The following is a 72,089-nucleotide window of genomic DNA, read 5'->3' as shown; positions in this document are numbered from 1 at the left end:
CAAATGCAAAAGGGGAAAGGCGCATTTTAAAATAAAAAGGCCCACCCTAAAATTTTGTAAAAGAGCGCTGGGCTCTCACTCGTGCAATTTGTAAATGTAGACGGGCGGTGGAAAGGAAGCTAGGAAGATAGAAGGACAATGGGAAAAAGGGCCAAGGCTACGGCCGGCCATGTAAAAAGGGGAAAAGGGGATGACCACCCAAAAGGGATTTAGGGTTTTGTATATAAAGTTGAAAAGTGAATGAGAAGCTCATTCTTGTGTGTGGCCAAAAGTAGCTCTCCTCTTCTTCTTCTTTTTCTTGTTCTTGCTTGCTTGAGCTTGTGCTTGAGAGAGGGAGTGTGAGAGTGTGAGGGAGTGAGTGTGTGAGGGTGAGGGACCGAGGAGGAGAAACTCTCCATCTTCTCCTCTCTTATTCTCTTCTCTTCTCTTCTCTTCTCTTGCTCGCGACAATGGAGTTTGGAGCGTGGAGCTTGAGGATGGAGCTTGCTTGAAGCTTGCACTTGGATTGTGAAGCTACCGAAGTGTGCGGGAGAGGAGGTAACTCGAACGGCACGGAGGTAAGCTCACTACACCCATAGGTATGGATGGCGCGTCGGTTATGTGAGAGGTAGCCATTAGTGCTCAGCTTGGAACGCTTGAAACAATAAGCGGTCTGAGGATCTTGGCGGTTAAGTGAAAGCTCCCACATGAAGAGAGTGTATCATCAATGGTTTGGTAGACTACCCAAAGCATGCAACATCTTTGTAATCAAGTAACAGCATGTCTAAGCATAAATAATATTTGTGACATGTTGAACATAGAGGACTTATTCAATTGCTACTAATGGCCCTTCAATCAAGGAGGACCATATGAACTAGATCATATAGTGTCTTTGCAAGCTGACTAGTTTCAACCACACTAACACTTGGCAATCCTATGTGATGGGGTATGGAGGACTCCCTCATTCAAGTTCTCCCAATGGACCTTCAAATTCTGAAGGATCGTATGAGGCTAGTTTCATTCAACTCATATAAGTTTCTAATTTTCAAATATTGGTGCTAACTATTGCAATACATCTATTGGAAATAATGGTAGGAGAGTAAAGCAAGAATGAAAGGAGTGATGGAGAAGCAATAAAGTGCAAGAGTAACTTCACAACTCTACTATTCGAGGAAGAAGATAAAAAGATAAGTAAACAACCCAAAATTGGATTATGATAAGGCATAAACAAGACCCAGAGAAAAGCCGCTTTAGGTGGAAAAATTATCAAGTAGTCTTAAATGTATCCACACATCACTACCATAGTATATGTTGCAAATCCCCCCCCCCCCAAGAGAATAATGATGTAAACAAGTTTCCAAATGTGGCTAATCAATGTGGTAAGAATATGATTTTTATAGATTTGGAAAAAGCAATAAATTTCTCACAATGAATGTCGTTTTGCATAAATCACCCAAAATATATATTGTAGGGTTATTGTCCAAGTTGATATTGTGCATTGAGAGTCACGCTCTTGCATAATTATAGCACTTCAATGTGGTTTTGTGTGAGCATCAAAAATTGGATTCTTCACAATGGCAAGACACTCTGACTATGAGTGAAGATAGTGGTAGGGGGGGATGACTAATCAATACCCAAGTTAGTATAACAAGTCATCTAAGCCACTTGCATTCAATTGTAGCTACTACCTTATTCTTGCTTTCACATTTAGACATGACAATTGTAGGCTACTTTTTGCCTATTCATGATATATAATAGCTTTTCTTATTAGAATAATAAAACATGTAGCCATGGATCACCACCACACGGATACAATAATGCAAGGTCTTATGTTCTCTTTACATAACAAAAGGTCCTCTTTACAAATTGGCAATGCTTTGAATTTAGGCAATACATAAGCCTGCTCACATGCCATATTGCAAATGGCACATCCAACCTAATGTCCATGGCATTCTAATATACATGGAAAAGCTCATTGTTCATTTCCTTTTTCTTTGTGGGGATCTTTGTTTGTTTTCTCTTTTCTCTCTTGATAATTTTGGTCACGAGGGGTCGCACAAACTTCCAAAATGTAAGAATGGACCCTAATGAAATATTGTGTATACCTGGAATAACAAATAAACGACAAAATACAAATCAGCAACCAAATCAAACCCTCTTTCCCTGTTATGATAACAGAAACCCTAATGCATGTTTTTTTTTCTTTTTTTCTTTGTTTTTTCCTACCCTAATGCATCCAAATCATAAAAGAATACCTACACTACTCCATCCTACTTTTCCAAATCCAAAAAATCAAAAATGTACTTGCTAAGGAGATCGAATACCTCTTCAAACTCCCTCGCTTCTTGCCTATCTATCTCAAGCACTAGTTCAAGAAAAACCTTACTTCAATGCTCGATTCGGAGCACGCAAGCACTCAAGGCTTGAATCCGTTGTCCCGACAATGGAACCAAAATGTAGAGGCGATCAACCACCAAGACCCAAGGACCGCTTATTGTATAAGCATTACAAGCCAAGCACTAATGGCTACCTCTCACATAGCTGATGCGCTATCTATCTCCAAGTATAGTGAGCTTACCTCCATGCCTGATCAAGTTGCCTCCTCTCCTGAGCACTCTGATAGCTCCACGTTCCAAGTGCAAGCTCCATCCTCAAGCTCCACGCTCCAAGCTCCATTGCCACAAGCAAGAGAAGAGAAAAGAAGAGAATAAGAGAGGAGAAGATCGTGAGCTTCTCCATCATGGTCCCTCACCCTCACACACTCACTCCCTCACACTCTCACACTCCCTCTCTCAAACACAAACTAAAGCAAGCAATAAGAAGAAGAAGAAGAGGAGGAGGAGAGCTACTTTTGGCCACACACAAGAATGAGCTTCTCATTCACTTTTCAACTCTATATACAAAACCCTAAATCCCTTTTGGGCAGTCATCCCCTTATTCCCTTTTTTACATGGTCGTAGGCCCTTTTCCCCATTGTCCTCCTATCTTTCTAGCTTCCTTCCTACCACCCATCTACCTTTATAATTTGTACGCGGGTGAGAGCCCGATGCTCTTAAAATAAATCATGATGCGCCTTGCGCTCTTTTACAAAAGTATTGACTTGCGTTTTTTCTTGTGTGCCATTCTCCTTGATTTAGGACTTTTTTGCACGTGTTTCCATATTTTTCTTAGCACACCTTTGTCTTCCGTTTCACTTTTGCCTTGGCCTTTTCTTCTACTTTAGATTTTTTGGATTTTCCACCTTGTTTATCTAAGGGTTAACACCAATATAGATTTACTATATGGAGACTTGCATGATGAGATTTACATCAAGCAGCCTAAGATCTTTGCAGAGCCTGTTGGTGGCAAGGAACACCTACTGTGCAGATTGAGGAAAAGTCTTTATGGCTTGAAGCAGGCACGTATGGAATGATATCATAAGTTCGATGCATTTATACAATCACAAGACTACATCTGTAGTGCTATGGATCCATGCTTGTACGCGAAGAAAGCCTATGATGGATATTTATTGATTTTGATACTCTATGTGGATGACATGCTTTTGGCAGGGAAAGCTCATAATGAGCTAGATACTCTTAAATCTCAGCTCAAAAAAACTTTGAGATAAAATATTTGGGAGAGGTCTCTCATATTCTTGGTATGGGCATTACGCGTGATAGGCATCAAGGACTATTCTATCTATCACAGAGAGAATACATTCATAAAGTTCTTGAGCACTTCCGTATGTAGGATGTAAAGCATATTTGCTATCCATTGCCTTCTCATGTGAAGGTATTATAGGCTGATTGTTTGCAGACAAATGAACAGAGGGCCAAGATGACCAATATTCCCTATGCATCCGCAGTGGGCAGTCTCATGTATGCCATGATAGCCACCTATCCAAATATTGCTTTTGCAGTTGGTGTTGTGGCACGTTATATGGCTACACCTAGCAAGAGGCATTGGGATGTTGTGAAGGGTATCGTAAGGTACTTGAAGGGCACTGTTGATATACGCATATATTATGGCGGCTAGGATATAGGAGTTGTGGGATACACTAACTCTGACTATACAGGACATGCAAATAGTAGGAAGTCCACCTCTGGCTATGTGTTCACTTTTGCTGGAGGTGCTATTTCGTGGATGTCCAGGGTGCAGAAATGCATGGCTCTTTCTACTACATGATGGCATGTCTACCTCACTATGCAGTATTGCATGGTGATCATGCTAGTGAAACTGGGAGTTGGGTAAAGAACCTCAGGGAATCGTGTGGTGTTGTCCCACACTTGAGGACCCAATTTGAGTACAGCGAAGGTGTTGTGGGTGTCACTTAGGGAGACAGATCTAACCATAGGCAAGCACAAACTCCCTAGATGTGTCTTGCCCTTGATGTGCCCTAAGTGTAAAGTGGGGGGATAGGAAGGGCTAGGGGATTACAAAGCTAACTGACTAATGCCACCGCACATGCCTAACCTGAGTACCCCTACTAAGGCTTGCAAGGAGGCCATTTGGTTGGGTCTTTTGGTTGCTAACCTTGGTATTGTAGATGCTATTTCTACACTGCATTTGGATTCTATGAGTGCTATCCAGTTAGCCAAGAATCCGGTCTTCCATACGAAGACAAAGCACATTGAGGTGAGGTATCACTTCATTCGTGGGGTCATTGAGGACAAGTTTGTTAACCTTGTCAAGATCTCAACTGACCAGAATCCTGCAGGGTTGCTCACGAAAAGCCTCTCTACAGAGCGCTCTGCTTTCTTTAGGAAGTTGATGGGCATTGGATGAGATGACATCTTTCCTCGTCCTCTTGTATCTATGTACATGTTGTACTATTTTTTTCTTCTCACTCCTCACTGAGGCAGATTCGCCTTTAAGTGGAAGGTTGTTGGGGGTAAAGGTGCCTCGGCCTAGCCGCCTGTGTATTCCTACACTAACAATACCCGCACACTTGCACACTGCAGATGGCGAGCACCCATCACTTTCACTTTATTATTTATTCTTTCAGTGACATTTGAATAAAGGGAAGGCCAGTCACAATGTGTGACTGTTGGAGTTCCAACATTGTGTGTGTCTCTCTCTCTTGCGCTTGCTCCTTCCACCATAGCTCTTGCTCCTGCTTGTGCTTTCACTTCAGGGCTCACCTCCCTTCAGTAAGAGTTTTCTATCACACATTCAAATACAACAATTGTGAAGGATGAAAATATGCCAAGAAAGAGTAGCAATGTACCTAAGAACCCTAACTTTGGAGAAGGCAAAGCTAGCAAATTCATTTTTCCATCACTATATGAATTTGGTCATAATACAAAAATTGGAAGACTATAAGCATTGGAAAAAACCACATAAGGTGGTTCCAAACCATAATAATAGAGAATAAATAGATGTGGCAAGAAATGTTTGATTAATCTTAATGGATTGGCCCCTTTGTTGCAAAACACAATCTTTGACACATGGGAAGAGTTCGATGTTGTTGTGGACTTTCTACGACAACAAGGTGGAGCCCTAGAGCTCAAGTTCTATACATTGCATGTACATACATCAACCTAGCTCTTGGATGTATCACAAGGAGGCATTAGAGATTGGTTGACTCAAGTGATGGAAATTTTACATTGGGTAGCATGGAATGCATATTATAGGAAGATTGATTGTGGTGGAAGGTTACATGAGAGCAACCTAAGGATTCAATTTCTATATTGGTGGTATTGGTTGATGAAGCTCAAGAATTCTATAGAAATATGAATGAGAATGCAAAATTAATTAGCTTTAGAAGAAACAAATAATATTGGATAACAAAATGATCATGCTATGATGTAATTAGTAGAAAGAGAACCATGTATATTGGTTGGAGATAGTGGTCAAAGAGGATAGCAAATGGGTTTGAAGGGATCTAAGATAAATGATCTAGTTATATATGAACAAACTTTATGCTTTTAAATTTATGTGTTAATGAGTTTTAAAATGTAGGGTCATTTCTTATGTAAAAAAGTTTGATATTCTAGGGTTATGTCTTAAGATATTTTTATATTTCACACTAAAACTTCACATATTCTACTTCAAATAGCTAGATGGCCAAGACTAAGCAAACTATAAACAAAACTCTGCTCAAGGTACCACATCATGTCACTCAAATTGGAGCATCCATTTTCCAATCTTCTATGGCCCACTCCCAAGGCCTTGTATCCAAAAAGAGTTGGACATGAGACTACTTGAGGGGAATTACAAGTTCCAATGCTCATTTGAGCTCATTTTAAAGGCAATATTCTCTCATATGATAAGAGAGATTGTATGAGATTTGTGTCGGTTAGATATCAAGAGAAGCTTCTTAACACCTAGAGGGGTTAGATTGATTCACAAATGAATATATTTATGCTTTGCAACAAGTAGGTAAGGCTTTTTTGATACACTTAATTTGTGGTGCTTCATGTTGGGCAAGACATGCCAAGTGCATTAATATAATCTCAAAGGGCATTTGTCTTGCTAGGAACCTTTGAGCAATGAAGGATGCATTCACTCCAATGGAGTGACTAGTGGCTATAATTTCTTCATGAGTAAAAAACTAGTATATTAGTTCAAAAGCATATATAAATCAAGTTTCTTTAGGTTAGGTTATAGTTTGCCAATTTCATTTAAATTTTTTAAAAGATATTGTGAAGCTTAGTTATATGGTGTTCTATTGTCAACATATAAAGTGAATTTAATCATCAAATATTATTACATGCCTTACTCTCAATAGAGGTGTACGAATCACATGATGTCATGTTTCTTGGTATCAATAATGTTAATGTTATTTCTTTACATTTTTACTTGCAACAAATTCTTTGTAATATAAATTAGTTTTATTGCCCAATGGCATCAAACTATGGTATAATTTGGCACGTGTGTTTGTACAATGTAGGGATGATACAAATTATGGTGACATATTGCTTGGTGTTGATGATGTCAATGTTAATTCCTCAACCTTTTAGTCACACGTGATTCTCAATAGGATAATTTTGTTTTATTGATTAAAGGAATTGAAATGCAATGAGACTCTGTATAGATGTAGAGAGAATAGAAATCATGGTGTCATATTACTTACTGTTGATGATGTTAATGCTACTTCTTTGACCTTTTACCGATGCAAGATTCTTAGTAAGAGAATTTATATTATGAATAGATTGTTCTCTTTGCATTCTTTATGTTTCCTTAATATAAATTAATGAATATTTAAGGGATAACAAATAATCCATGTTGGATGTAGATGTCAATGCTCATAAAATATACTTGGTGCTCCATGTCTAGCTTCTCCCTTCGCACTGGTATTCACTTGGCACTTCACACCAAAGTTTGAAGCACCATTATTTGTAATACTTAAGGTACTTCATGCTGCACATCTCATTTGGCTTTACACATGTTTGTAAGACTAATTCAATAACATTGTTCAAATTCATCACATAAATTTAACTTACACATATACTTGTAAATGGATATGTAACCAATATCCCTACATATAGTGATAGTGAAGTACCATAAATAGATTAGTTCATAATACAATTATGTATATCTCAATTGCATGAAAATATGAATGAACTAAATATATACATATTTCAAGTAAAATAGATTCATTGTCCGATCCCATATGAATTATTAAAATTATGAGCTATTGAAAATAGCTTTCTATTCCAAAATATAGTTTCACTTTTGAATATTCTTTCAATTATAATTGGCAAATTCATGACTTCAAAATCTAGAAAGAAATCAATAACTTGTTCATATTGCTCACATAAATTTGATGTACACATGTATCCCAACCATAAGAAAAGTCAAATGATTAAAAAAAGTATGTATATTTTGAGAAATAGAGATCCATTGTCCTAAATTAATCCTAAATAAACTATTGGAAAGATAACTTTCTTTTTCTACTTAAATTATTAATATTTGATTTGGGTCATACAACATATAAGGGTGATGTTGTGCCACATCCCCTCCTAAATTGTGTTGCAATGTGTGGCCTATCAACATTCCTTACCACACCTAAATATAATGACATAAATATTATAAATAATAGTATTTACTCAATACATTTTATACAAAATTTCAAGGATGAAAATTGTGTGGGCTTTACATGGTGTATTGATATGCAAAACCCTAGCATTCATAGAGCAATCGGTAGAAGTTGGATAAACGTGATGTAAAGTACCAAAATATGATAAATCTTGGAACTTCTATTCTCTCCAATTGTTTGGTATGTGCCTAGCATGTGCGTAGTATATACGGTAGTCATCATCTATTTGTATAACGTAGTAGCACTAGATATACCATAATACAAAATCTCAAAATCTCAATGTATAAAGGGGAGTTCCCATCGTTGAACCCATCAGTTGGTAATATTTTGATTACCCTAGCAAGAGATTTATGAAGGAGATCATTTGTTGCTAATGGTTGTAGTGCCTCGTTTAGCTACATTTGATAAGGAGAAGCACAATAATACTAGAAGATTTATGTGAACATCTAACAACATATTTTTTTAAAACACAAAATCTTAGTATGTATTATCAAAATTTTGATCATATGAATTATAAAAACAAGTCACCCTAGACTCTAAGGATAAACTAAAAACAAATATGCAAATAAATTAAATTTGATTTTAAATAGTAAAAAATATTAACTATTATCATGATCAAACTTCTTTACTTATTACTAAAGATAACTCACCGTGGGATTAAAGAATCAAATAAAAACAAATAGCCAATGAGAATAACTTTGAGGATAGTGAAATTGCAACAATACTTTATGTAGAGAATTAAAATTCAAATAAATTTTTATTAAATAATATAATTAGTATTTATAATACAAAGCAAATATACTTTGTACATATGTAAACAAATAACCAAAGAAAATAAGTTTAATAGTGGTAAACCTAGAAATTACACATTAACAAATAAGTACACATAGTAAGAAAAGAAGGATTACACGACTTAATAGAGAATAAGAGATTATAATACTTTCTTTAAAACTTCTTTGTCCATATGAAAATAAATATTGTAATGAAAAAAATAAGTATGATGGTGGCAAAACTTTTGTATGTATATATTTTGGACAAAAATAAGTAGTTATAAGATAGCAAAGAAAGACGTCACCAATTAATTAACAAAGGAGAGGTCATTAGACTTTCTATAAAACTTCCTTGTACACAATGTTGATGGTAGCATTTACCATGTTGTCTTTATTGTGAAGCAAAACTGTTGCTTTGTTTAGCAGCTTTACTCTTGATAATGCAACATAAAGTTGTCTTGAAATAAAGACTAGAGTTTTTAGACATAACCCCGAATAAGATAACATTTGCCCTTGAGACTTGTTAATTGTCATTGAAAATCTTGAACAGATTGGGAATTACAAGTGTTTCATGGAGAAAGGGAGTTGTAATGTAGTTGGGATGGAAGTTATTATTGGAATGAGTACTCTCTTCCCAACATTGGTCCCTGTTATATGTTTCAATGACCTTAGTGCATTGCACATAAGTCTCACACCCTTGCATAAACCTTTAGAAGGATTCAAATTCGTGAGCAACATTATCGAAGCACTTCTTTTCAATAGTAGGATGTGGGGAGGAATACCTCCATCGAACTCAAGGGAATTAAGATATTCCACATTGTACAGGAAGTGATTTTTTTGCCTTATTGACAGAATCAACACTGAAGTATTATTTGACCTCTCTTGGCATCAACTGCAATGCATGGCTATTTAAAATTTCCACCTCACTATTTTGAGGTGCAAGAATGGCACGATCACTAAAGAATTACCCATAATCATGCATGCAACGTAGATCCTAATAGTCAAAATCAATCAGGTCTTGCATTGACCCTCCATTCGATAACATTCTAGATGGAATTTGCAACATGTTGTTACTATGAGACAAACCTTTTCCATCACCAAAATCCTGCAGCCATGAAATAAAGTAATCTTCATTTATAATTAGTCGCGTGTCTTGTGAAAGTTTCCAAATAGTGATATATTACCACCTATTAGAATGACATAGAGTTGCACCAACTATGTCCTCAAAGGTGCCCTTTGGTGCAACTCATAGAAACTGCCTCAAATCTCCACCAAGCAAGACAACCTTCTTGCCAAATGGTTTGTCATATATCCTTAAGAGTTCTATCAAGTGCTTCAAAAGTGTAATGGTGCATTGTTAAAGCTTCATCCCATAAAATAAGGCACGTCTCTTTTAACAAAGTTGCAAGGCTACTTCGAACTGGTATATTGCAAGTAGAATGATTATCTAGTTGTAATGGTAGCTCGAATTTTGAATGTGCTATATGGTTGGGTGGCAAAAGCAATGCAAAAACATTAGAGGATGTTGTAGCTATGGCAATGCTACCTTGACTATGAAGTTTTGCAAGTAAACGTTGATATAGAAATGTTTTTCTTGAATCAAGTAGGCCGTCCAAGAAAAATGTTTTACCTGATCTAGATTCAATAGCATTCATTATTGCTATAAAATAATTCATTTGTCCACCATTGAGCACACTTTCCATATCCAAAAATATTTTCTCTTCTTCTATCCACTCATAAACTTGTTCATCAAGTGAGGCGATTTTCAAATAAATAAGGTTGCCCACAATCTTTCTATACATAGTGACATTCTCGGTCACATCATGGTCATGTGCATTAAGCTTAGTATCGACATCTAAAAGTATCAAAATTGGCTTATGATAAGTAGTATTGTACTTTTTAGCATATCCAAAGCATACTATCTTAGTGACAACCATATACCCTCTAGAGTCTTGATCATCTCTATCCTAAGAAAATAGTGTAATTTTCCCAAATCCTTCATTTCAAACTTAGCCTTTAGAAGACTCTTCATGTGATTAATCATTGTCCCACTATCATCATGATAATCAAGTTGTCTACATATACAGTAATGACCGCAATACCTACATCAACCTCGAATGTATAAAGTGAGTGATTAGCATGTGCTCTACAAAATCCAATGCAAAAGATATTTTACAATTCCATCATGCCATGTTGTGGGTGCTTGCTTCAACCCATATAAGGCCTTTTGAATCCTAAATACATAGTTAGGATAATTGTCATCCACATAACCATGCAACTACTCAACATAAACTTCTTCTTGAAAATCCCCATATAAAAAGGCATTTTTAATATCCATTTGATCATTGATCCAACCATTTGATACAACCACTACTATGACATCCCCCATAGTAGCCATTTTAGCTACTGGCACAAAAGTCTCCTCATAATCAATACTATGAGTTTGGGCATACCCTTTGGCAATCAACCTTGCCTTATAGTGCTTAATTTATCCATCAAACTTATGCTTCACTTTATCAACCAAATTGCAATCAATGGCTTCTAGTAAAGACATTAAATCCCACGTATCATTTACCTTAAGTGTAGCCAATCTTCATTCATAGCATTATCCCAATGCTCATTACCCACTACATCCTCAATACTAGTGGGCTCTATATCTTGCATAACCTTAGCCGTGTATGCATGGTGATGAACTACATAACTATCATATGTCAATGGATGCATGGGCTTCCCTACTCTTGTTGACTTTGCATGGAATTGGATCACTACTTGGTGCTTCAACGTCCTCTTATGCCTTTCTCACATTAGGTGTCTTAATAGGTGGAATCCCAAACTCTTCATCCAAGCTTTGTTTAGAACCATCTAAATCCACCTCAACATCAAACAAACCCGATGATGCATCAATCATAATAGGCGAGTCCCCAACCTTCTCATTGCTTTTCCTTGATACTTGTGATATACTTGGTGGAGTAACCTATGACTGTGATTTACCACTCCAAGGGCTATCAATAAATCTATGACTAGAAGACTTCAATGGTCCACTCAATTGTTGTGACTATTGACTTATCTTCATCATAGCCCCACTCTCATACACATCGGACTTGATTGCATCTTGCACATGAGTATACCATCAGCTTGTTCCATAAATGACAACATCCTTGCTAACTCTCAACTCACACATAACAAGGTTATAACATTATGTATCCCTTCTACTCAAGGGAATAGCCCATGAATACACAATTTTCTACTTTGGGATTTAATTTACTACATAACTCCTCAAGAATATGCACATATGCAATATATCCAAACACTTTCAAGTTGGATAGATTTGGCTTTTAACTACATACTTCTTCTCGGGTATCATACTATATACAATTGTTATAAGGGGGAAAGGCAAGAAGCGAGTTTTTTTGCAACCCCTCTATTCTTATTCCAGCCTTAGATGTACCTATCTCCACTTCCACTTTCACCATCACCATCACCACCACTACCGCCGCTAGCTCTATCACCACCACTTTCACTCACTCTCTCTCTCTCTCCACTCTTACACAACATACATTCTTACTCTCTCTCTCTCTCTCTCTCTCTCTCTCTCTCTCTCTCTCTCTCTCTTTTGCAACTTAAAAACAATTTGTGCTAGCGCTCTAGATTGATAGAGTTTATATTATATTATATTATGAAAGGTGTTTCAACAAATAGTTCTCTCTCTCTCTCTCTCTCTCTCTCTCTCTCTCTCTCTCTCTCTCTCTCTCTCTCTCTCTCTCTCTCTCATATATTTGCAATATGGAAATATTTGTACAAGCACTCTAAGTCGATAGAACTTTTATTACATTGGATTGTGACATGTGTTGCTATGAACAATTCTCTCTTTACTAATATATAGAGCTCTCTCTCGCTCTCTCTCCCCCTCTCTTTACTAATATATAGAGCTCTCTCTCTCTCTCTCTCTCTCTCTCTCTCTCTCTCTCTCTCTCTCTCTCTCTCTCTCTCTCTCGTTTGCAATACAAAAGTATTCATGCGAGTACTCTAGGTTTGACATAACTTATTTTACATTGGACTATAACATGTGTTGCAACAAATAGTTTGCTCTTTACTTGTAAATAGCACACACACACACACACACACTCTCTCTCTCTCTCTCTCTCTCTCTCTCTCTCTCTCTCTCTCTCTCTCTCTCTCTCTCATTTACAATACAATATAATTTCTACAAGCAATCCAGATCTAGATTTATATTACATTGATCTCTAGCAAGTGTACTATTGTTTCACAAACGAATAGACAATGATAGTAAAAGAATATCATAAATTTGATCATAGTAGCTAACCAAGTGAGGTATGTCTATATTTTCTCAATGAAATAAAATGCATTTGCTCTAAGAATTAGCAGAGTCTTTGCTTTGTTGGCCACACTATGGGTGACATTGAAAAAGTTTTTATATTTTCTCAATGAAATAAAATGCATTTGCTCTAAGAATTAGCAGAGTCTTTGCTTTGCTGGCCACACTATGGGTGACATTGAAAAAGTTTTTATATTTTCAAATACAAGAGGTAAGTTCTCATTTGTCAACATGGATTGGTGTATAAACATGTCTAAATCTGCATCCATTCCAAATGCTCACTAAACGTTTTTCTTTATACATGGCTCTAACAACCTTATTAAACATTGGTTTAAAAATAAAAACTCATTATTAAAGCTTGCACATTTGTGGATCATTTATTATGGTGGCAAGAAGAGATATTGATTGGTAAAAATAAGTATAAATTTGATGCTCAATCAATATGCTTAATGAGAGAGAGATAGAGAGAAAGCATCGTCTTGATCTCTCATTGTGCACGTCTTTGCTAATTTGATATCATGTTGTTGTAATATTAATATTCATAGGCTATAAAATATAGTTATATTTCTTTGAACTAATCATATATGTGTACATATGTATATGTGTATTGAACTTCCAATATATACACATAAATACATGCACACATATATATGTATATATATTAATGAGAGAGAGGGAGAGAAAGAGAGATTTTTAGTGATAATAGTTTTTTATAAGAGAGATATATAGAAATGAGTTCTTAAAGAGACACACACACACACGTATGCATGCATGCACACGCACATACGCATAGAGAGACAAATCAAGGTATTTGAATAAGAGAGAGATATAAAAACAAGTTCTTAATGAGACACACATGTGCGTGCATGCATGCACACTCACATACATATAGATAGACAAATCAATGTAGGTTTGTCTATTGTATATTACAAAACTAAAGACATACTTTAAAGATTATTGCTCACACAAACTCTAATCCACCTTGACAAAGTAAATCATCAATGGTTTGTGTAGTCTTTAAAACCAAATATACATTCTAGATACTTTGAATGTAAGGAATTTCAATTGAAATGGTATTAGGCCTCAATGGAGAAGAGAGGGAGAAGAAATAGATAAAAATGACTTTTGGATGACAGAGACACAGAGAGATAGAGACAAAGAGGAACAATTATTGATGAGAGACAAGAACCGATGTGTCTTTTTAAAAATCATTGATAAGAGAGAAAAGAAAGAAATGTGAAAAGTAGTTTGGATATAGAGGTACATTTTTCAAATTAATGTAAGAGAGGCCCAAAAGTAATATTGTAATATTATAGGAGATAGTGCTAAAAGTATTTGAAGCCAAAGAAAAGCCAAAGAAAGGGGTGCTACTTCAAAAACTTCTAGCACTCTCTTCTATAATATTACCTTGGACCCTCTCCTACATTAATAGCCTTAGATCTTTACACACACACACACACACACTCTCTCTCTCTCTCTCTCTCTCTCTCTCAATATTACAATATTATTTTTGGCCATTTCTTACACATTAATAGCTTTGAATTTTTATCAAAACACACACACACTCTCTCTCTCGGCTTAAAATTTTTCAAGGAACTCTCTCCTATAAGACCACAATACTACCTTTGGACTTCTTCTATATTAATACCTTTGGACCTTTATCACCGTACACATGCACATACACACATATTCTTTGTCTCTTTCTTTATGCGTGCGCGTGTGTGTGCATGTATGTGTATATGTATGGCTTTTAAAAATTCTTTTAACTTTCTCTTACAATATTACATTTGGGCCCTTTTTACACATTAACAGCTTTGGATCTTTATCAACACACATACACACTCACTCACTTACTCTCACTCTCACTCACTCACACACACACACACACACACACACACTCTCTCTCTCTCTCTCTCTCTATATATATATGGCTTAAAACAATTATAGCAATTCTCTTCTATAATACTACAATACTACCTTTGGGCTTCTCTTACATTAATAACTTTGGACCTTTATCAAAATACACACATACACACATTCTCTCTCTCTCTCTCTCTCTCTCTCTCTCTCTCTCTCTCTAAACTTGAGATCAACTTCCTCTATTTAAAACTTTTTGGCTCGAGTACAATTAAAGTCATAATTTGATTATAATTTCAATAGTATAAAACTTTTTAAAATCTTTGATAATGTCTTTATTTGTCCAAATACACAATGCAAAAGACAATAGCCATTATATGTTATGTTAATTATTAGTTTTCTATGTTAGGATTAAAAAATATCCCAAAAAATAGAACTTTTTTTAATTCATAAGGTTTAAACACTCTTCAAACATTTCCAAATATAGTTCATTCAAAAAGTCTTAATCTAGTATGTCTCATATTAAAACATATCATAAATATATACATCATTTGATCTTCCTAGCTAGTAATTATTTTTTATCTCTTCTCTCTTATTAAACATTATTTTAAAACTTCCCTCTTCTCTTCTCTCTCATAAATAAATAAATTCTCTCTTTCTCTATTGACTCTATTAAGTCCTAATGACTTTAGAGAGAGAGGGAGAGAGAGAGAGACACACACACACACAGTTGCAAGAGATACACAGAGAAATGAAGATAAGGGCCATGCACAAACACATACACATAGAGAGAGGCACATACACACATGCACTACTTAATTTATTACTTAGTTAATAAATTAATTACTAAATAGAAATATAAAGAGAGGGGGAAGAGAGAGACAAAGACGAATGAGAAAAGGAGAAAGCGAGATAAACAAGAGAGAGAGAGAGAGAGAGAGAGAGATTATGTGACTTACTTTGACTTTTTTTTTTGTCGAGAAGGGGGTTGCTAGCAACTTGTCGAGAAGAGGATTGCTTGCAATCCCTTCTCAAAGATGAACATTTTTTTCAACAAATCTCTTCCATGATTTCTTTGAGGGGACTTGTGAAATTTTTTTTTGCCAAACAAGGGGTTGCCAACAATCCCTTCTCGGTGAATTGTTTTTTCACAAGTCCTCTTTAATTTTTTTTCACTAAACATAGAGCTTTCAACAACCCCTTTCCAACCATTTTTTTTTCCATAAGTCCCCTCAAAGAGATGGAGGCAACTTGTGAATTTTTTTCGCTGAGAAGGGGTTGTTGGCAACCTTTATTTGGCGACAAAAAATTTCACATCCCCTTAGAGAGATGATGAAGGTGAGTTGTGATTCAAAGCTCTCTCTCTATATATATATATATATATATATATATATATATATATATATATATATATATATATATATTCATGAGAAGGGGTTACCGTCAACCCCTATTTGGCAAAAAAAAGTCACGTCCCCTTAGAGAGATGATGATAAATATATATATATATATATATATATATATATATATATATCTCTCTCTCTCTCTCTCTCTCTAATGAGGAAACTACTACAATATTCAACTGGACAAATATTTATTCTTCTCATTCACATAGGAGACAAAGAGAATTTCAAACCAAATAATGATATTGAGTCTCAAAAGTCATGCAAGTTAGCAGCATGGAGACTTCTGTGTAGGCATAACTTGGTAACCTTCTATAGAAGTCTATTTGCAATGGTATATTGTCGATGTGTTCTCTATATATAATAGAATTGTGCATGGTAGGTTCACGTGTGGGTAATTGGAGAAGGAGATATTGCAAACTTTGCCAAGAAAATGCAGAGATTAGGGGCACTTGAAGGAGGAGTAGCCCATATATAAGAATCACTAAATTGAGCAGCAACGGAATGAGGAGGTGTACTGGAGATGTCCTATATTCTTTTACTACCTAAAGGTGAATTCCCCTCTAATGAGAAGGCATTATACCAAAAATACTCAAAGGAAAAAATGTGCAATAGGAGATATAAAGATCCATATTCTGGTAAGTAATTCCACATGTGTTCTTTAGAATATGTCATACTTTTATGTCTTCTTCTAAAGAGAATATGGTTGATCATAGGAAAATGATACCTCTAGTGCATTTGTTTTCGTGACTCATTCTTTGGTAAGGAGTCAAGGTGAAGCCACAATTTTTACCACTCATTCTTTGGTAAGGAGTCAGGGTGAAGCCACAATTTTTAAAATATCCACTATAACTTGCAAATGCATTTGTGAATTTAGTATATTTTTTGTAGTTTTTATAGTAAGTTCATGCAATAAATGTGAAATATATCAGTATATTAAAATATTTAATTGTTAAAGTTTGGAGTTTAAAATTAAGAATTCTTGAAAGGAATATTAGCTATAAGTAATGAAGTAATATGGAGCTATATTGGAGATTGTGAAGCAATTGCTTGTAAGGGTCTATTGTAAATGAATACATGGCTTCAATCCATATGTAAGCTTAATCAAATGAGGAAGAGAGAGAGTAATGTGCAAGTATAAGTGGAAGTGTTTATAATTTGCTTGTGTGTGCATAATTAAAGTACTAACACATCAAGATGTAATTATAAAATACATGTAAAGAAGGGAGAGAGGGGAGATGCGAATGTATATGTAATGTGATATCTCATATATATGCATAATTGAAGCATTAACATTGTGATAATATTATCAAAGATAAGCACATTAACTTAATCTAGTGATGTAAATAAGTTAATGAGAGAGAACTACTAATGCATCGTTAGAGAGAGAGAGAGAGAGAGAGAGAGAGAGAGAGAGAGAGAGAGAGGAATGTGTAAGCGTATCTAGTTTTACTCATGTATGTACAATTGAAGTACTAATACATCATGATGTAAGTATAACATGTATGCAAATAATTGAGAGAGAGGGGATGCGAATGTATATGGAGAGTGATATAGATTGTGCATGTGTAATTCGACCACTAACATTGTGATAATATTATAAAAATACACATAAGCTTAATGTAGTGATGTAAGGAGAGAGAACTACTAGTGTTGAGAGAGAGAGAGAGAGAGAGAGAGAGAGAGAGAGAGAGAGAGGGTGTTATTGAGGGGGAGGAGGAGAGGGAGATGCATGTTGCAGGTCTCCAAGAAATGCGTGAGAGAGAGAGAGAGAGAGGAATATTAATAAGGGGAGTGAGATGGTGATTGGTCTCCAACATATAAGAGAGAGAGAGAGGAGAATCGATTGTGGTTCTGATGATGAGGAGAGTAAGATGTGGTGATGTAGTGCTAGTGCTAGTGGTGGTAATGTTATTGAGGGGAGTGAGATGTCAGTGGTTGGTGCCCAACATACGAGGAGAGAGAGAGGAGAATTGGTTGTGGTTCTAAGGAGGAGAGGGAGAGTACGATGTAGTGGTGGCGGTGGTAGTACTAGTGGTAGTGGTGGTGGTGGTAGGGATAGGGATAGTGGTGGTGGTGGTGGCAATGGAGGAGTAGCATTGGTGCTTGAATATGCCCAAAAGAAAAAGAGGACTAAGTGGAATAAAACTCAAGGTTGCCAAAAAAAGCTCGCTCAAAAGCTTGCTTCTTGCATGCACTCGTTATAAGTGTCCTATTCGTAATGTATACATTAGTAGCAACTACTTTAGCCTAATAGTAGTTAGGCAAGTTTCTTTTGGATATTAATGCTTGAGCCACTTCTACAATATACCTATTTTTCTACTTAGCAACTTCATTTTGCTACGAAGTGTATCTACATATAAACTGCATCTAAATATCATTTTTCTACAAAAAATTAGAAAACTCATTGGAAAAGTACTCTTCCCATCCAACCAACCTTAGGCATTTAATATGTCCCCGTGTCTCATTCTTTACCAAAGCTTTAAAGCTTTTAAAGTGAGTGAACATCTCACTTTTCTCACATATAAAATAAACCCATACTTTTCGAGTATGAACAACGATAAAAGAGACACAATACTTATAACCACTCATAGTTGTAGTCTTTGCAGGAATCTATGCATTAGAATGTATCAACTCAAGTGGCTTCTTGCAAACATGTTTTTTATATAGAAATGCATGCTTTCATTGCTTTTCAAAACTAGTATGTTCCACATACTTCATGCAACCCATTAACTTCAAACATTGGTAAGCCATCCACAATCAGTTTTGTTTGCATATTTTTAGACCTTTCACATTTACATGACCAATCTGCTTATGCTAAATTTCAATAGGAACATTTCCTATGCGAGAAATGGGATGGACCATATCATCCCGAGTCTCTACGTAGCTTGGAGACTCTACACTATATATCTCTCCAGAGTACTCTCCACAAGAAGTCATGTGGTTAAAGGCACTCGAGTTTACATACCATACATGATTCTTAAATGAACAATCAGCAATCATATAATACATAAAATGCTACATAATAAAAAACTACTCACTTTTGTCTCATAATTGTTTTTGCTAGTTGAAGTATAATTATCTTATTGTTTTGTTCTATTTCCAATTTTAGCTTTGTTTTTGAAACAATTACTAGAAATATGGCCTTTCTCACCACAATGCCAACATTCTCTATTATCTCTAGAATTCTACCTACTATGGGTTAAAACATATAACTTGTCCTCTTCAGCTTTCTCTTTATTGGGATTGTCTCGAGTCCTCTCTTATTTTGTTATATAACAAAACTTTGACCATGACCACTACCTTGGCTTTGGCCCATGACCTCTACCTCTACTAATAGAGTAAAACACATATTCAAACTTGCCTTTACTTTGAAAAGAAGTGGAATCCAAGCCAAGGTTATTCTCCTCAAGTATCAATATAAAAATGAAATTAGCAATTTTGCAAAGTTAGGGATAACAACTCTGTTATTCATAAATGACCTAAAGCTCTTATACTCATCTCTAAGCTCTTATATTCATAAATGACCTGAAGCTCTTATACTCATCTCTAAGTCTATCTAAACAACAACAATATCATTGACTATTACACTAATAGATCCAAGAGCTTCCACAATACTCTTGGTCTTTAATGTATAGTTAATAATGGATAGATTCCCTCTTTTAACTTGATTTAGCTTTGGCTTAGCTTTACGGCCCTTGTGTTTACTTCTAACAACCTTGCCAATTTCTTATAAGCAATATCGAGTTTCAAATTCTTGCAAATACCCATTGTACTATATGTGACACTCATAAATAGCTAATACATCACTTTACATTGTGTCTACTCCTAATTCTTCTTAATCTTTATTTGTTTTATAGTAGCATTTTGTAAAGGGACTTTTGGTGCCACTACTATATCTCCTTCATCATAGTTCCAAATGCCGTCGCCCTTCAAGAAATTTATCATTCAAAACTTTTACGTAGGACAATTAGAGCTATCAAGATTCTCACTGACAATCTAGTTAAAATTGTTAAACATTTTGACAAGACAGGAAGCCTTGCAAAACTTGCAATCTATAACCAAGCCGATACTAGGTGCACTACAACCAAAATACACAATGTGGAATTCACAATCTATATGTTGATACCCTTTGTATCTAAAACCTACCAAACACGTCAAACCTTACAAATCCAAAATTTGTAACCTTTGCACTTGAAACAGTAAACATGGCCGAATCTGCAATATACCTAAAAACTACTTTTGATGAACTTCCAGGACCAAAATAGATGCCAAAATGATATTAGATGGTGAAAATCAATGTGGGAGGAACCAAAAGGGCTAATCTACAAAGCATGCATAGCTTTTCAAGCTCACCAAGTTTCACTAGAATCAGAGGCTCCAGTTTTAAGAACCTTTGATGGCTATATTCCAAGGCAAATCAAACAAGATGGAAGAGTTTCTTACCTAGTTCTTGGTTGCTTGCTTTCATGTTCCATCACCTTCATTTTAGCCTTTGATTGGGCTTGGCACAACCGTGGGACTAATCTAGTATTACGTAAATAGATGAGAGGAGAGAGAGGTGAAGTAACTAAGAGCACACACACAATGGAAACTTGAGCACACAAATAATCTTATTTCTTTTTCTTCCACACTAAAGTAACTTAGTCTACAACATGATAAAAGACTAGCATGAAAGTATTAGAACATATGTATACGAGGTCACTAAGTGTGAACCCACTAAGGATAGATAAGATGGCACAATAAATGTACCATAACTGAGAGCGAATTACGTTGTGTAGTCAAGTTGTAGAATCACTAGCATATCCTCCATGTCGGTCACCTAATGTGCTAACGAGTAAAGTCATGCCATATCACCAAGGCATATAGTGGATGTTAACTCATGTGAGCTTCAACATCTCAACTTTTGGTTGCTAGGAGATTCATGCATTTGGAGGATTGATTCTGACGAGACCTTTTCTCTAGCTTGTCGTATGACAAATATTCGCAACATTGGTGCATTATCAACTCATAACAGTTGATAGGACATGCATAAATATATTTACTAGTAGTTTTCCACTTTTTACACTTTTTGAGATATTGGCATAGCTGGACTATTTGGAATGCTTTCATTTCTTAAATCCTATTATGGAGTGCATAATCATATTAGCCACTTGTAAGGTATACTTTAGTGGCAATTGAGCACCATCGAGTATGTTGATGTTCTTAACAAGAATGATCTAGCTCCTTAACATGTAGCCATCTCTTTGGTTGCTTAGTTGATACTTAGTAGCTATGTGACCATTAATTAATACAATTGCTTGTTACTCATTACGCGAGAGAGAGAGAGAGAGAGAGAGAGAGAGAGAGAGAGAGAGAGAGAGAGAGAGAGAGAGAGAGAGAGAGAGAGAGAGAGAGAGAGAGAGAGAGAGAGAGAGAGAGAGAGAGAGAGAGAGAGAGAGAGAGAGAGAGAGAGAGAGAGAGAGAGAGAGAGAGAGAGAGTGTGTGTGTGTGTGTGTGTGTGTGTGTGTTTTATTAATGCCTATTAGAGGCCAAAAAATCCTTTGAAACAAAAGTAGAGATAATCTAAAACTCAAGGAAACTAAATCTCATGAGTAGAAAATGAAAAGTATAATGTAGGAAATAAAAATGACTAGTTGCATCCTTGGGCCAAATTAAAAACAATGGCTTGATACAAAGGCTAGATGGAAATGATATAAGAGTGGGACTAGAGCAATGTGATGAAATAAGCATTTCAGCTTGGAGTCTAGAAAGGAAAAGGAGCAAAGATTGCAAAGGGAAGGCAGAACTCGAGGCTCTACCATTACCCCCACCCATAAGGGGAAAATTTTGTAATGAGCTTTTTTAGGCAAGCTTTTTGGACCATTCGAGGTGAGCTTTTTCTCAACTTTCAATCGGTCTTGATTAGGACCTTTGGTTTGGCATATCGTGCTCTATTCTATATATAGTAACCCTCTAGCAATTGTGAGTCCAAGTGCCCCATGATCAACAATACCTAAAGCTAGTGTTGTTATGAAGAAGTTGGTGAGAGTGCATAGACGATTATGTCTAAATTGCCCCTTGCCTTGATCATAGAATGTAATATTAGTGTTTGCACAATTCAATGAGGAAGAGCCCAAATCAATGTTAACTTAGAAGTCCATCACTTTGGTTAGTGGGCAAAGCAATCCCAAAACATGCACAATGACATACAATGCTTTTGGATCAAGTCATATATGGTAGATCAGATCCTTAGGGCAAGGGGGGCAACTCCATACCAGTCAATCTCTCAATTGATGCGAGGATGTGCAAATCTAAATAATAGCATGTTTAAATCCATGGGAGAGATGGGTGTTCATGTATCTTAAGTAATAACAAACCATTTGAATATAATTGGATGCTCTCGATAGAAAGCCATCTTCATCCTTAGTGTCTTAATTGGCATGACCCATGTGCAAGCTATGTGTAGCTTGACGATGTCCATCTCGATGACTTGTTGAGCTCACTTTGACTCAACTCTCGGAAAGGATTGGAGAAGATGCCCTCTATAGAAAGCCATCTTCATCCCTAGTGGCTTAATTGGTATGACCCAAGTGTGAGCTGTGTATAGTTGGATAATGTCCATCTTAGTGATCTTATTGAGTTCACTCCAACACAACATAAGGTAGAATTTAGACCCGTCTATATGTAAAAAGCTTTGTTGGATTGTTAACCTTATGTGGCAAGCATAGGTGAAATGGAGAAGTGTCTGTGGGAGAGAAAAGGTGACCAACTCGACCCCCTTGCCCATATCAAGGACATCTCAACATTTGTGCAATAGAGAACTTAGAACCTACTTCCTTCAGGTAGGCAAGCAATTCACTTTCCAATCCACCAATTATTCCCAAGTTTTTTTGCATGTAGAGACTAACCGTGCGAACTAACGTGAATCCCGCCTAAATGTGGATCATCTCCCACCTTCAGTGGATATCATGGACTCGGCTTTCCTAGAGAGTTGAGTTTATAGGTGTGTGTACACCAAGGCCACCCGTGCAAGGCGAGGGTGTGAGAAGCATAAGAAGAGGATATCCTTGAGCTGGTGGGTTTCTTTGAGGCTTCATGGAGCGACGTGGGTAGATTATAACAAGCTGGGAGAGGAGAAAAGAGAAGGGAGAATTGAAGGAAATAAGCAAACCGCCCTTTGCGAATTTGATCTCTCGGAAACGTCCTAAACAGAGTAGAGAGACGACGACGACGAAGGCGAAGAAGCATGCGATCCTGTCATGCTCCGACTCGCTCGCTCGCCTTCGAAACTGCTTCGACCTGCCAGGCGCGCTTCTTCTACTTCATCATCATCCTCATCCCCATCCTCATCTCCTTCTTCCGACTCCAAGGTCCCTACCCTACGTGGCTCTTTTCGTTCTCCTCCGTCTTGTTTCCGCAATCCGCATCTTCTTCGTCCTCCAGCAGCGTCCACAGCAGCCTTTGGGATTCGGAAATTCTCCACCGGCGACTGCCCCGAACTGTTGAAGCAGCATGCATCAGCCAACTCGCCCAGCCTCCCTCTCCAACAAGGTATTGGTTCACACGCGGACCCCGCGTGCCCCCGGCACTCCGCCATTCCCAGCTGGTTCAGCAACATCACGGCCTTTGCCATCCTGTCGATCGTCGCTGCTGCACTCCTTAGTGCGAAAGACGAGAGTGCATACAACGATGCAGTCACCATGTTGTCTACGACATTCTCGAGCCTCTTAGACTCGGCTGTGGATGTTGGAAGAAGCATTTCTGCGAGGATTAAAGGCCTTCTCAATTCCCTTTCCAGCACTTTCGCAAATGCTTATAACATGGCGATTGCAATGGGAATCCTTGTTCTATGCGTGAATGCGGTTGTGTTTTCTAAAGGTGAAGATTATGCAAAGGATCTCACATTGCGGTGGAGATTGTGTGTTACCTCCTTATTGGCAGATTTGGCTGGTGCCAGTCATGTGAGGAGGAGAGCCTTGGTGCAGGCTGGTAATGGTGCTGTGGTGGATTGGTTATTGGAAGCCATAGGCAATCATGAACTTGAAAGCAGCTTGATTCAAGCAGAAGCTGCTCGAGCAGTTGCACATTTTCTGTCAGATGCTCAAACATGCGAACACTTGTTAACAAGACCAAATGCCTTGACAAATTTACTGCTGTTCACGGCATCTGTTCAACCAAATCACAAGGTTTGATCACGCCCAATATGTTGTTTTTCCTATTTTTTAAAGAATTCCGGTTTTTTCTTGTAACATAATGAAATGTCTGTGTTTCACCTCGTGCCAATTTAAGGTGTCCTCTGACGATTATGACAAAGCAAAGGGCAGAAGTATGCTTGTCGCAGCAATAATGGAGATAGTGACATCAAGCTGTGAGTTTGACGATAAACAAAACACAAAGCCAAAGCTTTCTGGAAGTGCTGATAATGAAGACATAGCAGCTGCATTAAGGTTCTTATATGAAGGGGGCTCACTTCTAGAGGAGATCCAAGATGACAGCATAGGTAATGATGACGATAGAGGCAGGTTAGATGACACTGGAATCAGAATCCTTGGTGATACAGGTACAAATTATTATCAGAAACAATGTTCTCCACTTGAACCTGGATAACAATAGAAGCTCAACTGCTGGTAACAAAATCTTTGATTGCAGGAGGTAAGCTTAACCTAGAAGAAAGAGCAGGTAGTCATGGGCTGTGGGATGATTTGCAGGGTAGATATGTTGCTGTACCTTTGGCTGCTTGGGCACTTGCAACTTGGGCTGAAGCATCACCTGCAAATTGCTCAAAGATAGCAAGACTTGATGAGCATGGGAGTGCTATCATGACGGCTATCATGGCACCTGAACGGACTGTCAAGTGGCATGGGGCAGTTGCTGCACGCCACCTTGTGGAAAATGGATATTATGAACCTGCAGTTGTGTGGAGCACTGGGCTGTTGACAGTTGCACATGATGTATCCAATGTCAAAGATGTGCAGCTTGCAGTGGTCATACTTAATTCTTTCCATTCTTGCATAAGCAAGAGTGCAAAAGCACGAGAGGCAGTGTTAGAAAGTTGTCTTCCAATGATGAGAAGTCTTGCTAAACTGACATTTAAAAACATAAATTTGCAGAAAATTATAGCCGAAGCCCTTGAAATTCTCAATTCAATTAATGACGGTTTGCCAGTTGAGGAAGGCAAGAAATGGTCAAGTATTTTGCTCTACTGGATATTCAACAGCAGTTTAGATTTTGTTACTCGTTCAGCAGCCTCGAGAATGTTGGTTTTTGTCATAGACAAGCTTGGCCAGGCTGGTAATGTGCTTTTAGAAGCTTGGTTGGCAATGCTTGTTCTTGATGCTGTTAATGGTTCAAAGGCTAATGCAATTAAGGGGGATACCAAGGCTAAATCCAAGAGTACAGTCCAGGTATGAACGAGCTACATGACCTTCATTTAAGGAGAGTCGCCATATTCTCTTTTTATTTTGTCAGAAAATTACTTGAAGTTAAGTTGCCACCCTAGAATTTTGATTCTGTACTTTGCTAAAATTTGATGCAGAATCAAATGCACCAATCAGCTGTTCAGGCAGCCAACAACCTGGCAAAAACAGTGTGGCAGTCCATTGGAGAGGTCCAAGATGACCAAACAATTGAGACCTCAGAATCACCTTGGAAAGATTTTTTACTGTTGGATATTTTTCAGAATCTATCCAAGCAGCTAAGAAAGGATCCAAAAACAAAGATTGCAACTATTGACACAGTTGAACCTGCACTCAAGGCCCTGAAAGCTTTAACAGAATTGTCTGCTGAAGATAGACATAGGCAGATAAATATAGTAGAGGCAGGGGGGCTTCAGCTCTTGAGAAAAATCATGCTGACCAGTAATGGTGAGCTATTTTCAGACTCACAGAAAGAGGAGACATGTGAGGCAGTTAGACCAGATGGGGAGAAAGTTTCTCCTAGCCAAGAAGAATTGACAGAAAATTCCCAAGCTTCCTCAGCTGCTCATCTTCGAAAGCATGCTGCTCGTCTGCTGTCTATTTTGTCACTTCAACCACCTGCATGTGCTTTCATTGAGAGGGACAGGAGCTGGTGTACATGGCTGGAGGATTGTGCTGATGGTCTAGTTCCCAGTTGCAGTGACTTAAAGTTATTTAGTTATGCACGTGCAACTCTGTTAAATATGGAAGGCCTTAAATGCTCTCCTCTGCAGCTTGCATGTGACATGCAGGTAGCCTCACCATGGCCTCGTTATGAGGACAAGTTATTCCTGTTCAATACAGAATCATGCTTCTGGAAAGACCTATCGAAACGGGATGATGCTCCAAATGAGTCAAGCTCCCTTTCCAGATCAAGCAATTATGAAGATCACAAAGCCAAAGATAAAAAGTCAGTCGAAGTAGGGGAGCAAGATCCTGATGCTGTTAAGGATTTTCAGATGGATGTTGTGTTTGTGCATGGGTTGTGTGGTGGCCCTTTTAAGACTTGGCGTATATCTGATAATAAAACTTCCACAACTGGGAAGGCAGGTTTGGTAGAGAAGATTGACATAGATTCTGGACGAGAAGGAACTTGCTGGCCTAAACAGTGGCTAGCAAGCGATCTGCCAGCATGTCGGCTTCTGACTGTAAAGTACAAGGTCTCTGTCTGTCCGTCTCCCCCTTCTGCCCCCTTTTACACTTATCATGTGGCTCTTGGAAAGTCTCTACTAATCTTGAAAAGTTTCAGGGCAGTGCTGATCATATCTGCATTTTAATTGATGGTGTCTGCAGACAAATCTCTCTCAATGGTCTGGTGCAACACTTCCTTTGCAGGTAAGCTTTTGGTAGCAATCAGGAGCATTAATTGGATGTTTGTGATGGTTGAAAAGTAAAAAGTGCTCAGCATCCAATAGGCCTGACATCACAGGCTCTTTTAACCCAAAGTTCCATGTCATTCTGGCCCTCGTCTCTCCCTTCCCCAACCTCTCTGTGTCATTTTTCCTTCTTTGCTTGGTACCACAGAGTTAGCTTGTAGAAGTCTGGTAGCACCAATGATAACAAACAAAATGTGTTTAGTCAGTATAACACATACTGGATCGCTAGCATCAAGAATCAATAACAATAAAAACTATTATCGTACTCGGAATCAACAAGAGTCAATTTAGTGGGGTCTGACTGTAACATCACCATGCTTTCTGGAGGTGACTCGTGGCTGGTGCAGCTGCCGGTTGCCATGTGACAGGCTGATTCAATGCATTCCCAACATGTACCCTGTAGGATTTACAAAAGAATCAAGTGTATAAGCCCCAAAAATAAACTTCTAGCTGCAAATAGCTACTTAATTTCTTGCATAGAAAAGTGGGCCGCAGATAGAAATGCAATACGCACCATTCTGCCAAGGATGCAAGGAATCGGATTGCCAAGAATCCCAAGGGGGCTAGTATTTTTTCAGGGGATAGCTATTTATGAGGAAGGGATCCTCAGAGACATCCATGACTTGGATTTGAACAGAACCATTGGGATTTCCTTCCAGCACCATTATAGGGACCAACCTAGCGCAGCTGGAGCTTACCGGGAAACTTGCTAAAGCACGAGTTATACGCCAAGACCGAATTGTCTTTCTTGAATTCTTTCGGTTGAAAGTGAATTGCAGACTCCATTTTCAGCCAATTAGAGCTGATTTTTGGCTTTTAAAAAGTCATTTCTTCATTTGCAAACGTAGAAGGTTTTGTTGAGGTCCTTATGTTTGTTCCCATTAGTTGGAAACTCTTTTCTCTAGAGATTCTGTTGCTGCTGCTGTTACTCCAGCCTCTCCATTATTAGAAACAAAGGTGGGAAGAAGGGGAATAGCAAAAGGACAATGAATGCTTGAAGAGAGTGTAAATGAATGATCAAACACAATATGCTAATGTGAATACGATGACATCACACCTTTGCGTCTTGGTTGGAGTGGGTTGAGATGAAGTGAAGAGTGTGTCGTAGTCTCAATGGATCCTGAAATGCAGCAGGCAGCCTCTGGAAGTGATCAGTTGCTGTGAAGCGGGACAGCTCCAAATGTCTGCTGCAGTGAAAATGCAGCACCTCCAGTAGGGACAGCAGGTCAAAGACAATGTGTGACATCAGGTTGGCTGTTGTAAGCTGAAAATGCAGTGTTCTCCTGCCCCAAAACAGCCACACAACAGCTGCAATGCTGACATCAGCTGTATAGCAGGCCTGAATGGTGACATGCAGCCCAAGAAAGGTGGCGACAGCTGCTGAGTGCTTGTAACAAGCTGGAACTGGTCGTCGCCTACAGCAAACACAAGCTGAAGCAAGTCATGGACAGGCCTCTAGGGTCTGGAGGCAAGCTGGCTGAACTGTGAATTGTGATATCTGCCGGTGGAGGGTTGTGGACAGCAGTGGAAGAAGGTGTGAGCTAATGGAGAGTCTGATCTGTGGCCTTGTGTAAATAGCGAAATGTAGAGCACATTTCTTGGAGACAACATGATCGGTTGGGCAGCTTGTTGATTGATAAAATGCAGCTGTAAGTGGTACAGAAACAGGTGGCTAGGGCAGATAGGGGTTGTTGGCTGTAGGTTGCCTGCTGGACAGAGGGTGGCAGTCTAGTTAACCTCCATAAGTTGGTGTCGTCCTCTAGAAGGGGTGTGAGCAGCAAGTGAGAAAGAGGGCTGATGGCTGGTGGGTGTAGTGAGGAATAAGGATGCAGGAAACATAGACTCGTATTAGAGGATCAGGGTTGTGTTTGCCCTATTGTCAAAAATAACCCACTTATTTTTGAAAATTTGTAATTTAGCATTAATTGCCTTTTGGGACTTGTTTTAAGGGGACCAAATTAGGGGTTAATGCATATGATTAAGATTAATTGTAAATCCTAAAATTACTGGCTCAACACCCTTGATTGTAGCAATTTGTGGCCGAGGCAAGGTTGTCTTGGATATGGGGTAAAGAATCCTTTGGAAGGAGACGATCTACAATAGCTATTCGGAATCTTTTGGATACTGGGCATCAGAAATTCCAGTGGGCATGACAGCTTCCAGACTAAAAGCTAGTTGATAAGGAGAAAGCTCGGCAGCTACTTTGAAAGATGTATGATAGGCCTATAGAGTAGTTGGAAGCTTTGTTAGCGAGTCATCTCCCAGATAGGCAATTGCCACGTAGCAAGCAGTCGGCCAGGTGCCACGTGGCTTGTAGTTGGACTGCAGCAGTGGAGCAGACCTACATTCTTTTGGCCATTATTTTCAGCTGATTTATAGGCTTTTGTCTCCTGTGGTCTCAGTTAGTTGTGTCCCACAGATTTCAGGCTGCTGCAGACCGTGGAGACTGTCCTCGGGGCTGACGGAGACCGAGATCTTCGAGGCGGATACATACGCATATATTCTCTTTGCACTCATGTATAATTCTGCATCCTTATACAACATTCTTCATTGCAGATTTTCTATGTTTCACTTTCTCTCTCTTCTCTCTTTGTTCACTCTTTGTCTTGGTCATTCGCTTTCGCATTGCTTCACTTTGACATGGTATTAGAGCACTGAAGGACAGTGGACCCATCTGAAGAGGAGATTTTAGCGCGACACAACGTTGCGTTTTCAGCGTTCAAGTGGGAGCAAGTGGGCCGCACATTAGAACAAGGTGAGGTGAGTGTGGGCATACGAGAAAAGAGAAGATTTGCTGAAGCTGTTGCTGTTTTTTGCCGTTAGAGAAGGAAGAAGGCTGCATTTTGGGCCTTTAAGTGCAGATTTTACCTTTTCATGGCCTCTGGCGGGTGGAGTGGGATGAGCGAACCATAGCCCTAGTAGGCTGTATTTTCATAGTCAGAGGGAGACTACTCTTTGTGTTTTGTGCAGGCATTGTAGGTGAAGATGTCTTTTGAGGTCGAGACAGAGATTCAGGTAATCATGGACCGGAAGGTGCCTGTCCTATTGGCTCTTCTTTCAAATCAAAAGCTCGATGGTGAGAACTACCGCATCTGGTGGGTTATGATGCTTGCCATATTGGAGTCCTATGATTTGACGGAGCTTGTTATGGAGGCTATCCATCGTTCTTCGTGCGACGAGTCTAGACTATCTTACAATGAGAAGGTGGAGTTGGCAAAGGCTTAGGCACATTGGGATAAACTCAATGTTTGCATTTGCTCGTTTTTATTTCTCTCTTGTATTACAGTTGTTATCTCTCATATGGAGCATTTGACGATGGCCCAGGAGATATGGTTGGAGTTGGATCAGATGTATAATTGGTGACTATCATGAAGTGAGTTTCTTTGGAAGTGCGGACGTGGGCAGTGGACCATGAGTGTCAACAAGTCATTAACCATGTGAGAGTATATCAACAAGCTAAGGCAGCTTCAGATGCAGGTTCAAAACGTAGGGAAGGTGATTCCTTTTGAAGATATGGTGATAACACTCCTTTCATAGTTACTGCCTCGCATCAGTGGTTTTTATTCCGCCTTGATTGCTTTAGGGCAGCTTGAGACTCTTTGGTGGGAAGAGTTGGTTCCTATGGTCTTGGTCCAAGAGGAGCAACTGAAAGGAACCAATGCTTCAAAATCTGAGGCTTTGGTGGTCAGTCCTCTTAGAAGAAGGGGAAGGACCAAAAGTAGGAGGAGGACAAATCTAAGAAGAACAAAGACAAGGAGTCTACTTGTCACATTTGTGGCAAAACAGGTTACTGGAAGAAGGATTGTCTCGACAAGGAGAAGAAGGAGAAGGAGAAGAATGAGAAATCTTCAAAGGATTCCAAAGCGGTGGTTGCTCCCTCATTGGCTACTTTCCTCCATTTGGAGGTGATTGAGGATTCGACCCTGACGGCTTCTGATGCTGCGTTGACAACCCCATACACTCAGGAGTGGATTGTTGACATTGGTGTCTCCCGACACATGACTCCTTTTGTAAGTGTTGCTCATTTGCGGCTTTCCCATGGTCAAATTCTCATTGGTGATAGTTCATCTATTCCTATTCAGGGATGGGGCAACATGCATCTTATTCTAGATGGATGTGGTGGTGCCCTGCATCCAAGTACTTTATGTACCGGCTTTGGGGTATCATCTTCTCTCGACGTTCAAGATTTGTGCCCTCGGCCTTTTGATCGAATTCGATATGGATTCTTTTCGGATTCTTGATCGAGGATCAAGGCAGGTTCTTTCTTCAGGTTATGAGGAGAATGGAGTCTATAAGTTGCGGTCTTCTTCTGCCTTGACTTCTCTTCTTCTTACCTCACAAACTCAGTTCGAGCTTTGGCATGCTCGGTTTGTCCATCTCAATTATGATTACCTTCAGAAGGTGTCTAAGAGCCAGTTTGTTTGATGTTTGCCGGATATTGTGGTGAGCCAGCAGCATTGTGTATCTTGCATCCGTGGGAAGTAGACTCGTGATGTTGTTCCCAGCAAGACTTCGAGGCGGTCTTCAGCACCCTTGGAGCTTGTTTCTACCGATCTTTGTGGACCAATGAGGACGGAGTCCCTTAGAGGGAGCTTGTATGTTATGCTAATTGTGGATGATTACAGTAGGATGACATGGGCCTATTTCTTGAAGTTGAAGTTAGAGGCTTTCTCCAACTTTAAGGATCGGTTGCTCTTTGAGGAGAACCGATTGGGGTGGAAGCTGAAGACCTTACGATCGGATAAGGGTGGAGGGTTTGTTTCTAATGAGTTTACTCGTTTTTGTGCAGATCGTGGTATTCACCAGGAATATAAACACCCCTTAGGAGAATGACATCTTGGAGTGGAAGAATTGCAGTGTGATCGAGATGGCCCATACCATGTTGGAACATCACCAGACACCTCAGTGTCTATGGGCTGAGGCTGTGGCTACTACCGTTCGCATCCTTAATCGTTCACCTACTTTCGTTGTTGTTGGTAGGACTCCTTATGAGGCGTACTTTGGGTCAAAGCCAGATGTTTTTTATTTTAGGGTCTTTGGGTGTGATGCCTATGTTCACATCCCAAAGACATAGCGTCACAAATTCGAAGCGGCTTCCAAAAGACAGGTATTTGTGGGCTATAGCTCGCAGTCTCAAGGCTATCAATCGTATGATCTTGTTAAGCGGGATGTCTATACAAGCCGTAATGTTCGGTTTGTGGAGGTTCCAGCCCTAGGGGGGGGTGAGGACCGCCTTGTTCTTGGAGATCCCAGTGATAGCCGGGCCCCAATAACTGCTCCTCTAGAGCTTGGACTCTTGAGGACTCTTCTTCGGATGAGGAGCTTAGTTCTCAGCCATGGGATTCACTGATTGCTCCTTCACCGTTGGTGGATCTTCTAGAATCTTCAGTAGATGGCGATGGACGAGGCGAGATCTGCCGGGCTCCTGTGTTGATTGCAGTGCACGATACCTTCTTCTAATGGTACGGGTCTTGAGGTGGTTGCTAAGTCCTAATTTATGCAGAAATTTAGGGTTCATAGAATTCCTTTTGCTGTCCACCAAATATGGTTGAGATCTACTCCAAATGGTTGAGAAATGTTGAGATGTTTTGAGAATTGATTGGAGAAGGTGAGAGAATGCCAAAGAAGAAAGAAATTCCCGACTTCCATACGGGAAATGATTGAAATTGACTCTTGCCTACTCTGATCAGCAGCCTAGATTTTTGTTGCCTACTACCAAGGGAAGTGCCCAGTTGTTGTCGCCTGCATCTGTAGGCATCATAAATGCTGTTGTTTGTATCAGTAGGGTCTCCTGTAGTAGTTGGCAGCCTCCTCAATGTCTCCATAGTAGAAAAGTCAGCAGCTTCCTCTCTCCCTCTCCCATAGCCTCTAAACTAGTTGAATGGTTGAGATCTAGCCCAAAAAACGTTTTCTTAGTTTGCATGGGCATTTTTGCTAAGTGGCAGCCTTCTAAACCCATTTTTCAGCATTATCCAAACATAAAATTAATTTTAGAATTAAATAATTATAAAAATTAATTTCAATCCTTCTTGCCTTGCCCAAAATTAAATGTGCCCATCCATAATTAAATTGGCTAGGCCATTTGCAACATGGAATAGTCCTCAACCTTTGTTGACCCTTAGATTAGCATTAAATAAATAAATAAATAATGCTAGTTCCTATCGTCATTGACACTTATAAAACAATTGTCTTAGGTTCAAAAGTGACACCAATTGACCACCAAAACCCAACTAGCATAACTTATCACAACTTTTACCTTTGACACCCATTTCATCCTTGGGGTCATTGGCTTGTTACCATGAAATAATTGCCATGTGTATCACATGTGCTAAAACCTTGCACATTTGATTAATAACTTAAGCAAATGTTATCGGCAATATTAAATCATCTCAAACTTTCGTGTCCCTATGACAAACCTTTAGCTTAAAATCCATGCAATAGTCATTACAGAAGCATGGCATCTTTTGCCAGCTCATCTCTACCAATTCTCCTTCTCAGAATGGAGTCATAGAGTGTAGGAACCGGATTGTTATGGAAATGGCACGCTCTATGCTATTCGTAGTACAGCTCCCTGAGCGCCTTTGGGTCGAGGCTGTATACACTTCGGTGTACATCCTCAATCGGTGCGCGATTGCGGCTCTTTCTCAAAAGGCCCCGTATGAGGCATTTTTTTGCTCTTGGCCTGTCATTTCCCACTTCAAAGTCTTCAAGTGTTATACGTACGTGTACACACATACACGCGCTCGATGACAAGATAGACAAGCTCACTCCCCTAGCGAATCTCTTATTTTTGTGGGATATTCCTCTATAGCGAAAGCCTATCGTTTATTTGATTCTCGGACAAACAAGGTGATCGTGAGGTGGGATGTTGTCTTTGACAAGAGGGATATCGTGCAGTTCTCTGCACAGGATTCCAATCCGATTTCTTCTTCCACAACATCATTAGAGATCGTGCCTACTGAGCTTGGCTGCTCCTAACATTTCCGCTGATTCTTCCGCTCCTAGGCCCCCTCCTCAAGACCCGTTATCTCGCTCGTACCAGCAGACCTTGCGAGATTCAGGGATTCTACGACTAGATTCCACTCTGGAGGGATCTAGAAAATCTGCCTGCCGGCTTGCTCCTCAGGCATCATTTGCATTGTTGTTTATAGCTGAATATATTGCGCATTCTGAGCCGGATACATGGTAGGAGGCTCTTCAGCAATCTCAATGGCGCGAGGCCATGGAGGACTTAGAGAGTATTGACTGAACATTGGAACAAAGTGGATTTTTAGGACCAAGCTAAAAGCTAATGGGACTTTAGACAAGTACAAGGCTTGCCTTGTCGTGCAAGGGTTTCGACAGAAGCATGGCATTGACTATGAAGAGATCTTCGCCTCTACTACGCGGTTGACTTTCTTTCGGTTGCTACTCGCACTAGCCGCTCACTATGGTTGGCCGATATATTAGATGGATGTCAAGAGTGCCTTCCTGAACGGTTTCTTGGAGGAGGAAATCTATGTGGAGCAGCCACTGGGCTTTCTTTCAAGAAACCCTAGGGATATGGTATTCTGCTTGAATAAAGCTCTTTATGGGCTGAAGCAAGCTGCGGTCTTAGTTTCATAGGATGGATGAGTTTTTGCAGACTCATAGATACCATTCTACCCCTTATGACCCGAACTTATATCTTCGAACTACTGCAGAGGGGGTTAGCTATATCCTGCTATTTGTTGATGACTTACTCATCACAGGCTCAGTTTCTGCTGCCATAGCGGAAATCAAGGCTATGCTTAAAGCTACATTTGAGATCACAGACCTTGGTTTGTTGTCCGATTTCTTGGGGATGGAGGTAGTTCGTTTTGGGGGGCTGTATTTTTGTGTCACAGCAGAAGTACGCACTTTAGCTCGTGAAACAGTACACTCCGGATCAGACAGGGCCAGCGGCCACGCCTCTAGATCTTACTGTCTACTTGTCGAAGGATACCCTAGGATAGCCCTTCGATGACCATACCTATCGTTTTGCTGTAGGAAAACTTCTTTGGTTAATTCACACTAGGCTAGATTTAGCTTACTCAATTAGTATACTCAGTCAGTATTCATAGCACCTAGGATGTCACATTGGATTGCATGTCTTCATGTGTTGTGTTATTTGTGGTATACTTATTCTTATGGCCTTGCATATGGTTTTGGTTTATGTTTATAGGGGTACAATGATTTTGATTGGGCAAGAGATCTTGATACCCGGCATTCCCATTGCGGCTACGTCTTTACCTTGGGCATGGCTTCCATTTCTTAGTCCACCAGCCGTAAGCAGGAGACAGTGGCAGCTTCCACAACTGAGGTTGAGTACCAGGCTCTCTCCGATGGCACCATCGAGACGATCTATCTTAGGAGTTTACTGGCAGCGCTTCACTTTCCATGTGTCTCTCCTACAGTTGTCTACTGCGACAACCAGAGTGCCATTGCCCTTGTGGGCAATTTGATCCTTATACCACGGACATGGCATATGGGAATCCACTTCTACTTTTCTAGAGAGCAGGTTGAGTTAGACACTATTCGCTTAGAGTTTGTGCCATCATCATATAATTTTGCAGATATTTTCACCAAAGCGGTCAACTGGCCGGTTCTTTAGTACCTGCTACCTAGGATCGGCTTAGGTACACACTCCTTTACTTCTTCAGCTTGACGGGGAGAGGGTGCTTCCCTCTTGCTTTCCCTTTCAGTTTGAGAGGAGGCGGCTTCTATTCTTGATAGCGACAGTGATGATGCTTACAGTTTTTCCTAGACATTACATTAATTTATTCTTTTGTATTGTATTATGAACATTTGTAACTTCATCTGCACTATTAGGATGACATGATTGTAAAAGGGCACTTGGATAAGTGAACAATTCCCCTGCGATGGTACTGTCCCAGTGGCACCGTTGCATAGCATATTGCATGAGCATGATATCTTGCATCTCCCTTTGCATTACCCCATGCATTGGCATTCTGTTCATGTAAACATGCATCTGTGTGCATTTATTCCTTTTCGGTTGTTTGTAGTCGTCGACTCTAGGATCCACCATCTTTTAGCCATTGCTTATGGCAGTCTTTTCCAACTTGCTTGCTTGCTTTGCTTGTCTTGCTTGCTCGACATATTTGCTATATACACATCTTAGCCATTTTCTTCGTTATCGACACCCAGTAATGGTAGGGATAGTATGTTTGTCTTGTGAAGGTCTTGGGTCTGACCATCCCTTATCACTCTCCCGTTTGGGGCACGGATACTCAATAGGATGAAACTTGATTTGCAACCCTCACTTAATGCTTAATCTATCAAACCTATAAGCTCTTTAAAAAAAAAAGTCCATAGTGATTCCATCCGTCTTTGTAGGGCTTGGTAGGTCACTGGGCAGCCGACGTGCACCCTTTGTCCGATGCCTTGTCCTCTCTAGGGTGATCATGAGAAACACATTTGATGTCTCTATGGAGACGATGTGGGCCTCTGCATACCAATCAGACAAGCTGGAGTTGAGAACGTTGTCGATTGAAATGGCTGAGCGGTGGCAGTATGAGTTTGACCTTTAAACTACCCCTTGCCATCACCTTGCCTCCCTTGCTAGGGGTTGTTCGACTGAGGGGCGGGGATCTGAGACTTAGATTTAGGTGCTGTGCCTCTCGCCTTTGATCGACACTCCTTGTCAAAATGACCAGCCTTTTGACAATGTTGACAATAGGGATTCCTCGGATTGATTTTGTCTTCGATTTTGAGTGGAGATTTGATTTTATTTGCCCTTTCCTTGTTGCCCCTTCTGAGAATGAGCAACAAGAGCCCTCTTTTGAGGAAGAATTTATATGAAATTGGTCGAACAACCGTGCGTAACGCAACAATTGATACTCAAATTCATAGAAAGTAGGCATCGTAGCCTTTGAAACTATACCTTCCACAAAATTGAAGTATTTCTTGGGTAGTTTGTTCAGAAACAATGTGACTCGATCGTCAGAGGACTTGGGAGTCTCCGTAATGGAGAATTCGACAAGAAGTCGCAGATACTCAGTTAACTTGACTTTCAAGCCATCCCGGTCAGTGATTTTAAAGAGTTGGAGCTCATGGTCAAGATTTATACGACAGGTCCTATTCGGGGGTCCTATCCCGAGCCGCATAGCGGTCAGTCAATTGTGCCCATTGTTTTGACGCTAAGTCAAAATGTTGAAGCTGAGAATGAAACCCAGGCAATAAGCCTTGCATCAGCTCGACAATAGTGGAGGCATTCCTAGCCTTCCATGAGCGGACAATCTCGTGGAACAAGTGCGGGATTGGGTTGGGATTCCAACCCTTGCACAAGATCCCATAGGTTATGGGAGTCAAGGACATGTCTCATCAAGTTCGACCAAGTGGTAAAGTTTGACCTGTTAAAATGAGTCGTATCATTGAAAGCACGCTTGGCAGAAAATGAGCTAGAACCATGAGGTGTCGGGAAGGTGGGATAAGATGGAGGTGGAGGGTAGGATGGCGATGGTGGGTGTGTCTGATAGGAAGAATGAGGGGGAAAAGATGGAAAGGTAAAAATAGATTGGGAGTGTCCAGTGAGTGCCGATTGATGCGGAGGCACTGGAACATAAATGTTTCCATAAGGTGCCGATGGAGATGGAGGCACTGGGACACAAAAGCCTTGTCCAAAGCTTGGTTGGGGCACAATAGAACGACTAGGAGGTCCACTAGGTAATGCTATAGAAGCAAGCTGTGGTACCAACTGATCCACATTTGGGAGAGAATGGGGAGGATACCCAAGCTTCAATGATCCCGAAATGTGTGAGAAGTAGGTGGAACACCACCCAATGGAGGAAAGGATGAGGTCCTAAAGGCGGTGCTTATGTTTCCATAACCCCTCGGTGCGGTGTGACGTGCAACATGAGGTGTTTGATAGGGAATGTAAATGGTGTAAAAGGAAGTGGAGAAGCAACGGAAGAATGTGGTTGGATGGGCGGGTTTTAAATCTATGGTGTGAAAAGTGTAGATGCATTTTATTCATTTTTACCATTTAATGATTGAAAATGAAATGATGATGATGATGATGCACCATGCAATGTAGAAATAAGAACGCCAAACTCATTTTGATTTTGAGAAATAAATTGAAAAGAAGAAAGGATAGAAGAAGAGGTACCTGGCTTTTTCTTATAATCCCCATGATGTTTGTTAACATACAAGAATTGGTCCTCAAGAGAACCTTTTCTGTAGTCAACGGATTGTACTCTATCTTCCTCATGATTTCTACCAGTATATTGCAAAGCAGAAGAGGTAAAAGACGAAGGAACAAAAGATGAATCTAAAGTACCTTACACCGGAGTGGACGGAAGAGAATAAAAGAATGGAACATGCTCCGGATCTCTTTCTTCAACAGGGGGACCCATCCCTGAGGGAGGTCTCGACGGCCCTGCAAGATCATCAGATTTATGCGCAACATCCGAAGAGAGAAATTCATGTCTACCTTCATTGAGTAGCTTCTCTTGAAGAGTAATCCTTCGATCGAGCTCCTTAATCTTCTTTCGTCTATAGTCCATGTTCACATGATATTCTTTAGTGGAAAGCTTGTATAGCCTTTCTTCCATGTTGTCAGAAGTGTCTCCGTATTGTTAGAAGTGTTTTCCACCATGTCGGACCTTTGTGGAGCAAGTTGTCCTACCCACTCTCGCTCAATTCTCAGCATAGGTTGTTCTAGAGACTGAATTGGTGTTGATGTGTTTGAAGTCATTTGAACCTAGTGTTGTTCTTTCTTCTTGCAGAGCACTTTCAGATCAAAGGCCTAGGTTTCTCAGAGAGTACTAAGTTTTGATACCATATAAAAAAATACTCTGACACAGAAACACGAATAACAATCGTACGACAAAGCACATACTAATAAAAGAACACAGTTAGGGTTAGGATAGCTCAGAGACAATGAATACAGAAAATAACTGAAGTGATATAAGTGCTGAATATAGAATGCTCATGCAGCAAACACACTATGCAATGAATAAATACTGAATCTCGAACTCCTGTATCTCAAGGATCAGGGTAGGGCTAATGAGCTGGAATGTGTGTCATACTCTAAATGGATCCCGAATCAGAGCAAGGCGGCCTCCGGATGTCGAACACTAGCAAATTCAGCAGTGAGAAGTTGGATCTGATGCAGACGGCATTGAGGAGAGAGAAAGACTAAAAATGCAGGCAGGACAGCCTGCAGGAGAGAGAAAACTGCTAAACGCAGGTAGAACAACCTAGCGATAGCTTGTAGGAGCTGGCGACTATTGGAGGAGAGAAAACTGCCAGCCGACAGGCAAGATAGCTGGGCGATAGTCTGTAGGAAGCAAAGGCAAGGCTGTCTTGATGTGGCAGGCTGTACAACAGTAGGTCTGTGCAGGAATAATAGTTGTCTAGTTGTGATAAGCTCCAAACTGCGTGAAGAGGACTGGAAATCTGGCGCCAATTGATGTTGACAACAATGGATAGCTTCGGCTGAGATGTCCTCTGCGAATGGGATGTGGGCAGTAAGCTGAAACACCTGAAATTTGCAAAAACGAGATTAAGGGCTGAATGAAGAGCATCATAGGTATTTATAGAAAGTTTGGGCCCTCCCAAGTGGGTTTGTTCTTATGGGACACAGAAACTCTCTAGGATTGTGTTTCTTTTAAATAAACAAGGTTTCTTCATTAATTAAACAAGTTTTGGGGTTGTTTAAGTGAAGCTAATGCATTTTTAGCTCAACAATGTGCCATGTCTGTGCAACTATGTGACTACAGGATGAGCATGGATTTTTCCTATTTGATGCGACTATATAATGATAGCTATTGGGCTCTCTTCTTTACCTTGCCAATAGTAGGCTAGATACTTCTTTAATGTTTTGACCATCTCAAGTCTTCCTGCTTATGTTTCTAGGGTGCTATCTTGTTTTTGTCTATGTTTGTAGGACATTCACTTGTATACACAGGCATTTACTCACATTGCAAGTGGATCATTCAATATTCTTCCTTCATTGTTCGTGCTCATTCTCTTTTCCTCTCTTCCATTGTACATCTTCCTACTTACATCAAGAACAACTTAGGCAGTAAACAAGAGGATATCTTTATCCTTTAGATCATTAAAAAAGTAGTAGATGAAACTAGCCTTCCTCCTTGGAGAGGGCGGTAATAACCTGATTTAATAATAAATGCATCAAGTAAGTAAATCGCATAAACTGAAATGTACACTAAATCACTTTAATCTTGGTCAATGGATAGTATGTTGGTCCTAAAACTAGCACCCCTTGTGCTATTTCTTTATCTTCAATTGCAAATGAATAGAGTACAATTGAGATTCACTAATCCCCTATGCTAATCCAAGTGCCTCTTGTTGCTAGAAATGACTAGCAAGCCTTCAAACCAATTCGCCCCTTCGTTTGCTCGAGGATTGGTCTTCACCTTGCTCCTTGCAAGACAAATTTAGCCCCAAATTTAATATTGTTTAGCTAGCCTCTTGAATCTCCCTGAAATTCATCAATTTTCAGCTATCATGAGAACATGAAATTTTATTGCTTTGCTTAGCATTTGATTAAAAGATAATCAAATGTGCAAATGTGACTTGCATATGTGAGGTGCATGTCAATTATTTCATAGCATGGGACCCAAAACCGTGAGATATTAGTTGGTGCCAAAGGCAAAAGCTTCAATAAGTTATGCCTAATATGTGCTAGGTGGTACTTGGTATTAGATTTGGGTCTAGACCAATTTATCAGCACTAATGTCAATGGTAACATTAGATGTTAGGCATTAATTAATTAATGCCATTCTAAGGGTCAATAATTGCTCAGAGACACTTGGGAGATGAATTGGCCTAGCCAATCTAATTATTTACTGGCAAAATTAAATTTTCGAGCATTAGCTTTCTAATTATTAACTTAATTTTCAGAACTAATACTTTGAAAAATTAATTTAATAAGCTAGATAATGTTGGAAAATGAAATTAGAAAGCTACCACTTGGCAAAACTTGCCCATGCAAGTGGAAAAAATGTTGTTGAGGATTGGTGGAAGTGTATTCCAGTTGTTATGAGAGAGAAGTATAAATATATGCTAGGGTTTGCACCGAGGAAACACAACATGTACGGCCAAGATTGAAACACAAAGACTCAGATAGAGAAATAAAACTCAAACGCAAAATGAAAAAACTCAAATAAAAAGTCAAACACAGAGAGAAGAAACTCTGAAGTTGAATGAATGTTGTAAACGAATATAAGAGTGTATAGAATGCCCAAGGACAGAGTAGTGTAGTGTTTGAGAGTGACGTCCACCAGAGACGGATCCCAAGTGCAGTAACCACTAGTTGGAGTGTCGGAGTGCGGGAAACATCAAACGCTGATCACTAGAGTGTCAGGGAACTGAGGCGACAATAGGAGAGGATGTAGATGGCTTATTGGACAACAAAAACATAGGTATTGTAGTAGTTGCCCAGTGGGAGAGAGAGAGAGGATAGGGCATCAAACAAAGGATGCTCGTTGGTTGCCCAGTGGCCTACCAAGCCCTACAAAGACATATGCATAGTTGCATTCGTACTATGTACAGACTAGTTTGTTCCATACGGTTCGTTCGGTACAGTATGGTACGTATCCGTACCAAAAAACAGGCTATTTTTGGCCTATGAAGACTACACCCCACAATATCTTCCAACTCCCAAGCCTTATGTTTATTATCATAATTTCAAGTCTCTCTCACTCTCTCTCTCTTTCAACTTCCAAGATGAATATGCAATTCTAAGAGCTTCCCTGCCCTTGTGCCCTCTTCCCCCCCCCCTTCTCACACACACAAGAATGAAGAGCCTCTTTGTCCATCCACCCTACACTTTGCTTTGTTGTATGATGTATTACATACTTTCTCCCATCTGTCTTCTAGTAGCGCATTGTGCATGTTGTGCATGAGATTTTACCTTGTTACCCTCATGTATCATCCTATTAACTCAAGTGACATTGCTATTTTAGCTTTAAACATGTGTTCTATTATCTTTAATCCAAAATAACCAAGTTTTTGTTTTTTTATTCGTACTAATATCGCACCGTACCTTATAAAATTGTAAGGTACCAATTAGTAATGTATTTTATCGTACGGTAGGGTATCGTACCTTTCGTACCTGATAACCTTGGATAGATGGAGCCACATTAAACTTTTTCTTTTTTTTGAAAAGTTAATTTTTGAAGAATTGCTTGTTGTTGTGTAGGAAGTGAGTGCAATGCTTCTTGACAAACTGCTTGCAGCTGGTGTTGGAGATCGACCAGTAGTTTTTGTTACTCACAGGTTTAAGCAAAGTGACTCAAACACAATTCTTGTTTCTTATGTTGTGAATTCTACATTCTGCACAGCAATATATGAGCTCAAATATCTAAAATTAATACCGAATGTTAAAGCCACGAGACAGTCCATTACCTTTTTTTTTTGCTAGAATAAATGTGCTTTATATGGGCGACAATTTTGAGACACTTTTCTTTTGCTTGTGTATCAGCATGGGGGGCCTAGTTGTGAAGCAGATGTTGATGCAAGCTTGGCAAGATAAGTTACAGTCACACATTGTCAAGAAGACATGTGGCATAGTATGTAATTATTTCATCACATCTTATATTTGTTAAACTTTATATTTCTGCGCATCTGTTGGTCCATTTACGTGTTTATCATTGTCAAGAGATATCTTATATAGTTGGAACTGTCTATGAAGCAAACAACCATCAATGTCTTATGACCTGAATGGATGTGCTGTTAATTTTACATTCATTTTTGTGCATCATCATTATTACTCAAATTTCTTGTGAACTTAATATGTACTTTTGTGTGCCCATCTTCAACCCTCAATTTGTCTCCATTTCTTTTATGTGTCCATGGCTGTAATTTTCTAAATAATTGTTATATTGACCTTCAAGCATTCATTCTTTCTATTTTCTCAAACCATTTAAGTCTTAGAAATAAGCAAATATTGTCATTGCAAGTATACTGCACTATAGGGTGTTTATAGTGACAAAGATCATCAACTGAGATGGGTAGAAACGCAGTCTTCCACAACAGTCTGATCAAGGAAGAAGGGGTAGACACTTGGATTGGGTTGTGGTGCTGAGAACTGGATGAAAAGTGAAAGTAACACTTACACCATAGCTAGAAACTTGAGAAGATAACAATAGCTGAGGTGATAACTGAAGGTGCTTGGAACTCAACCTTGGGAGAGAAGCTAGTGTAGCTCCACATGTATGTTGGCAAGAATATAAAGGCCTGTCTTCTAGGGCCTCAGAAGAGTGGACACTATCCTCATCTTCATGTTGAGCAAGATGCAAAGGTGTGGCTACCAAGGCATTCTGAAAATCCATGGCTCCAATCTTGACGGAATCTAAAGATCTTGGGTGTTGATGTTGAAAAGGAGGAGGAAGGCCAAGGCTCAATTCCATGGTGCACAAATGTATGCCAATGGATGGTCATAATGGATTGTGGCCCCCTTTGAATCCCCCTTGTAGGTATGGGATAAGTTGGAAGAGCTTCTCAATGGAGGAGACTTATTGGGACAAATGAAGAGATCGCCTTGTGAGTTTCCCTATAAAGTGTTGAGAAACCCTTCACCCGTAGTTTTGCGTTTTGCATTTTGCGTTCTGCGTTTTGCGTTTAGGGTTTCACAGTGGATGGCCCCAAAAAGGGGTTGGGCACCCACAGTGGGACACCACCCTAGATAGCCGGCGCCCTTCCTTCTGGCGCCACCCTAGACAGTCTCTTGCCTATCTATAGGTTGCCTTTGTCACTCATTCTACACGGCTGATTCATTCAGTCCGTCACCTCTTCTCTCAAGCCTCTCCACTACCCTCACACCCCTTCAGGAGGACATTGCAGTTTGTGGTTCGTGGCTGTCTTCATTATCTTCCTTGTGCTATAGCACCCTTGTTCCCTTGTATCACATTCACTCCATGATTCAGATCTTTATCATTCCATTCATCAGAGTTTCTTCTCTCTTCTATTCTCTTCTCAATGTTTACTGAGTTCACTCCGTGTTCCTTCCTGCAAACCCTATTGTCTCGTTGGTACGTTGTCTTTTGACATGGTATTAGAGCTGGATCTGCTCAAACAGTGACAAAGATCCTTCACTCTAATGAAGGAAAAGACCAATGGCGGGTTTAGCATCCACTTCGCTTTTTCTTCCACTGCATCAACACCCTAACTGGCGGTTTCTCCCTCCTGTGTTTGCTGTTTTCCAGCCTGCGTTCAGGGCTGTTGCTGTTGCCTCCACCTCCCAGTCAACTGGTGGCTCCTCCCTATTGTTGGCGGCTCCTCCTAGATTGCTAGCGGCTCCTGCTAGATTGCTAGTGGCTCCTTCCTGCTACTGGCGGCTATTCTTTGCTGCTAGTGATTCAGTCAGTCAGCTGTCAGCTCCTCCTTGCTGTTGGCGGCTCCTCTCTAATGCTGATGGCTTAGTCAGATTGTTGGTGGCTCCTCCCTGTTGTTGGCGGCTCAGCTAGACTGCTGGCAACTTAGCCAAATTGCTAGCGGTTGTTCTCTGCTGTTTGCGGCTGAGCCAGTTTGCTGGCGGTTGTTCTATACAACCTGGCGGCTCAGCCAGTTTGTTGGCGATTATTCACTACAACTTGACAGCTCCACCATACTGTTGTACCTTGCGTTTCTCTACTGGTTGCAACCTCTTAATGTTGGCAGCATCCCTTTTCCCACTGGCAGTTCACTTCCAGCCCTTCCACTACCCTCCCACCCCTTGAGGTGGACATTGCGGTTCGCACTTTGCACTACCCTCACATCCCTTGAGGCGGACATTGTAGTTTATGGTTCGTGGTTGACCTCTTCCTTTTTCAGCAAGGCACACTGATACCCATGGCTTCTTTACCAATAGATGACCAATCTACTGGGTGCTCCTATTGTGGCATCATCGAACACACCATCGATGATTGTTGATATTGATCTTTGCTCCCCACCCTTGGAAGTATATGCGTCTTCCACTTGGCACTCCTTGTGCCACCTCTCCATTCTGGGTCACAAAGATGGTTTTGTATCGGCTATCAGAGTATTATGCTCAAGGCAATAAGCCTCAATTGACGCGCATTAAGTTCTTTCGAGCACATGGAGGCTCTAAGACCTTACGAGGCGATAATCCCTCTTGGAAATTATCCTATTGCACGGAGGTTTCTTCCACCCACTTTCGGGTATAGTGGCTTTCGCAGCCCACATCTCCTCCACAGTCCACTCTCATGAGAGGCTACGATTGTTCCCCACCCTTGGCTCATCTTGAGCCTCCTCCTTCTCCACCTTCGTCCACTCAGGTTTGAGAGACCACTTCTGGGTGCTTTCCGCCTTCTTCTTCCGAGCGCTAGATCCCTTCTTTGGCATGATCGGTGGCACTTCTTTCATCATCAGATGCTTTGCAGTCTATGAGCCATGAGTGGTTGGATTCCCTCTCTCTTAGACTAGGATTCAGAGGGGGATTTTCTTACTTCTCTCTCAGAGGGGACTTTTAGTTCTTCGGCTTCAGAGGGGGCTTCTACTTCTACTCCTTCTGATTTAGAGAGGAACGCTATTTGCCATGAAGTTCTTTACATACCACCACCTTTCACTTTTGAGGAGTGACTCTCCTTTGAGTAGTCATTTCCTCTACTCATACCGAGGATCTAGAGGATCTACCTAGATCGGGGCCCTTGGGTCTTTAGCAGTGACTTGGTGGCTAGGCCTTTGTATTCCTTCTAGCATGGAGTCACGGAGCTAGTGGCTTCTCTGCCAAGGTTGAGTTTCGGGTTCTATAGCTCATCTAGTTCCTTGACTATTTTCAAAGGTCTCCTTTCAAGTGGTATTCTCAAATTACAGGGTGGATCTTCTTCGTCCCTTGGTCAGCATGGAGCCAACTTCTAAGATCGAGTATGTGCATATTGTTATGGTTCTCGGCACCACACAGAGTCCGACATTCCTCCTATGCATTGCATACTTTCATCATCTTTGTACTAGGGCGCTTGGGCAAGTGAACAATTTTCCCACAAGGGACACTTTCGAAGTGGCACTTGCTGCATGAGCATTCTTCAGCATGTAGCATTCCATCTCCACCTCACTTTTCTCTTGTTCCCCTTTTTGGGCCTGAGAGGGGGTGTTGAGAAACCCTTCACCCGTAGTTTTGTGTTCTGCATTTTGCGTTTAGGGTTTCACGTTTTATGTTTAGGGTTTCACAGTGAATATCTCCAAAAAGGGATTGGGCGCCCATAGTGGGGCACCATCCTAGACAGTCGGTGCCCTCCCTTCGAGCGCCACCCTAGACACTCTCTTGCCTAGTTATAGGTTGCCTTTGTCACTCATTCTACACAGCTAATTCATTTAGTCCGTCACCTCTTCTCTCCAGTCTCTCGATTACCCTCACACCCCTTCAGGAGGACATTGCGGTTTGTGGTTAGTGTTGTCTTAATCATCTCCCTTGTGCTACGGCACCCTTGTTCCCTTATATCACATTCACTCCATGATTCAGATCTTTATCATTCCATTCATCAGAGTTTCTTCTCTCTTCTTTTCTCTTCTTAGTGTTTACTGACTTCACTCCGTGTTCCTCCTTGGAAACCCTCATGTCTAGCTGGTGTTGAGCTAAAAATAGATTAGCTTTACTTAAACAACCCCAAAACTTGATTAATTAATGAAAATACCTAGTTTATTTAAAAGAAACACGATCTTAGAGAGTTTTCTCTCTTATTTTCTCTTCTTAGTGTTTACTGACTTCACTCCATGTTCCTCCTTGGAAACCCTCATGTCTAGCTGGTGTTGAGCTAAAAATGGATTAGCTTTACTTAAACAGCCCCGAAACTTGATTAATTAATGAAAATATCTAGTTTATTTAAAAGAAATGCGATGCCAGAGAGTTTTTGTGTCCCATAAGCACAAACCCACTTGGGAGGGTCCAATCTTTCTATAAATACGTATGTTGTTCTCCATTCAGCCCTCCATTCAGCCAACAATCTCGTTTTTGCAGATTTCAAGTGTTTCAACTTGCTGGCCACGCCCTGTTCGTAGAGGACATCTTAGCCGAAGCTGTCCATTGTTGTCTATATCAGTTGGCACTTGATTTCCAGCCCTCTTCTCGTAGTTTGGAGCTGATCCCAGCTAGGCGACTGCTATTCTTGCACAAACCTGTTGCCGTACTGTCTACCACGTTATCTACAGCTTGTGCTTGGTAGTATACTCTCTCCTCGAGTTGTCGCCCAGCTTTTGTAAAGTGTCGCTAGGCTGTCCAGCCGGCGTTTGGGAGTTTTCTCTCTCCTACAGGCTGTCTTGAATGCGTCTTTAGTCTTTTTCTCACTTGTAGCCTACGTTTTTAGTCTTTCTCTCTCCTACAAGCTGTCCTGCCTCCGTTTTTAGTCTTTTTCTCTCCTCGTTGTTGACCACATCAAAGCCAACTTATCACTGGTGCGTTTGCTAGTGTTCGACATCCGGAGGTTGCCTTGCTCTGATTCGAGATCCGTTCAGAGTACGACACACTCTCCAGCTCATTACCCTTGCCCTGATCTTTAAGATATAGGAGTTCGAGGTTCAGTATTCATTCACTACATAGTGTGTTTGCTGCATGAGCATTGTGTATTCTACAGTTATATGACTTTAGTTATTTTTTGTCTTCATTGTCTCTGAGTTATTTTAACCCTAACTGTGTTCTTTTATCAGTTTGTGCTTTCTCGTAGGATTGTTATTTGTGTTTCTGTATCAGAGTACTTCTTGATATGGTATCAGAGCTTGGTACTCTCTGAGAAACCTAGGCCTTTGATCTGAAAGCTCTCCGTAAGAAGCAAGAACAACAGTAGGTTCAAATGACTTCGAACACATCAATACCAATTCAATCTCCAAAACAACCTATGCCGAAAACCGAGCAAGAGTGGGCATAACAACTTGCTCCACAAAGTTTCGATATGGTGAAAGATACTTTTGACAATATGGAAGAAAGGCTATACAAGCTTTGTACTGAAGAATATCATGTGATCATGGACTTTAGATGAAAGAAGATTGAGGAGCTCGATCAAAGGATTGTCCTTTAGGAGAAGATACTGAATGAAGGTATGCATGAATTTCTCTCTTTAGATGTTGCGCATAAATCTGATGATGTTGTAGGATCGTCGAGACCTCCCTCAGGGATGGGCTTCCCTCTTGGAGAAAGAGATTCGGAGTATGTTCCATTCTTTTATCCTCTTCCGTCCACTCCGGTGGTAGGTACTTTAGATTCGTCTTTTGTTTTTTCGTCTTTTAGCTCTTTTGCTTTGCAATGTACTGGTAGAAATCATGAGGAAGATAGAGTACAATCTGTTGATTATGGAAAAGGTTTTCTTGAGGACTAATTCTTCCATGTTAACACACGTCGTGGGGATTATAAGAAAAAGTTAAGTACCTCTTGTCACGAGGATATGTATTTTTAAAACCTCACTTAACATGTGGATTAAATTTTTAATCACATGATTAAGTAAATGTTGCACATGCAAGGTGCAATTGGGGTCAAAAGTAAATTTATGAGCTTGGGACTCCAAGAAATCACGGGATGTCAAATGCAAAAGTTATAAGTTATGCCACACAAGTACTTTGGTGGTATATGGTGGTAGTTGTTGGTCTAGGCCATTCATTTGGCCATATGTGTTAGTTGGTGACAGTAGAGAAGTGGTGTTTAATGGTAACTAACGCCAATCCGATGGTCAAAGATGATGTAGAGACACTCGGGAATGGAAGTTGCCTAGCCAATTTAATTCTTGGCCAGTCAGATTATTTTCTAGGGCACCAAAATAATTATTAGATTAATTTTCAGTATTTAAAGACTGAAAATTAATATTTAATTATGAAAAATGGTGAAAAAACCATTTGGGAAGGTTGCCACTTGTTGTCAAAAATACCCATGCAAGTCTAAAAAACGCCTTTAGAGGTCGGGGAGAGGCATTTTTATAAATTCAGCCTGTAAGAGAGAGGGAGGGGGGGTTGCTGGTCTTATTTGCAGTCGTTGGAGGACCTTCTGAGGCTGCCAAGGGCAAGAAAAGATGAATCAACAGCAGGTGACAGCATCTACAGATTGTTGAGACAGGGCAACAGCAGTAAATGATTGATTTTCTTCAGTTCTTTGCATCTACAAGCTGTTGTGGTAGGGCAACAGCTGCATTTGACTGACTTTCAATCATTCTTCGTGACAAAACTTTGAATTTTCTCTCTCTATAGCTTTTCCTCTCATCTTCTATCCATTTCATAGCCTTGCTTCGAAGATCTCAGCATATGGACCTTTGAAGGCTGAGAAATTTCAAATATCTCTGCTGTAAACTCTAATCTGCAGCAGAAATCAGGGTTTAGCAGCAGCCTTGGGAAGTGTGCGAGAAATTGGAAGCTTCAAGACTTGGATTCAACAGGGATGAAGCTGTTTTTAGCCTATTTAGGTGGAGGGACTAGCAAATAATTGAATTTGGTGTATTTTCCATCTCCATCAAAGTGTGTGAAGGCCAATCGATCGCCCGAATTAAGGGGCAAATTAGATTAAAGACTTGTTGGTGATTTTGAACAGCAAGGGGAGTTTGAATACCGAAATGGATTGGGAGAATCTCATTGTAAATCAACTTCTTTTTTAATAAAGCTAAAGAAATACCGAAAGGGATGCTAATTTTGGGGCCATTCGGGTGTGCATTGTCCAAGATTAGTAGGTAAATTTGTATTTTCAGATTTGCATTAACTGTTTGCTGCTTCAATTAAGTTGTAATCAGGCATTTACTACCCATCTACGAAAGGAAGGTTGGTTTCACCTCTTCTTCTACCTTTCCTTCTTTTTAGTTTACTTCTCAAAATCAGAATGAATTTGGTGTTCCTATTTCTACATTGCATCTTGTATCATCTTCATCATCATTTCATTTTCAATCATTAAATGGTAAAAATGAACAAAATGCATCTGCACTTTTTATACCACAAATTCAAAACCCACCCATCCCACGACATTCTTCTGTTGCTTCTCCACTTCCTTTGATACCATTGACATTCTCCTATCAAACACCTCATGTTGCACATCACACCGCACAGGGGGGTTATGGAAACATATGCACGGCCTTTAGGACCTTATCGTTTCCTCCATCGGGTGGTGTTTCATCTACTTCTCACACACTTTCAGGATCATTGCAGCTTGGGTATCCCCCCTAGTCTCTCTCGAGCGTGGATCAGTTGGTACCATAGCTTGCCTCTATAGCATTATTTAGTGGTCCTGGTCATTTTGTTGTGCTCTAGCCAAGCTTTGGACAAGGCTTTCGTGTCTCAGTGTCTTCACCTCCATCGGCACCTTATGGAAACATTCATGTTCGAGTGCCTCGGTATCAATCGACACTCAATTGGACACTCCCATCCTATTTCTGCCTATCCACCTTTTCTCTCTCATTCTTCCTATTAGACACACCCATCACCACCATCTTATCCTCCATCTCCATCTTATTCCACTTTCCCGACACCTCATGGTTCCAACTCATCTTCTGCAAAGCATGCTTTCAATGATAAGACTTGTTTTAACGGGTCAAAATTTAGCACTTGGTTGAACTTGATGAGACATGTCCTTGACTCCCAAAACCTATGGTATCTTGTGCAGGGGTTGGAATCCCAACCCGATCCCGCACTTGTTCCATATGAGGTTGTCCGCTCATGGAAGGATAGGAATGCCTCCAGTATTAATGAATTGATGCAGGGCTTATTGTCTGAGTTTCACTCTTAGCTTCAACATTTTGACTTGGCTTCATAACAATGGGCACACTTGACTGACTGGTATGCAGCTCGGGATAGGACCTATCATATAAATCTTGACCATGAGCTCCAACTCTTTAAAATCATTGACCGGGATGACTTGAAAGTCAAGCTGATTGAGTATCGGCGACTTCTTGTCGAATTCTTCACTACGAGGACTCCCAAGTCCTCTGACGATCAAGTCACATTGTTTTTAAACAAATTTCCCAGGAAATACTTCAATTTTGTAGAAGGTATAGTTTCAAAGCCTACCATGCCTACTTTCTATGAATTTAAGTGTCAGTTGTTGTGTTATGTACGGTTGTTCGATCAATTTCATATGAACTCTCCCTCAGAGGGGGCTCTTGTTGCTCATTCTCAAAGGGTCAACAACAAGGGAAGGACAAACAAAATCAAACCTCCACTGAAAATCCAAAACAAACTCAATCCGGGAATCACAAGGAAACTCCCAGTCACAACTCAGACAAGGGTGGCAGAATGTACCTAAAAAGAATAGGTATTGTCAACATTGTCAAAAAGGCTGGTCATTTTGACGACGAGTGTCGCTCAAAGGCTAGAGGCACAACTTCCAAATCTAAGTTTCAGACCTCCGCCCCTCAGTCGGACAACCCCTAGCAAGGGAGGTAGGGTGATGGCAAGGGGCAGTTTAAAGGACTTATATTGCTACCGCTCAGCCATCTTAGTCGACAATGTTCTCAACTCCAGAGGGCTTGTTTGATAGGTTTGTAGAGGTCCACATGGTCTCCATAGAGACATCAGATGCGAGTCTCGTCCACATTTGGGTTGCCTCTCGATGAAATTACTACAGAGACCCACTCGTACGACTCCTATAGAGGACATTTTCCTTATCCGAGCCCTTGCAGCCGGGCGTGTCCGTGTAGGAAACAACTCGTCGGTTAAGATTCAAGCTCGAGGTAGCATTAGTTTTGCCACTGACAAGGGTCCGGATCTGGCTTCACTGGACAATGTATACCATGTTCCCTAGCTTGGGTTGAACTTGTTATCTGTTCAGCAGCTTTGCTAGTTGGGGCGAGTAGTTTTCTTTATAGCGATCACAATCGAGATTCTTGACTCTTAGACAAGTTTAGTGATTGCTCGTGGTAAGGCATAGTCTAATGGCCTTCACCACATGACTCACTTTCTGACTGAATCGATAGCCGAGGGCTCCGTGTTCCACAGTTTCCATGCATCAGCTACATCTCGAGAGCCTACGAACAATGAGCGTCTTTGGCACTTTCGCTTAGGGCATATTGGTTATGACTCTCTTTATGAGTTATCCCGCCGTAAGTTGGTTGAGGGTCTTCCCCGTCTAAAACTAGCTCGCGATGTCTGTAAAGTTTGTTAGCTCCGAAAGCAACACCGTATCCCATTCCCTCAGTATTCCACACATCATGTTGAGGAGCCTCTTTGATTGATTCATGTTGATCTTTGTGGGCTGACATCCGTTGTCGCCTTGAATGGCACGGTATACTTCTTTTTGATAGTGGATGATAATTCTAGATACACGTGGGTGTACTTTCTTAAGCATAAGTCAGATATTTTCACATATTTTTTTGTTTGGGTGTTGTTGGTTCATAACTAGACTGGACGTCGTGTTGGTTGCATGAGGAGCGATAGCGGAGGTGAGTTTATCTCCCATGAGTTTTCTGAGTTTCTACTGAAGCATAGCATCTCTCACCAGCTTACCTCTACTAACTCCCTCTCTCAGATTGGAGTCGTAGAGCATCGAAACCGGACAATCATGAAAATGGCACGTTCTATATTGTTCGTAGCAAAGCTTCTTGAGCGCCTTTGGATTGAGGCTGTTAGCACTCTAGTGTATATCCTCAACCGGTGCCCTCGACTGTGGCTCTTCTTCAAAAGACCCCATATGAGGCATTTTTTGGCTCTTGGCATGTCATTTCCCACTTTAGAGTCTTCGGGTGTTGTGCCTACAGACTCACGCATGATGATAAGATAGGAAATCTCACTCCTCGAGCTAACCTCCTTATTTTTGTCGGATATTCGTCTGAAGCAAAAGCTTATCATTTGTTCGATCCTTGGACAAACAAGGTGATTGTAAGGAGGGACGTCGATTTTGACGATAGGGATATCGTGCAATCCTTTGTATTGGATTCCGATCCTATTCCTCCTTCCACATCATCGGAGATCGTGCCTATTGAGCTTAGTTTACTTCCCGCTCCTGACATTCTTGTAGATTCTTCATCTCCCAGGCTCCCTCCACGAGACCTGTTACCTCGCTAATACCAGCAGACCACGCAGGATTCGGGGATCCTACCACCGGATTTCACTCCGGAGGGACCTAGAAGATCTACCTGGTTTGCTCCTTAGGCTTGATTTGCGTAGTTGTTTACAGTCGATTACATAGCGCATTCTGAGACGGATACACGGCAGGAGGCTCTTCAGTACCCTCCATGGCCAGCTAGGGTGTATTGACCGAAATGAGACTTGGACATTGGTGGATCGTCCAAGCCATAAGAAAGTCATCGGGACAAAGTGGATTTTCAGGACCAAGCTAAAAGCTGATGGGACTTTAGATAAGTACAAGGCTTGCCTTGTTGTGCAAGGGTTTCGACAGAAGCATGACATTGATTATGAAGAGACCTTTGCTCCTATTGCGCGGTTGATATCTTTTCGGTTGCTTCTCACGCTAGTCACTCACCATGGTTGGCCAATATATCAAATGGATGTCAAGAGTGCCTTCTTGAATGGTTATTTGGAGGAGGAAGTCTATGTGGAGCAGCCACCGAGCTTTCCTTCAGGGAACCTGAAGGATAAGGTATTCTGCTTGCAGAAAGCTCTTTATGGGTTGAAGCAAGCACTGCGATCTTGGTTCCATAGGATGGATGAGTTCTTACAGACTCATGGATACCATTCTACCCCTTATGACCTGAACTTATATGTTTGATCTACTACAGAGGGGGTCAGCTATATCTTGCTATACGTTGACGACTTACTCATCACATGCTTAGATTCTGCTGCCCTAGCAGACATCAAGGCAAAGCTTAGTGCTACTTCTGAGATGACAGTTGTCTTATTTTTTGGGGATGGAGGTAGTTCTGTAGTCTTAGTGGGCCATTGGGCAGCTGACGGGCACCCTTTGTCCGATGCTCTGGCTGCTATATTTTGATGTGCAAAAACGTGTTTTTAGGCAAAACGTAAATAATAAGATGATCTTGCAAGAGGGGGATTGGATTTTTCATCTTTGGCAGCACTTTTGGCATTAAATTGAGAGATCGTTGCAGTTGGAGGAAGAGGGCGATAACTTTTCTGGTAGTGGAGGCACCAGTCATGGCTGTCCTGCATTTATCACTAGCATCTTTTCTTCTCTTCAATTTATCGTGTAAGATGGGCTGTATTCTCTTATCAGTGTGTGAAGGACTGAACTGGACAGCATTGTGCAGGGCTGAGTTGTGTTTGACACTAGTGACAGCCTAAAGCCTCTCTATTCAGTCTAGACTTGTCTAGCTTTGTGTGCAGACTATGTGCAGTGCATGCATGCGCGCGCGCCCCACCCACCCACACACACACACACACACACACACACACACACACGCCCCCCCAAACGCCCCACAGAGGACAAAGTTTGTTGTTAGCAACAGGCTGTCTGTTTATAAGTGCTTTATTAGGAGATGATGCATAATCGAAGTTTCATGGCAAATCTGGTTAGTTCTGAAGTTTTTTAATCACAGTCGGTAAGAGCATTTTGTGATTTAGAGCAGGTAGGGCTAGACTGATTTGTCAAGAGTAGGTACAAGAGCAAGTTCCTAGTTAGTGACTGCTAGTAGCTGAGACTTACAGTTTTAGAGCAAAATCATCTACTTTGTACTTAGTATGAAAGACTTTAGAAATCTTCAAGAAACACAGCAAGGGGTGCCAAGCTGTGGGGTCAGTCCATGTCTTTTGACCCCGAGTAGGACATTCTAGCTGCCTTTTGTGAAGTGATGTATTGCTGAATTTATGATTAAGTTCTTTTTTTTTGCAAATAAAATGTGGTTGATTATATTACTCAAAAGACTGATTACAACGGAGTGCTCATGCTTAACAGACTAGCTGGAGCTAATGCAAAGTCACAAATACATAATGTACACAAGCCTCTCAAGGCAGTCCAGGGGGGATGGGGGCAAGAAGCCATGGAGGGGGGAATGTGATTAAGTTCTAAGTGCTTCTGCAAGTGATTACTGTTCTTTACAATTGTGAACGCCGATTTTCAATCTTCCATTTTCGGGACAACACCACCTTCTATAGGGAGGTAAGCCTGTGGTTGTTGTGCAAGCACTTAAATTGTTGTGCAAGCACTTCAATCAGATGTCAGCAATTCAGTTCAGCAAAGATGTCTTGAGAGTTATGATTATTATGAAGATCTGATGTCATCCAAGCAAGGGAAATTACATGTTGATGATGCTTTGGATGGACAGCCATTGGATCAGCATATGCAGGTGAATGTTTTTGAGTCTCATGTGCCAGAGAAGGCTGAAGATGGAAAGGATGCACGATTCAGAGCATAGTTGGGCAATGCAACTGACACTCAAAACTGACATGTTTGCTGAGTTTTTTGATGCAGTTGGGACTTTTGTTCAGTTTTTGAATAGTCCCAAATTTGCTGAATTATTGGATCTTTCCTTGAAGACTTGAAGGAAAAGACAAGGTTCAGATGCGAGGGAACTGAGTATGGTTCCGAGATAGCCATAGGTCCTATGCAGACTAATGGAAAGCCATCAATTATGCCTACTATGCAGTGTCCTTTATAGGATTCCACTCTGGTGAGTGGTGCTGATTTGAATGCAAAAAGTAATAATTTGCAGCAAGTGATTGAAGGGCAGCAAATTATCTAGGGTATTTTGCATCTGGTCAGTGTTTTGGGCTTTGCAAGCAGGAACCGGCTAAGCAAGATTTGCTTGGGAACTGCGATGCACAGAATGTAAAATTGGCAAGCAGCAAGGTTTTCAGAGAGGAATGCATGTTAATGAGTAGGACACTAGTATGCAAGATGTGCAAGTGAATGTGGCTGTTCTAGTGGATCAAACATTGCTGTTATCACTTACCTTCTTTCAACAATTTGCTGTAGCTTCTTTCAATGCCACATTTTTCATTTTTCTTCAAAAAGTAATGCTCTTATTTTTCTTCGACAAAGTAATGCAAATTGTTGATTTTTTTTTTTGGGTTGAAAAATAATGCTCTTACTTTTCTTCAACAATTGCCATAGCTTATTTTGAAGAAAACTTCACCGAGACTTCCAAAGCAAGAAAGGTAGCCCACCTTTTTGAAGGGGAAGGCTATGCAATGGTGGCAATGTCTTTTGGTTCAGGGAAAAGCATAGTCTGTCTGATTGGGTTGAGTTTAAGCATGCATTTTCATCTATGTGGTTTACTAGCACCTTCAAGGTGGATGTAAAGACAACCTTGCACAAGTTGGATGCACCAACTGTGAAAATCTTGAAGATTACAACAAGCAATTCTGGGCAGCTTTGCTGCTATTGACTTCTTATAGAGTTGCCCTTGGAGGAACAGATTGTGTAATGCTATTGTGGGTTGCCAGAAGAAGTGCATGACTACCGCACTAAGACTAAGATCTCCAGTATCTCACAATTGATAGAGGATGCAACAATTGCTGGTGCATTACTATGTGGGAAAGGTTTTGGGTATAAGTCTAGTAAGATTAAGCTGCTAAGAAAGAAAATCAGCAAAGCAAGATGTGGAAATCTTTTGAAGAGAGAGTGTTTGTGGGCAACTAATAAATGTTTTATTTGGGAAGAGGACAGTCCCATGGCTCATGAATGTTCTAAGTGGGAATTGACAACTGATGATAAGGAGCAGAATGCAGGAAGCAGAGACCATATGTTGATTTAGTGGTTGATGTGGTGGGTGAGAAGCCTAATGGAGATTCTATAGGGTTATGTAGAGCATGTATTAAAGTTGGGGATGAAACGACATTGATTTTCTTTGACACAAGTGTTCAGGCAAATTTTATTTCTTCGGAGTTAGCAGGCAAGTTGAGAATGTGTGCAAAAGGGGCGGGATTTTGATAGCGATACTATCATGGCTTGCCCTACTCTTACTGTGCTAGTTACTCTGGCTGTGATGTACTACTATTGGGGATGCCCTGGTATCACAGAGTTTGGACTGTTGTCAACACTTTTAATAGGAAAATCAGTTTGCAGCATAGAGAAGTAGTGAGGCTGATGTAAACGTGTCATAGTTGTGACAGCATTCTTGCATGAACACAAAGACTATTTTTCTGAGTCTTTGACAAGGGAACAATCCACTAGAAAGACCTGAGGATCATCCCATTTATCTAATGCCAGCTAGTAGTCTACTGACAAGCCACCTATAGGGTTAGAGCTGCCTAGCAGGATGAAATTATGAACTTGGTGAATGAGCTGTTAGCAAATGCATTAATTCAGCCTGGTTCATCTCCCTAATTCTTATATGTACTCTTGGTCCAGAAAATGGATGGGTCTTGCACGTTTGCATAGATTATCGCCCATCGAACAAGATAACCATCAATGGATTGATGATATCCTGGATAGATAGAGGGAGCTGTAATCTTCAACTATATAGATTTGAGTGGGTATGACCAAATATGCATTAGAAAAGAGGATGTGCAGTTGGCAACATTTAGGACTGCTTTGGGCTTTGTTTCCTATAGATACTATGTTGCTCATGTGTACTTAATTGTGTTGTTGCAGGTATTTTACAGTTGTCCACATTTTGGCAGTAAGCTTGCAGATATGCCATGGCGTTTTGGATTGGTTTTGCGGCCTGCACCGTCGGTAAACGAATAATCACTGAATTCAGTGAAGTTATGACAGTAGCTAGAAGGGATACTGAACGAGTGTGTATCTTATTTCTTAATGCACAGATTGGAGAACTTCGAAGTGGATCCACAAGGTTAGAGGAGCTGAACCAGTTCATTCGCAACCTTCACAAGGGGGGTCTGGAAGTTCTCAGTTTTAGTGAGGTGCTTCTTGCTTCTTGGTTCTTAATTAGAACGTCTTTCTGAAATGTTTGGCATATTTTTAAAGCCTTTTTACAATACACACAGAAGGTTTTTTTATTTATGTAGGTGGGTGTTTTATTTTCATGGCAGACAAAAGTTACTCCTCTTGTTGAAGGATATGGAGGATGGGCTTTGAGAATGGAAGTTGTACCTATTGAATCCGCATATCCTGGATTTGGGGAGCTTGTGGTAAGGCTTCCACTTTGTTTTAGAAGAAAAGAACTTGTAACAGATTTTTTGCCATTTTCTTTGGACTGCTTTTGTACGATATATCTTCTTTGCTAGCCTTAGGAGCAAATGATTGCACTGGCATTGAGAATGGCTTGTACGTAGGTTGTAATGGGGTGGTCTTCCCCTCCTTGCTGGTGTGGGTGGCACCGGAGGTTCGGGGGAACCTCATTTTTTAAAAACTCAGGACAAAGCTGCTCGTTTTATTGCTGTCTATATAACCACTGAAAGATTCAGATCTTGTATGCCAAAGGATTTACAAATCGTAGTATTCTCAGAAAATTTACTGCCTGACACTGGTTAGTGGAATCTCTTTTTTATCAGGTTTTAGATGGGACAGATCATGTGAATTCCTGCAAGCCACTTAGCCGAGATGATGCAGCCTATGCTCAGACTCTCCTGTTTTTACAAAAGTTGTCACAATCAGCAAAAAACAGTCTAACCAACTAAGCATCAAAACTCAACAGGTATTATTTTCAATTAAAGCTTAGGATCCCTTTGAATTGGAAGGGGCAAGAGCTCAATTTCTGTGGCTGGTGGGAAGGGTAAAAGCATAATCTTGCAACAACAATGGAAGAGTTGCAGGTCATCTATGTAAAACAAAAGTTTCTCCCTCCAACTGCCATTAGTGTGCTGATATATTGTTTTAGAATGGTGGAGAAGATGGCATTGAAACAACTGACCCCTTAGTTTCCATGGGGTGCTTACATGTATTCAAGGTGGGTTGGACTGAGATTCTGGTCAAAGGTAATGAGATTCTCTCTCATTGTCTCGATTCTTTAGGTTTTCTGCAGTTTGGAAATCTGGACACATAATCAGAAGTGTAACACATGATTGCCAATTCAGTAAACTAGATCTTCATGACAAATATCCCAATGCTAATGAGAGTGAGTAACATGGTGAGTTGGAAGATTTCAAGCAAAGGATAGGCACATATTCTAAATGCAGTCATGCGCCCATATAACGCATGACTTTCTGTTGATTATTTGCATAGCCACCTGAAGTACTTTTCATTGTTTGCGGGCAAATAAATCCAGGTACATATATTTTGGTTCAGAGTTTCAAAAGTTATGGCAGTGCCAGCGTGTTTAGGATGCTAAAACACACAAAGTACGTAATTTATAATTTATCAATATATATTTTATAGTTATTAGATATTTAGGTAATTGTGACTTCATTTTTAAACTGTCCATTTATGATTCATTCAGGTAATTGACTGAATTTACCTATGTATTGCATAGAGCTGGCGAAGGCACCTCATGTCCCTTACTTAGCAAGAGTTCTAAACTTTAAATATTAACGCATGTATATCTATACGAAAAACTTGTTATCTAGGAAAGTTTTGTATTAATTTCCCTGTCTAGCAAAATATTTTCCTAGATAGGCGACAAGTGAAGTGTTCACCTTTTTCAAGATGAGACTTTCTAGATATGTTGTTTTAGTAAATCTTTCTATCCTATATAGCAAATGATTTAAAGCTCCTTGTGAAGTTGCATTAAGATAAGCCCTATCAAAATGATTCAGTACAAGCAATTTGTGGAGAGGGAGTTGAATATATCAAGCAAAAGATGAGTGCATGGTCATTGAAGGCAGATCGTCAAGGATGATTCTAAACTTAGGAGTATGCAATGAAGTTTCCAACTTATTTGAGTTTATGATTTAGTGCAACGTAGTTGTTTTTGCAAGCATGTTTAAAAGGTCAATTTGGAACCTCCTTCAGTGATGATTAGAGAGGGGGATGAACAAGTGACAAGGATAAGCTAAAGTTTATTAATGTGGTTTGAGTTTGTTAAAAAATGTGAATGTGGTTTAAAGTTGGAAAATTTGGGAATTTATAAACTTCTATTGTATTCTTTAAGTATATATGTGAAAAGTGATTCTTACAAATAGCATTTGTGTGAAATTTTGGCATATAATTGAATAAGTATCCTTGGACTAATTTTGTGCGTGTGTGCTGCGTGCGTGCATGTGTAGGAAGGAGAGAGAGAGAGAGAGAGAGAGAGAGAGAGAGAGAGAGAGAGAGCATTTATTTACGGAAAAAGAGAGCATTTAAGCTATACAAGGGAGAGCAACAAAGCAAGCATCAATCAAATGATATTTTTTGTGTTTTAAAAGTGAATTCAATTTAATCTATGCACATTCATCTTAGCCATACATAGAAGCTACATATGAGGCCAAAGAGAGTGTAAATGATAGATAATTCCATGCCCATGCACTAGTTGTGGGTGTGGGCTAAGGGTGCTGCCCTCATGACTAGTCGGTTCCTTGATGAGAATAGCTTGGCCACAGAAAATTTGTTTGGCTTTTGGGTTAGGAAGCCATAAACCCTTGGTGAATGCACTCCAAACATGCGTATGGTAGAGGTTTTGGTATTGCAAGTGGGGGAAGGTTAGATCACTCTTTTTTGGAATTGAAGCGATTGGTAAATATCCCATGTCATTCACTTATTGGATGTGCAAGAACTTGAGAGGTCTTCAAGACACATGTTCAAGATTAAGACTTTTTTTGAAAACAAGTCTTGAAAAATTAGATAGGCTTGCATACATGAAAGGCAACTTAGGGGGTAAGTGGTTGTATGATTCCCCCATGGCATTAAGATAATGCAAGGCAAGAGGGTAGAGTGGAGGGATGCATCTAGGGTGGAGTTGGATTACACAGTTGTTGCAAAAGGGAATAGCTTAGACTTAATAGAAGTTGAGAGCACTATTTGAAGGGATTAGCTATCCATTAATGAGCAGAGGAGAGTAGAAGTTGCAATTGAAGGAAGGCAAGCTCTCAAAGCAAGAGTTGGCCTCTCCTTTGAATGCATTAAGCAATGGTATGCAAACTTTGGAATGGATGGGGTTTTCTTCTACTTTGTGGGAAGACCTCATTGAAACAAGACCTTGAGAGATGGTTCTTTGCAACATATCAATCTAAAGTGATGCTCCATCTCTTTGCAACATATCAATGCAAAGTGATGCATATTTAGTTTAGATTCATTCGGAAGGGATTTTTCACGAGACTCCTTAGCACAATAGACAAACAAGATTGGACATTGGGATGTACTATTGGGTACAAAGGAAATTTGGTTCTTAACATGTGGTCATTGTCCTCACTTGATTTAGTATTGTAATATGAGTGTCTTGTTAGGGTAACATTCCCAGCCTTCTTATGTGGCTTGATGAAGAGTTTGTAGTGTTAGTTAACATGTTTGGCAAAGTGCTATATCCCCACAATTGCTCTATCTTATGGAGCTCTCAAGCTAAATTGGAAAGCTTGTATAATGTGGGATAGAAGGTCCCAACCACGAGAAGTGTTTAAGAGTTCTTGGGCCTGAATGGGTCTGAAGTAGTGGTGTTGATTCACTTTGGAACTTTCCATGAGTTTGATTATTTGAATAGGAAAGAAGACCATTTTGCTAAAGGTGGTTGTAAGCAATTAGAAGAGGCAATGAAAGAAGACAAGTCCAATAAATAATTAAGATCAAGGTAATAGTGCCTTGCCCAAGGAGTAGCTACAAAAGCATGAGAAAGGTAAAAAGGTGGCGGAGCAACCGAAGAAGAAAAATATGCAACAACATACTATGGTCAATTCATCTAGTGAGTGTAAGCCAACCATAGTCGAAGAATGGGTTAGAGGTATTAGAAAACAATAAAGAAAATGTTAACTCGAGGGAGGATTGAGTATAGTAAACTATTTGATGGGGTTACCCTCTTTGATACCAAATATACTTAGACTTTACCCTCTTAGGTAGATTTGTTGCTTTAATAGCGGATCATGCATATTTGAGTGGGGATGCCAAGAGCTCACTTGCCATTGCAATTTCTAGATACCTAGATACCAATTTTTACAAGAAACCACTCATGTATATGCAATTGTAATATGTGATGAATGGTTTACTATGGATCCATATTGCTCATTTGATGAGATCACAATAAGGTTGGGAGAAGTTTGCATGCATCAATGATGTGTCTTTCCTCATACAATGGCTTCTAGCATCCTATCATAGAGTATAACTCCACAAAACAATATGATGATGAATGTCATGAGGCACGAACAAAATTGTAGTGTGAGATTGCTACAGGAGATACTACACATAAGCAAGCTCGATTGATTTTGACGCCTAGTGTGAGGAAAGAAGTGAGCATTTTTGGGGCAAGATAGCAAGGGCATGGGAGATCTTTTAGGAAAGATATTCAAGTACGCAAATCACAACATTTGAGGCATGGTACCATTATGCAAAAAACCTATATGACGTACAAGGCTAGCCCCTTATGTCTCCCCCATAAGGGCCCCATTTGTCTCGCAGTTCATAATTTACTTGGGGATGGTGATAGAGGCGATTTGTATATTGCAACATGGGAAGGTGCAAGATCATGATGGCTTGGTGGGGGAGCATTTTACACATGCATGTGAGATTTTAACTCCTTGTCAAGACACATTTTCAATCACGTTGTGTGTGAGGGTTTTCCAACAAGTTAGACAAAGTACACTATACCACTCTTTTGAGAGGGGATCCTATGGTATCAATAGGGAACTACTAGATACTCATGATTGGTCATTACTTGGCCAAGATATGTGGTAGCATTTTAAAACATGAGCTTAGTACATGGACAAAGAGACATGTATAGAGAACACATTAGAGCTATTATATAGGAGGGTAGGGCACATGGAAAGAGGATGTATTGTTGCTTTGTGGATTTCCTTAAAGCATTTGATATGATGCCTCATGATAAGCTCATGCAATAACTATAGGATATTGGCACTTTAGAGCATCTACAAGGGGGATTTATGCCTTGTATGAGTTAGTGATAGGGAGGGTACACACTCTAGGATGGGCTTTTTGATATGATGAATAGAACAATTGGGGTGAAGTAGAGGTGCCCACTTTAACCCACTCTATTTGGTAGTGAGCTTTTAGGTTATGTGGATACATTAGGGGAATCAAGTGCAAGCTTGGCATGCATTTTGATACCCTTCTTGTTGTGTACGGATGATGCGGTATTGTTCGTAGACAATCCAAAGGGCTTGCAAGGACACATGGATGCTTTGCAAGCATTTTGCATGGATAGGAGATTGATAGTGAACCTTCGAAAGATCAAGATAATTGTGTTTAATACCACACAAGCTTGGGTAACTAGAATAGGACATCATTACTTTTAGAGGGGATATTGTTGAGTGCGCTAGATCCTATATATATATGGGGGTCACATTTACGTTCTTTGATACATTGGCTACCCTAGCCTTGTTATATGGATCCCCAATATGGGACCCAAGTCTTTGCAAAAAGACTTGCAGTATTAAGAGGCCATTAGTGTTGATGATTGCTCACATGATATGGAGTAAATAGTTACTACCCCATGAGAATACTAGAATAGAGATTGGAGTAGCACATGTGGTCACAGAGACATTATTTTGATTAGTAACTCACTTTCATAGGATATGGAAGGCCTCTAGATATAGATATCCATGTTTGGCATTTACTTCATCCAGATAGTTAGTAGAGAGCTGAGACACATTGTTGGTATGCAAAGATGAAGTCATGGTTTACAACACATGGACTAGAGTTTGATGCACTTCCACAATTGTAATACAGTTTGGATTGCCCATTCTTAGATCACACTCATGTAGAGTAGAATTGAGCTATTAGGTCAAACATTGTGAAGATTGACAAAGTTCATTGCCAATCCAACATACATGGATGTCCACCTCTCCCATGGGAGATATGTAGTAATACTGGACAAATACAGATATCATCACACTAGCTCAAGATTAAGACAAGATGGTATACACAAATGCCAAAAGGACCCACACATTGTTAGCTATGCCAATATGAGGTTGTATTTGAGAAGCACTTTATTTGCATATGTATGGCATATTATGAGATCAAAGGGTGATTCCATTACCTTTTGTAAGAGGGATTTGGGCGTCTTCGTAGGGTGATGGAGTACAAGGATGGAGATGCAAGTGACCAATCTTATTGGAGCTTTGGACACACAAAGAGTAACTTTTAAGGAGCAAGATAAAGGAGTAGGCAGAGCCACTTGTTGGGATAAAGGTGCTTGTGTCTAGCCACTCGTGTACTACTATACTAACAGTATTCGCACGTGTACATTACAAGTGGCAGGCACCCATCATTGTCGCTTCATTCTTTATTCTTTCAATGACATTTGAATAAAGGGAAGGTTGGTCACACATTGTGGCTTTTGGAGTTCCCACATCTTGTGTGTCTCTTTCTCTCTTGCTCTTGCTCCTTCCACCATAGCTCTTGCTTCCGCTCGTGTGCTTCCACTTCGAGCTCACATCCTTTAATTGGTATCAGAGCCATTGCATTGGCATTGAGGAGCTCTTTTCTTTAGTTTGTTTCAGCCTGAGACAAAGCTTTAGCTTGAAGGTTCCATGGTAGTTCATCCCTCTTCTTCTTGAGGTATGAATCTTGCTCCCACTTCTTCACCAATTGCTTCCTCCACTTGAGACTTGCTTCAGATCTTGGTTAACCTTGTTTGATAGTAAGTGTTCAAAAGCAATCATTGCAAGAAATAGGACTAGGAACATCATTAGAGTGATTTGCACCAATTTTCTAGCTCTTGTCCTTGGCACTACTGTAGACATTGGTAGCTTATGTAGCTCCTATAGCATCTGACAAAGCTTGGCACCTCTCCTGGCATTGTTTGGGACCTATTGGAGCATCCCTTGCAAGTGCATACCTTAGCCATTATCTATACATTTAGGACAGTTTGCTGTAATACAAATAGAGGCAGCCATTACTTCATTGATTGAGCTTGACTAATGCTCATACACCTAGGCATTGATGCTGGGAAGCTTGTTACATGTCTCGAGATGCTTCTTGAATAGGTTTAAACTTTCTTTGCTCAGTTTGAAGCATGGTTCTTAGTTGTATATATAGTAGATATCAAGTATTTTAGAAAGCTTTATGCATTGAAGGTTTGTACGCTTCTCGGGTCCCAATATATGCTATATACATACTTGGCATTGATGTATGGGCTTGGATATGTCTATGGTGACATTTGAGACTCCGTTTTGAGCCACAATGCTTTGGCACCTTGGTTTTATGCTTCGGTTGCTTCCATCATTGCCATTATGGGCTTGAAGAATACATATTAGGTTTTATGCTTTTCGATGTATGCTCTTTGGATGTCATCATCATGATGTTTTGAGCTTTGCTTGCTCATTTGGCATTCAACTTTTGAGCTATTTGGCTTTATGTATTGAGTCACATCGGCACTTGGATGTACTACAAAGCATTTGGTTTATGAAATTGAGCTTGAGCTTATTACAGTGAGACAGTGGGACTCATTGTGACATGTACATGCTCTCTTGATATTTATTGGATGCAGTTACCCCATTGTGGGATGATTTAATCTCTTGGCTTGGACCTGGTACTTATGTCTGTTAGGGTATTTTTAGTGTTATTTATATGTTTCTAGGTTATGTATTGAGGTTTGCTTAGTGGGTTACACGTTTGGTAGTTCTCTTGGGCTGGGCTCAAATTGCAGGGTGTTGAGAGTGCCCTCTTGAGAAAAGAGGTGAACAAGAAGAATGTGGAAGCTTGTTGTTCATCACATGCGTTGACTTTGAGAGGCTGGGAGGATGGTAATGGCCATGGTAGAGACTCTAATAGGCCTCACTCTAGGACATGTGGAAAGTCTTATAGTAAGTCCTATGGCCATAAGTTAGGTCTTACTTGTCATTATTATGAGAAAGCATGTCATATTCAGCCATAGTGCCATAAAATGCACAAAGGAAAGTGCAAGGAAAAGGAAAAGGTAAAGTGCATGAAAAGAATAATGATCACAACATTGTGCCTAGCAAGTCTACCATCAAGATTGAGGAGATTAATGTGGTGTAACCTGATGTCTCTAATGATCTTATTTTGGTAGCTTCTTCTTTGGATACTTTACAATTGACTAATTCTTTGTCAGGATATACTCAATGTTTGTGCTGATAGAATTAGGGGCATTCTTTCATGTGACCCGTCATAGAGAGTGGTTTCATTCCTATCGTAGTATGATTGGATCTGTCCATTTGGGTCTTTACCATCAAGATTGAGGAGATTAATGTGGTGCAACCTGATGTCTCTAATGATCTTATTTTGGTAGCTTCTTCTTTGGATACTTTACAATTGACTAATTCTTTGTCCGGATATACTCAATGTTTGTGTTGATAGAATTAGGGGCATTCTTTCATGTGACCCGTCATAGAGAGTGGTTTCATTCCTATCGTAGTATGATTGGATCTGTCCATTTGGGTAATGACCTGGCATTGGATATTGATGATGTCCATGGCTTAGGCAACATGTTCACTTTACATGATACACGTCATGTATCGACTCTCACGAAGAGCCTTATCTCTGATGGCACCTTGGATGATGCAAGTTATGTTGTCTTTTTTGGTGATTTTGCATGGTATGTTACCTGTGGGAATCTTGTTATTGCACGTAGTGCTGGGTTTAGTACCCTCTATCCTTTGCTTGTATCTAGGTCAATTGACGATGTTTTGGCTGTGGTTGCAGCTCCCTATTAAGCAGAAATCAGATGTCTTATCTACCTTTCAATGCTTGTTTTAAGAACTAGTTTGGGTATAGGCTGAAATTCCTAAGGTCAGATAATGGGGGTGAGTATGTCTTGAAAGCTTGTGAGCAGTTTTGTGATGAGCGAGGGTATTAAGTGTCGGTTGATTGTCCCCTACACCCCTCCCCAGAATGATATTTTTAAATGCATGAACACAATGATTTAAGAGAGAGTTTGCAATATGCTTAGCCATGCATGCTTACCCTAGCACTTTTGGAGCACTGAGGCAATTAATACTGCCATACAATTGATTAACTGGTCCCCTTGCATTGCTATTGATTGCTAGGATGTAGAGGAGGTATGGACTGGGAAACCTCCATCATATACTCATTTGCACATCTTTGTTTTGTAAGGCATTTTGCCATGTTCTCAAGGATAAGATTAATAATCTTATTATAGGCCAAATAGAAGCCCAAGGAAGCCCAAGACAAAAAAGACCCAAAAAGTTATAAATGGAAGACAATCCGAGGTGAGAAAAGCGGAAAAGAAATGCAAGCTTAGAAAAATGTAGGAAAAGCCCTAATACAAAAGGAAGTGCATAATAATAAGTGTGCTAAATATTCTAGCAAAGAAAGTGCTGGGCGCATTGTAATTCATTTTGTAAAAGAGCACCAGGCTCCATCCAGTGCAATTTGTAAATGTAGACGGGCACGGGTGAAAGAACTGTGAAAAGAGGAAAGAAAATACTCCGATAACCTCATTGTTAAGGTAATGAATGCTAGCAAGAAGGGAAAAGAGGACATACACGACTATGTTACCCCCATGTAAGGAGTCTCTACAATAGGATACTTGCAATTGAGCGACCCAATGAGAGAGCGGTCACTATTGTATTCATTAATGGAATTCACAAATGAAGAATTATATAAGGCCATGGCAAGCAACTCAAACATGCAGAGGGATGTGCTTGCAAGAGTCTTTGAGGAAGCCATATGGGTAGAGGACTTGCAAGTAGCTCTTGAATGGTGCAACATGGTAGCAATGCAATTAGGAACACTGAGAGAGTTGCAGCAACTAGTGAACAAGCAGTCTTTGGTGAAAATGAGAAAGGGAAGAGTATCAACCAGACCCAAGCTATGGCTAACCTAAAAGCGGAGCTAGATAGATTGCAAGAGTCAATACAAAGATCTATGTGACCCCACGTGCAGTGTGTACGCTACAATGCCCCGACCCTAGATCAAGGCCTTGTGCCAATTGTGGAAGATTTGGGCATGGTGCCATGCACTATCGGTTGGCAATATGGTTGCCTTACCAACAACCTTACATGCAACCATACTATCTAGGGGCTAGACAACCATATTTCAAAAGGGGATCCCCTTTGACACTCCCTACACCCAATGATTCAAAGCCAGTTGTGCCAAGGAGGACATATATCAACTCTACAGGAATCCCTAGACCTCCTGCACCTATTATTACCCATCCACCGAGCGAAGCTCCAGTGCACTTTGTGGAGAAACCCCTAGAGGAAGATTCTTATTTGAATCCTTATGTTTCTTATGACAAAGAAGGCAATCCAATATTGATGGACTATAGACCCGTGCCTGTCATGGCCTTAGGTAGAGGAAGAGGCAGAGGCCTAGGAGGAACTCAGAACTAGGGACCCATAGCATGTTGGACATATCTCGTCTCGTTGCCCTAAAAAGGAGTAATCAAATAGAGAGAAGACTGATTTGAGGTGCCCCAAATACGGAGTCACACATCTATCCGCTAATTGCCCTAGGTGAAAGCCCTCCACTAGCTCGACAATTGTACCATCTCTGCCACTTAGGCTCTTTTGTGTCGAGTCGCATGACATTGATGCCACACCTATACCCCTAAAAGTCATGACACGAGCTCAAACAAAGTAGGCCGGTATCTCACTACACTCAAGCCTAGCAACTTGGATGCATCCTCCATAGGGAAGAAGAATCAATGATGACGAAAAAAGAGAATCAAGGCAAAAATAATGCTCAAAACCGAGAGTGAGACCACATTAACCAAAGGTGCTTACGGATGCCAAAGTAGAACTATCTACTCCTAAGGCGAGAGAGAAGGAAGATGCTAAGGTTGGAGAGTACCTTGACTCCAACCAGTAATAGCTGATGGTTGCAGATAAGGTCAAGGAGTGGATAAAAGAAGTGCACGCTCACCTCGAAGATGCCGAACCTATAGTTGAGGAAGGGATTGAGGAACTCTTAACCATGAGCCTACCAGTCTCACCCATATATTTGAGGGTAGGAGAGACAACCCCACCACGTGAGTGGCTGTTTGGGCAGAGCGAGATGACCAGGAATACACAAACAGTTTAAGAACATTGGCAAGAAACCCATGAAACTGAGGAGGAAAAGAGGGATGGTGGCTTGTTAGCAATACTCATAACAACTCCTGTGACAGTGTCATTTGGAGAACTGCTTAGACAAAACCCCGTACTTTGGCAAGAATTGAAGCAATGGGTAGAATACAATAATGACCATAAGCCGTAAGACTTTCCACACCACGATGCTGTGGCACACATACCCAGCCTAACACTCAATCCCATGTCTAAGTCCCCATAAATGAACGCCTTTTGGGAGGGCACTGAGATGGACATAGTCTTACCTGTCATTGCCTTAGGAGATACTACACGAAAGGGGATAGTGGACACGGGAGTAGGGGTTAGTGTACTTAGCCATGTAGTCTTGCAAACTTAGAAAATCCACCAATGGAAACTGCAAGGTTCAATGTCACCCTAGTGAACGGAATGAGGGTTAGACCCTTTGGAGTCCCAAAGGATTGGCCACTAAAGATAGTAGGAATCCAATTCTTGGTGAACTTTATAGTCATGAAGGGAGTGGATTATGATATCCTACTAATAGGGAGGCCATGGATGAGAAATACCAGAGTAATAGAGGACTAGAGGGTAATGGTCTAATATTCTTGGGCAATGGATTTGAAGTAGTCAGAGTAGAAATGGAAGACCTCACTCGTGGATTTAGATGTCATCTCTAACCTGTTGAAGGGGGAATCAAAAGCGAGAAGTGATTATGGGCCTCTAACAAAGTACTTCCTTGCCTTGAGGAGGATGAGCAGGATTGGATGCACGTGTTGGTAACCATTGACCTTCCACTCTTGGAGGAAGAGGATGAATATAGGCATGCTATAAACTCCACTAGAAACTCTAAGAGTGCCATCACTTCTAAGCTGTACCTGTGTGCATGATGGCCGGAAGTCCCATGGGCCACCAACCAAGGTCAATTACCTATCATGTCTCAATAAACAAACTTGAACTTCATGAAATCCTCGAGCACTTGTCCAGAAAGCTGGCTGAAAATCTATTCACCAATTTGAAGCCCCTCAAGGATCTTATGGAAAGCAAGGGGTGGCAATGGACCAAGGTGCACGACCTAAATTTGTTGTCATATAATTGGGCTCTCATGACAAGTGAGACCGCATCCAAGAGTAGGAACCCTGCAAGCAACCTATAGATCCAGTCTGAAAATTTTGACAATGAGTATGGGGACTGTTGCTCCACTAGTGAGAGAGCAAGGAGGAAGTACAGACCATAGAATATGATTCAAAAGGAAGGATAATTGAACAGATCAGGGGGGTAGACTCTAAACCTCGAGAGATGAACATGTTCGGAGTGAGCAAAGGAGTGGCCAAGGTAGACTGTGATCGAGCTTGGCTAGAGTGTCTCGAGGTGGTAAATCAAGAGCAAGCAAGACCATCTCGTCCTTGCCCCCACCACTATTTGGAGTTGAGACAACTTCAAAGTTGTGAGCACTAGGGGAGACAACTTCTTCTAGTGAGGAGGGCAAGTACAATTTTGAGTCAGAGCTAAGCTCCGATAGTGACCCCGAGATACCTCAACCACTTGGGACCTAGCACACCAAGAAGGACCTTCCAATCCACCCAAGGCACAAGAAGCTAAAGGAAGAAGAAAGGAGATAGTCATCACAGTCCATTGAAGCTGAACAACAGAAGAAACCCCAGGACCTAGCCAAGTGCTTTAGGAGGCATAAAAAGGGTGATAGAATAGTGGTGTTGGTAGGAGCCAAATTGAAAGGGCAAGCAAGTGAACCACAACCAAGGTTAAGGAGGTCAACTTGGCGAGAGGGGAGGACAAGCCTTGACGTGTGTACATAGTGGATGACCTAATCGAGAAGAAAGAGCATGATCTCATAAATATCTTGAGGGAGTTCACTGATGTGTTTGCATGGTTTTTAGATGAATTGAAGGAAATAGATCCGAGTATTGTGACTCATAACATTCCCATGACCCCCAACATAGCGCTAGTCAAGCAATGGCCATATGCAATGGATCCTAAGCATGCACATGTCGTAAAGGAGATTGATAAGCTATTAAAGGTAGGATTCATTTATGAGATAGAGCATATGTATTGGGTATCACCCATAGTCATAGTCATGAAGATGAATGTAAAGATTTGAGTGTGTGTAAACTATAAGAAGGTTAATGCAGCCACCAAGCGAGACAATTACCCACTACCATACATGGAACACATGCTAGAGAGAGTGGTAGGAAAGGAAGCCTACAAATTTCTCGATGGCTTCTCAGCTTATAACCAAATGCAAGTCCATGTGGATGATAGGCACAAGACAAAGTTCGCCACCGAATGGGGAGTGTTTGTCTACATAGTCATGCCATTTAGATTAACTAATGCTCCTACTACTTTCCAACATCTCATTTGTGCCATTTTCAAGGACATGCTTAGGAAATGGTTGGAAGTCTTTATCGATGACCTATGCATCCACACCAACTGGGAACAACACTTGGAAAATTTGCGAATAGTCTTTGAACGATGTAGGCAATACGGTCTCTCATTGAACCCCTTAAAGTGCCACTTTTGAGTAAAGCATGGTTGCATCTTAGGGCACATCATGTCAGAGAATGGGATAGCCACAAAATTTTCTAAAGTCAAGGTGATTGTAGATCTTCAACCTCCAACAAAATTTAAGGAATTCTAATGTTTCTTAGGCTACACAGGATACTCTCGATGGTTTGTACTGAACTATGCATTGATTGCCAGACCTTTGTACAAGCTACTAATAGTATTCGAGTGGACTCAAGAATGTCAACATGCCTATGAAAGGCTTAAAGAGTGTTAACCCTCAAAGAATAACATGGAAAAGCCAAAAAATCTAAAGAAGAAGACAAGACCAAGGGAAAAGTGAAACAGAAGACGAAGGTGCACCAAGAAGAATTTGGAAACACAAGAAGTGCAGAAAAGTCCTGAATCCAAGAAAAAGACGCACGAGAAAAAGCGTGAGTCTATACTTTTGTAAAAAAGAGCAATATGCACAATGATTTATTTTAAGAGTGCAGGGCTCTTACCCGTGCAATTTGTAAAGGTAGATGGGCGGTAGGAAGGAAGCTAGGAGGACAATGGGAAAAAGGGCCTAGGCCACAACCGGCCATGTAAAAAAGGGGATAAGGGGATG

The 72,089-nt window shown here is 40.5% G+C and overlaps 1 protein-coding gene across 2 annotated transcripts; it reads left to right on the top strand.

Moving 5' to 3' along the window:
• Positions 1 to 23,404: 23,404 nt before the first annotated feature.
• LOC148040095 (alpha/beta-Hydrolases superfamily protein) lies at positions 23,405 to 59,259 on the top strand. 2 transcript variants are annotated; one of them, XM_087696603.1, is made up of 11 exons: positions 23,411 to 24,533; positions 24,637 to 24,907; positions 24,997 to 25,751; positions 25,883 to 26,962; positions 27,096 to 27,137; positions 42,363 to 42,439; positions 42,645 to 42,732; positions 57,564 to 57,647; positions 57,737 to 57,835; positions 57,965 to 58,063; positions 58,427 to 59,259. In XM_087696603.1, the coding sequence occupies exons 1-11, from the start codon at positions 23,607 to 23,609 to the stop codon at positions 58,550 to 58,552; spliced, it is 3,648 nt and encodes a 1,215-aa protein (XP_087552729.1). In that variant the 5' UTR covers positions 23,411 to 23,606; the 3' UTR covers positions 58,553 to 59,259. The 2 variants fall into 2 exon arrangements, 1 of the variants encoding a protein (XP_087552729.1); XR_015694121.1 differs by lacking the exons at positions 57,564 to 57,647; positions 57,737 to 57,835; positions 57,965 to 58,063; positions 58,427 to 59,259 and having other exon boundaries at positions 23,405 to 24,533; positions 42,367 to 42,439; positions 42,645 to 42,707.
• The last annotated feature ends 12,830 nt before the right edge of the window (positions 59,260 to 72,089 follow it).

Source organism: Lygodium microphyllum, chromosome 2 (assembly GCF_053477565.2).
Source record: "Lygodium microphyllum isolate KBCC chromosome 2, Lygodium_microphyllum_v1.1.10, whole genome shotgun sequence".
NCBI classification, from domain to species: domain Eukaryota; kingdom Viridiplantae; phylum Streptophyta; class Polypodiopsida; order Schizaeales; family Lygodiaceae; genus Lygodium; species Lygodium microphyllum.
The sequence above is the reverse complement of the archived record's forward strand: the minus strand, read 5'-3'. Positions and strand labels throughout refer to the sequence as shown.

Coding starts and splice junctions, on each gene's coding strand:
- LOC148040095 (XM_087696603.1), top strand. CDS start 23,607: ATGCTCCGACTCGCTCGCTCGCCTTCGAAACTGCTTCGACCTGCCAGG. Junction 24,908..24,996: donor CAGAATCCTTGGTGATACAG/GTACAAATTATT, acceptor CTTTGATTGCAG/GAGGTAAGCTTAACCTAGAA. Junction 27,138..42,362: donor GTGCAACACTTCCTTTGCAG/GTAAGCTTTTGG, acceptor GTTGTTGTGTAG/GAAGTGAGTGCAATGCTTCT.